The sequence below is a fragment of the Protomyctophum bolini genome, assembly GCF_963924005.1.
Source record: "Protomyctophum bolini genome assembly, chromosome: 16".
Classification (NCBI taxonomy): domain Eukaryota; kingdom Metazoa; phylum Chordata; class Actinopteri; order Myctophiformes; family Myctophidae; genus Protomyctophum; species Protomyctophum bolini.
Window position 1 is genome coordinate 12,493,905 of NC_137877.1, and position 72,089 is coordinate 12,565,993.

General features: G+C 43.5%; 2 protein-coding genes across 4 annotated transcripts; both read right to left on the reverse strand.

Annotated features, from left to right (window-relative positions):
- Window positions 1-10,875: 10,875 nt before the first annotated feature.
- On the reverse strand, window positions 10,876-35,755 carry gtf2e1 (general transcription factor IIE, polypeptide 1, alpha). Of its 3 annotated transcripts, none has more exons than XM_080785663.1 (7): window positions 35,684-35,755; window positions 33,991-34,330; window positions 32,705-32,862; window positions 16,656-16,857; window positions 14,523-14,761; window positions 12,780-13,024; window positions 10,876-12,003 (listed from the first exon to the last, which is right to left on the reverse strand). In XM_080785663.1, the coding sequence occupies exons 2-7, from the start codon at window positions 34,278-34,280 to the stop codon at window positions 11,743-11,745; spliced, it is 1,395 nt and encodes a 464-aa protein (XP_080641789.1). In that variant the 5' UTR covers window positions 34,281-34,330; window positions 35,684-35,755; the 3' UTR covers window positions 10,876-11,742. The 3 variants fall into 3 exon arrangements, with proteins under 3 accessions (XP_080641789.1, XP_080641790.1, XP_080641791.1); XM_080785664.1 differs by having other exon boundaries at window positions 33,991-34,325; window positions 35,684-35,742; XM_080785665.1 differs by lacking the exon at window positions 35,684-35,755 and having other exon boundaries at window positions 12,780-13,021; window positions 33,991-34,335.
- A 13,980-nt stretch (window positions 35,756-49,735) lies between these two features.
- LOC308330679 (uncharacterized protein) lies at window positions 49,736-52,863 on the reverse strand. The gene is made up of 6 exons (XM_080785647.1): window positions 52,769-52,863; window positions 52,378-52,640; window positions 51,807-51,952; window positions 51,533-51,629; window positions 51,003-51,089; window positions 49,736-49,854 (listed from the first exon to the last, which is right to left on the reverse strand). The coding sequence occupies exons 3-6, from the start codon at window positions 51,886-51,888 to the stop codon at window positions 49,788-49,790; spliced, it is 333 nt and encodes a 110-aa protein (XP_080641773.1). The 5' UTR covers window positions 51,889-51,952; window positions 52,378-52,640; window positions 52,769-52,863; the 3' UTR covers window positions 49,736-49,787.
- Window positions 52,864-72,089: the final 19,226 nt, after the last annotated feature.

Below are 72,089 nucleotides of genomic sequence, written 5' to 3' on the forward strand. Positions count from 1 at the left end.
TATCTCAGGTAGGTGCGATTGACCTCTCACAAACTGAAAGGTGTTATGTGGGAGTGTACTCTATCTATATCTGGGATTGTTGTGCGTGTATGCGTGTGTGTGTGTGTGTGTACGTGTGTGTTTGTGCGCGCAGGCACGCATGAGAAAGTGTGTCCTACTGCATGCGCGTCTTCCTTTCTGTGCGTGTGGTGGTTTGTCCGAAACCGTTACTTTTCAAAAATCACACCCGTGTGAAGTGAGTGGCGCTCTTATCATCATACAGCATTCAGTCATTCCGGCCAATTAGAATTTGCGTCCTCACCTTCGTCTCCAATGCTCGCGTCTACGCAAGCCATTGGTTGGCCATTCATTGTCAATATGGCTTCTTTAATGTTTGTGTTGGGACAATGACGTAAAACTGGCCATTCATTATCAATGGCATTTAACAATTTTTTTCTACAAAATGTTTTCTGAATCCTGACAGTTTTATGAAAAACCCATGTTTCTACGTCAGTGGTGCTCAACCTTTTTCATGTCAAGGACCCCCAGAAAAATATGTTGTTCCAGGGACCCCCCAGAGGCAAAGATGAGTTAAAAACGTACACTCTGAAAAATTCAAAGATTTGCGTGCACATTCTCACGATTGAGTGGCGCGCTACGAGCTTGTAGATCTGCTATTTTTCAAGCATAACATAATGCTTAAAACACCAAAAGGGTTTCCCGCCCAAAATGGGTTAACTCATTTAAATTAATACAAAATCAATATCAACATACTAATACCGTCAAATATTTAGATAGGCAGTCCCTGCGGTCAAAATATGACTCCCCAGTAAAATAAAACACTGTGTTTGAAATAGACACTCATGCTTTATTGGCTCTAGGGATGAATACAAAATGAACATCAACATCCTAATAGACCTAATACTGTCCAAAACATAGTTAGGGAAATTGACAGGCAGTTGCTGCTGTCAAAATATGACCCCCCCAGGCAACATCTGGCCTAGGACTGGCCATGCACAGCCATCTCTATAGGGTTTTATTGCAGAGAATGCATAAGGGATCAGGGAATGTTTTTCAAGTGTTTGTGCTATCCTTCTAGCCTGAAATGTCTAATAAAGCAGTGGTTCCCAAACTTTTCCATGTCAAGGACCCCCAAATTGACACCAATTAGCCAGCGGACCCCCATTTGAAAATATATGCCAGGGACCCCCATGAGAGAAGATGTGTACGGCTCTAGCAGTGATTGTCAATCCTTTTAATTTCAAGGACCCCCAGTATGACATGCATTAGTCTACGGACCCCCCATTTAATGGCATTTCTATCTCTGAGACCCCAATTTATATTGTAACATCAATGATAATTTAACTCTGAGAGTGTACAAATGGAACATTTGTAGACTCTCAGAGTTACAGACCCATAAGGGTCCATTTGGTTCCAAACTATCATTTAGCTGGGGACCCCCTGGAGCTCCCTCAAGGACGCCAGGGGGTCCACGGACCCCACTCTGGGAACCACTGTAATAAAGCATTCAATCCAAAACACAACAAAGGAGGACGCAGGCTCCCATGTTCACTAACTGATGGTATTATATGGCCTGCCCTGATTGATCATAACATGACCCTTTCATAACCCTAACACTTTCCAGGAAGAAGATAATGGACATTTTGACTCTACCAGGCATTACTGACATTGTATGTATGTCAGTATTGCATAACACAATTACGACTATAGTGACTAAAGAGATTCGCGACAATTCCCAGATCCTGAAAATGCATTAATGTGGATGAAAGCCTTACTTACAACACACTGACCTTCGCCTGTATCCCAATCTACTTACAGCCTCAGCCTCAGCAACAGAACACAACACAACGACTTGCTCCTGATGACTCTCCGTCTCCCAGGTTAACCCATTCTGGACGGGAAAAGCCTTTTGGTGTTTTAAGCATTGTTATACTTTGGCTATTGAAAAAGGAACAAACCCCCGCACACCGTCTTCAAATGAAGTGACCAACTTTAATAGGGAAACGGCAACGTTTCGGCCTGTGCAGCCTTCATCAGGCTATCTTTAGAAAAAGATAGATCTTTTCAAAAGATAGCCTGATGAAGGACTATCTCAGGCCGAACCACTGCGGTTTCCCTATTAAAGTTGGTTCATAAAGATAGCCTGATGAAGACATTACAGACACCGTACCCTCTCCTACGCACCTGTCGCCTGTAGGTGTGCAAAAGCTTTGCTTTTTATTATACTTTGGCTATTGAAAAATAGCAGATCGAGATCTGCTATTTTTGAAAAATCGTGAAAATTTGGCACAAATCTTCCAGAGCGAATGTTTTTAATTTGCTTCTGGGAGGTTGAACAAAATATTTTCACATGGGGGGGTACGGTCTGCAGCCAAATACAGATCATTCTGGGGCACTACGGACATAGAAACATACGCTAGGTTTTTCAGGATTTAGAAGACTTTTTAATCGGCCTCATGAGTCCTCAATAGGTTAATTGGCATATATCTGCGACCTTTGTCGGAGGCGCGGGGACAGCCGCTGCCGTTTTGTTGTCCTTGGCAGGGAGAGACGGGCACAGGGACACGCATGCCAGGAATTAACCGTTTGGTGTCCTTGGCAGCAGTGTTGTTGTTTTCGTCGACTAAAACTAAGACGAAAAATATTCGTCGACTACCTTTTTTCACTGACGAAAACTAAATGGAAGCTAAATGAAAACTAAGCTATGATGACTAAAACTAAGACTAAATATATTGACAATTTCGTCATTTACACTTGGTCGCATGCTGAAAATAGCAGATCTACAAGCTCACAACGCGTCGCGCTGCGACACGTTGTGAGCTTGTAGATCGGCAATTTTCAGCAAGCGTAAAATCAGTCATTACGACGGCATCAAGGCCTGACAAAATACATTTTAGTCGACTAAAATCCTATGATATGTAGTCGACAAAAACCAGGTGACTAAAATGTGCCTAAAAACTATTCAAGAGACTAAAAACTAAAATCTAAATTTGCTGCCAAAAACAACACTGCTTGGCAGGGAGAGACGGGCACAGGGACCTGCATGGCAGGAATGAACCCACTGAATAATGCTTTTCCCGTACTGAGTGAAGCACGGTAGCAGCAGGGGACCGTTTCCTGACAAAGCTAATAGCTTGTAAATGAGGACGGATGTTGACTGTCTGTCACATGTAGAGATGGGAATGTGTGACTCATGGCATGCCAGAAGAAGACATATATAGACACATATATATATATATGCACGCCAGCCTGAGGGCTCTGTCAGTGTTGAGTTTGACAGCATATTTTGATTTTAGTTTTAAGGGCCTTGCAATAACGGGGAGCGAGGAACGCACACGTTGTTGCCTGGATCCACGACAGGTCTGCTACAGGTCTGGATCCACGACAGGTCTGCTACAGGTCTGGATCCACGACAGGTCTGCTACAGGTCTGGATCCGTGACAGGTCTGCTACAGGTCTGGATCCACGACAGGTCTGCTACAGGTCTGGATCCACGACAGGTCTGCTACAGGTCTGGATCCACGACAGGTCTGCTACAGGTCTGGATCCACGACAGGTCTGCTACAGGTCTGGATCCGTGACAGGTCTGCTACAGGTCTGGATCCCTGACAGGTCTGCTACAGGTCTGGATCCACGACAGGTCTGCTACAGGTCTGGATCCACGACAGGTCTGCTACAGGTCTGGATCCGTGACAGGTCTGCTACAGGTCTGGATCCACGACAGGTCTGCTACAGGTCTGGATCCACGACAGGTCTGCTACAGGTCTGGATCCACGACAGGTCTGCTACAGGTCTGGATCCACGACAGGTCTGCTACAGGTCTGGATCCACGACAGGTCTGCTACAGGTCTGGATCAACGACAGGTCTGCTACAGGTCTGGATCCACGACAGGTCTGCTACAGGTCTGGATCCACGACAGGTCTGCTACAGCTCTGGATCAACGACAGGTCTGCTACAGGTCTGGATCCACGACAGGTCTGCTACAGGTCTGGATCAACGACAGGTCTGCTACAGGTCTGGATCAACGACAGGTCTGCTACAGGTCTGGATCAACGACAGGTCTGCTACAGGTCTGGATCCACGACAGGTCTGCTACAGGTCTGGATCCACGACAGGTCTGCTACAGGTCTGGATCCACGACAGGTCTGCTACAGGTCTGGATCCACGACAGGTCTGCTACAGGTCTGGATCCACGACAGGTCTGCTACAGCTCTGCTCAAGAGAGGCGCGACAAGGCAACGTAAATACGCTTGCGTTGTCACACCCCGACTTCTCCGAGCAATAACGCAGCTCTCATTGAAAATGAACTATAGGCGCGTTTTATCGCTCCCCGTTTGCAAGGCCCTTTAGCCATAGTCTGGTGAAAAGTTAAAAAATAGTTTTAGTCACATTTTAGTAACTTGGAATGTTTCATTGTTAGTCTAGTTTTGGTCGACTAAAGCTACAGTTGATTTAGTCGACTAAAATTGTGCCTTGACGCCGTCGTAATGGCAGATTTTACACTTACACTTGTAGAACTGCTATTGTCAGCATGCAGCCAACTGAGCCAAGTGTAAAATGACTTGTCCCTTATAAACATTTTAGTCTAGTTTTTATTTGTTGACGAAATTGTTTCCGTCATAGTTTTAGTCGCAAAATCAACACTGGGTTCCATCACAAAGCCTGCATGTACCCTAATGTTTAAATGCCAGACATGCTCTCACACACACACACACACACACACACACACACACACACACACACACACACACACACACACCTATGTGTCTGTAGACATTTTTAAAGCTCAGCTCAAGACCCACTTCTACAACATTGCTTTTAATTGATCTTTTATTTTTTTATTTTTGTTATTCATGTCCTCACTGTATTGCATTACTGCTTGTTTTTAATGTTGTTGCCTTGCTTTTCTTTTATCCTCCATTTCTCTGTAAAGCACTTTGAGCTGCATTTCATGTCATGAAAGGTGCTATACAAATAAAGTTTTATTATTATTATTATTATGTCATTTAGGGGTGAACTACTCCTTGAAAAACCGTTTTTTAACCTTTTTTTAACCAGTAAAATGAGACAGTCTCTTTTACAAGAGGGAACTGGCCAAGAGGCAGAAATAAGATTACACTTCAAAGCTACATCATGCATCCATGATACCCCAATAAAGAACCTATAAAATAGAATACAAAAAATCTCCAAAGTGATACTCTTTAAGTCAGACAGAAAATACACAAGTACAACATTAAACTTTCGGGGCCTTAGATTAATCTATCCATCGTATCTAGGCTGCCAGGATCGATCTATTACCTTTGGAGCATAACGCCCAGGTATTTGCAGCTTTGATCGACTAAATTCCGGCGGAATTTTGTTTGTTGTTGAAGAGAAAAACATGTCGCCATTGCGATGCGAAATTAACACAGCCTGCACAGCATGTTGTAGTCCAAACAAACGGCCCGTTCACTTGCATTGAACTCATTTTCCCAGAAGCCCTAGCAGCCCAGAGCATGGCTTGATTTCAGATTACGTCATCATAACGCAACGACCTGTCACCAGGTCCACGACAAATCCGCTCTTTCTTTTTAATTATTAAAGAACTGCGAATTAAACACATTAAACAAATAGCGGTACATGAATAGGTATACATGCAAATCATCAACGTAAACATTTAAGCAACAGATGTATTCAATTGCTAGTTTGAACAATTCTAAATCTCCTTAATCTAGTAAAAAATGACTGAAATCAGTCAAGGTCATGCATGAGAGAACTTTATTGCATGTATGTATAAAATACAGCTCATGCATGCTAGTAGGTTAATGATTTTGTATGGCACGTTTTATAGTTCCAGACAACAGGTTGCACAAAACAATTTAAAGTCTAATTTGCCTTCAAGTGTATGTGTGCATCATGTTTGATCAAAATGGTGATTAACTTGCAGAGCCAGTGAAGTGTTTGCATCGCTGCTAACACAAGGTGACAGCTTCTTGCCTCTAGTCATTTAGCTGTATGTGTGTGTGTGTGTGTGTGTGTGTGTGTGTGTGCGCAGCCCGATCTCTTGGAAAGCAACCGTTTTCCTTTCGACGGTGAATGTGTTCTCATCAGTAATGCAAAATGACAGCCATGTGCAACAAAACAAAGTCAAAACGTAGACATTCGCCCCTCAGCTGATTGCATTATTTGTTTACCGAGATGTAGCCGAGTAAACAGATATAATCTGATTTGAAACAATTTGTATTTTAGACAACCTGTATTTTAGCATTATGTATATTTGACTTGTAAGACGTGTGTAATAGATTGATCCCTCAAAATAAGGAACAGCGTGTACCTTCAGGTCAGTAAGAGACAAATACAACAATTATGTACTTCAAGAGACGGTGGAACACCTAATAATAAGTCAGTACTAGTAGCCACATGAGTTGGTTATGTTGCATCAGTGTTGTTTTTGGCAGAAAATTTTGATTTTAGTTTTAGTCTCTTGAAGTTTATTTTAGTCACATTTTAGTCACCTGGAATGTCTTAGTGTTAGTCTAGTTTTAGTCGACTAAATCTACAGTTGATTTAGTCGACTAAAATGTGTTTTGGTGGGCCTTGATGATCTTGTAGATCGGCTATTTTCAGCATGCAACCAAGTGTAAAATGACTTATATCTCTTGTCCACTAGACCCTTCCTAACATTTTAGTCAAGTTTTTATTTGTTGACGAAATCGTCAGTATATTCAGTCTCAGTTTTAATCATCATAGCTTTAGTTTTCATTTAGTTTCCATTTAGTTTTCGTCAGTGGAAAAAGGTATAGTCGACGAACACTTTTCGTCTTAGTTCCAGTCGACGAAAACAACACAGTGTTGCGTACAGTTGCTGAGATCATGACGCTAATAAAAGTAAATGAAAGACGACGACACTATAACTTTTATGTAAATGTCAGAGCTGGGCTCCGCACAGAAGACCTATAATTCCCTTGGAGATAAACCCTGCCACAGTGCCACGTCTTTGAAGGAGCGACCGCCTCTAGCAGTGGGCGACTAATGCCAACATCAAAACAGTCATATTTCGCCTCCAGTTGGCCCACAGTGGAGAAGTTGAATGAGGAAAATACAAAGCAGCGGGGTTGTTAAGGGGGCCAGCAAAGCATCATCTATTAGAGCAGACAGCTCTCACCCCCTATACCGGGAATATGAATTCTTACCATCCGGCCAATGGTTAAAGACCCCCGTTACTAAAACAAACGGGTACAAATTTTCATTCATACCTACCTCCATCCGAGCAAGGGAAGTAGGAGGAGGTAGATGTAGTTACACTCGATGCACTTTAGCCCTGGTTGCACTTTATATTTAATGTAACATCTTGTGATAATGTATACGTATGTCTGTTGTACTGTACTGTTTGTAATGTCTCTGAGAGCTTTTATTATCTGCTGTAAAACGAAGTGCCCAGTTTGGGACATATGAATAAACTTGACCTTGACCTGAATACATACGGTAATATCAATCATAGAGCATTCATCTCAAGGCCCATTATTAATTGGGCATTTGAGCCACGGACCATCTGATGTGATTTACCTCTCAGACCCAAAACTAATGAATATTGTGTTGTAGTTGGATAAGACTACAATTCCATGCTTTTGGCAAATGTTGATCAAAATAACAATCCGTACATTCTCTAATTGTGTAGACTTCTTGTAAATTAAGTAATGCAGATGTTTAACAATAACTTTACTCTTGAGAGTGTAAAATGAAACCAAATGGCTCTTAAGAGTTAAATATCTATAAGGGTCCATTTGGTTACCAACTCTCCATCATTTAGCTGCATGGGGACCACCTGGAACTGGTTGAGAATAGGGATGTGCGATATACCGATGTCAATATCTCATTCTGTATTGAAAAATTATAATAATCTTGTCCATTCTGAAACATCCATGTGACAGGGTGTCTGCACTGCATGCTTAGGCAAGTCAGATTGAACTTTAATACCATTCTATTTTATATTGTGAGCTTGTAGATCTGTTCAAGCTGTTACCTTGGGCTTGTTTATCTGTAAAGACAGACTGATTAATCAGACTGATTGATCATTAAATTAATCGGTCTGATTGATTAATGGAACCGATGCAGAGTAATCTAAAAACAACTAAAACCGCCCGATACCGCTGTGTTTGCCGATTAATCTCCCATCACTAGTTGAGAGAATCACTGTCATAGAGATCAATATAGGGTTAATACTCACCAGAGCCTTAGATATAGACAGTTACGCAAACTGCGTTCACTTCATGGGGCTTCAGTCCAATGGCGGCTCTCCTACATAGACTTCCATTGAGAATGGGGACAACCCAACTGGAACAAGTCCTGGACCGGAAGTAGGCAGAAATGCATTGGACTCAGGCAACAGCCCAGCTTTAATGATCTTAAATCCCGTTATTTTAGTTTAGTAGAAATAGTACAACGTAAACATTAAAGAGACTTTAGTTGTTACTGTACAATACTTTAAAACAGTTGTCATGTTGCACACATGCCTAAAATTGCTCTTATTTGCGCCGCCCTCGTTGAAAACAATGTATTTCCAACTCCAGCTTGTCTCAGTTCAGGCTGCATGAACAGCGCTCGGTTTCTGGAGTGGGTTCCAGGGTACCCCCTGCGAAATTTGCAAATGTATCATTGAAAGAAACTATTTTAACCCCATGACATGCATAAGATCTGGTCATCCCAGCTTAGTAAGAGGTTCAACTAAAACAATTATATTTAGGACGACCGTCGATATGGCTCCGAGACATGGACACTTTCACAGAAATTAGAGATACGCCTGGATGGCACTTACACATCTAATGAAAATCTCTCTTGGAAGAGCCACCCATCGACTTCTCTAATACACAGCAACCTGGGTGCTACACCAGAATGCTGCGTGTGCAGTACTTAACATCAGCAAGAATACACACGTTACCGACGTGAATCTGTGTGATGGAATGCGCTAGGGTGGGCCAGAAAATAGCAGCCAAGGAGAATGAGACTAGCAGGACACTGCCAAAGACACAAAGAGCTGCGCTGTGGGAACCCACACACGGGCACCGCTCACGACGAGGACGTCCACATTAGCATAACATGTGGATGTACTCCAGAAAGACGCAGGAGCGCAAAGCACCGACGAGCTGGCCAGATGTATGGAGAACCGGGAGGACATCGACCTAGAGAGAGAATCACGAGTGGCCTTGCAGGGGTAAAAGTCTCCCCCTGGCAGGGCGCTTCTACGGACACAATTGGCCATGTTCGCGGATGGGAAGCCGGCAGGAGAGCGAATTGATTCACCGCTCTCAGACAGGGTGTTGTCTATGATGATGGATGGTGGCCCGTACACTCTGCAAGGTGTCTGGCTGATAGAGTGCTTCAGTTTGCCTGAGGCGTATGGTGAGACCATAAGAGTTATACAAGAAGGGTGAGACGATCATTTGGCTGCTACTCACAATAAGCTATAAATGCCTCTGTTGTATGTGGAGGGCATCTCGTTTTTCTCGGGACAAATGCTTTGGCAATGTCCCGGGGACCCCCCCCCCCAATATAAATTGACTGCTACAATAACCATAATAATAGAGACAATACACCATAAATAAATACTGAAACCAGATATAATCATTAGGGAAGGTGCATGCAAGTACTATGTGTAATATATGTAAACTCTTAATTTCTATTTTCCTTACTTAGCCTGTCCGAGCCATTTCCGGTTGTGCAGGTAGTTCGGGCATCTGGTTAGGATGTCTCTCAGGCGTCATAGGGAGGTCCTCGATGCACGTCCCACTGGGAGGAGACCCCGGGGCAGACCAAGGCGCAGATGGAGGGATTTACATCGACTCACTGGCCTTAGAACGTCTCAGGATCCCCCAGGCTCTGGTGGAGCTGTGGTCCCCACGACCCGACTACTGCAGGGTTTCCTGCACAATGATATTGGCATGGCGCTGCGCCATGCTTGAAATACATGCGATGTATGTAGCGCCATGCAATGTATTAGGGGGCTAGTGAATCATGGTGTGTGTGATGTCCAATGTCTCCCCAGTGCCTCCCCAGTGTCTCCCCAGTGTCTCCCCAGTGCCTCCCCAGTGTCTCCCCAGTGTCCCCCCGAGTGCCTCCACAGTGTCTCCCCAGTGTCCCCCTGAGTGCCTCCCCAGTGTCCCCCTGAGTGCCTCCCCAGTGTCCCCCTGAGTGCCTCCCCAGTGTCTCAACAGTGCCTCCACAGTGTCTCCCCAGTGTCCCCCTGAGTGCCTCCCCAGTGTGCCCCTGAGTGCCTCCCCAGTGTCCCCCTGAGTGCCTCCCCAGTGTCTCCCCATGCAGTGCCTCCCCAGTGTCTCCCCAGTGCCTCCCCAGTGTCCCCCTGAGTGCCTCCCCAGTGTCTCCACAGTGCCTCCCCAGTGTCTCCACAGTGCCTCCCCAGTGCCTCCCCAGTGTCTCCCCAGTGCCTCCCCAGTGTCTCCCCAGTGCCTCCCCAGTGTCTCCCCAGTGCCTCCCCAGTGTCTCCACAGTGCCTCCCCAGTGTCCCCCTGAGTGCCTCCCCAGTGTCCCCCTGAGTGCCTCCCCAGTGTCTCCACAGATCCTCCACAGTGTCTCCCCAGTGCCTCCCCAGTGCCTCCACAGTGTCTCCCCAGTGCCTCCACAGTGCCTCCCCAGTGCCCCCCTGAGTGCCTCCCCAGTGTCTCCACAGTGCCTCCCCAGTGTCTCCCCAGTGTCCCCACAGTGCCTCCACAGTGTCTCCACAGTGTCTCCCCAGTGCCAAAGCTTTTTCCTGCAGGAAAACACACGGATAAGCGGTTGAAGATGGATGGATGGATGCAACGTTTCCACAGCGGCTGTGTGCTCTTGTTGAGTCGAGGAGCATGCAGGGCCCAACCTTTTTACAAACAGCAACAGACAAATCCTACTTCTTATGCCTTTATTACAGAACCGTACACGATACAGAACCATCAAACCACTGGAAACGTTGGAGCTCGACACCCCTGACAGAGCCAAAACTAAATATACCCTCTTTTTGACAAAGAACGCTCTTTAACCAACTCTATTTTGCAACAACTGTAGAGCAGGCCTGGACTAATGGTTCAAATTATAAAAACAAAACAAACTGATGAAAAACGGTGACTTGGCACAAACTAGATGTGAGAAATAAAATACTTAATAATGTAATGTACTTGAAACTAAATAGCGAGAGAATCTCTTCATAAAAAAAACCAAACACTGTCTCATATATGCCTTAACCCATTCCGGGAACCCCTTTTGGTGTTTAAGCATTAGGTTATGCTTTAGATATTGAAAAATTGCAGATCTACAAGCTCATAGCGCGGCACAGCTTGTAGATCTGCTATTTTTGATAAATCGTGAAAATCTGTGAATATATATTCTTTCACAGCGAACATTTTTAACTCGAATCTTTGCTTCTGGGGGGGGGGGGGGGGGGGGTCCCTGGAACCATATATTTTCAGATGGGGGTCCAAAATGGGGGAGGATTAAAATGAAAATCACAGCGTAAAGCTGACTCTGTAAATTCACGACAGTGTAACATCACATTTTCATCTTGAAGAGTCATATCCAGGGCTCTTCCTGCTTCGGCAGAACCAGTGTGCGTGCGTTTGTGTGTGCGTGCGTGTGTAATAGTGTCTGTGTGTGTGTGTGTGCGCGGGTGTAATAGTGTCTGTGTGTGTGTGTGTGCGCGTGTGTAATAGTGTCTGTGTGTGTGTGTGTGTAATAGTGTCTGTGTGTGTGTGTGTGTGTGCGTGCGTGCACCCTCCTCAATAGTTCATGGCCTCGTAGATGTTCTGGCCCATCTTGATGTAGGCCTCCTTCTCGGCGCCGCTCATCTGCTCCACCAGCTCGGGCCTCTGGCTCACCTCCTGGTAGGAGTGGCGCTGGCCCGCCACCATCACCGTGGGCTCCTCCTCCTCCTCCTCGTCTCCCACCTCCTCGAACTCCTCGTCCTCCTCGTCATCCTCCATTATCACCTCGGCTCCTCCTCCTCTGCGCTGGGCGGCGGAGTGGGGAGGGGCCTTGGGCTAGGGGGGGCGATGTGGAAAAATATAATGTCAGGATATAATTGTTAAACATCTGCGTTACTTAATTTTGGAAGAAGTGTACGCAATTAGAATGATTGGCCATCAGCCCCCCCCCCCTCACTCGACAAGTCGACAGCATCAGACAACAAACATGGCTGCCCCCACTGCGGTGACTCACGACCGTATCAATATATGGCTATTAAATCGACTTATGATAAATAGTTTCTTTACAGAAACGACAGGTTTTATAAACATAATCATCCGACATATTTTACCACTTTTGTTTACATGCTAGTAGCGCTCGTTGGCTGCGTTTGTTTGGTTAGCAAAAGGGTTAGCCATAGCCACATGATTGACAACAACGTCATCTGCTTTCCTACTATTCTGACTCACATCCTGTTTGGGCGTCCATCTTTGATGCTAAATAAACAGCGTCAATGCTAGCGAGCTAAAATGAAGCCATTCTTGCTCTAGAAAGCGCCAATGTTTCCATCTAGACCACCGGATAATCAGCAAAGACCTCCGAACATTGCGCATTTTATCCAAACCATGGAGAGCTCCGTATATTTTGAGTTATTCCGCTTTTTTAGTCAGCCTGTATAATGGGAGGTGGACGGCAGCGCGGTTGCACAACCCGGTCTAGGATCGCTAAAGAAGGAAAGGCCAAGCCAAAAAAGAAAGAAAAAAAAATGAATTCAGCGATCCAGTTTGATGTCAGACGAACGTTACGCCAGAAACAGTTGCGGGTCAAAAGCAGTACATTTGGCCGGCCCTACCTTGGGGGAGTCGTCGTCAGACTCGCTGGTGTCGCTCTCTGAGCCGCTGCCGCCGGCCAGCGCCTTGGCGGCCGCCGCCGCACTGGTGGCTCCGCCCCCTGCCCCGCCTCCTGCCCCTCCCCCGGCGGCGCCGCCGCCACTCCTCTTCTCGTGGATGAGGAGGGCACGCATCACCTCCTCGTTCTCGTCCGACTGGCCCTGGGCGCCGCCCGCGCCGTCCAGGGCTCCGGGCGCCATGTCCGCTGCTGTGGGGGGGAGAGAGAGAGAGAGAGAGGGAGAGAGAGAGAGAGAGAGAGAGAGAGAGGGAGAAAGGGAGAGGGAGAGAGAGAGATGTGTCAGGATTCTTCTGAAAAGAAGCAGCTTGGACTCCTCACGCATTAGAAGGAAGGTCAGTCCCGTTGCTCTCCCCGGGTTGGCAGAGGGAGTGTAGAGCCCAGGATTTACATTAACCCGCGGTCCCCAAACCTTTTTTCACCGTGCTCTTACCCCCTCTTACCTCCTGACCTAGCTGACGCATAGGTGTGTGTTGTGGCCCGCTACAGACTGGCTGACAGGCTGTAGGTGTGCTGTGGCCCGCTACAGACTGGCTGACAGGCTGTAGGTGTGCTGTGGCCCGCTACAGACTGGCTGACAGGCTGTAGGTGTGTGTTGTGGCCCGCTACAGACTGGCTGACAGGCTGTAGGTGTGTGTTGTGGCCCGCTACAGACTGGCTGACAGGCTGTAGGTGTGTGTTGTGGCCCGCTACAGACTGGCTGACAGGCTGTAGGTGTGTGTTGTGGCCCGCTACAGACTGGCTGACAGGCTGTAGGTGTGTGTTGTGGCCCGCTACAGACTGGCTGACAGGCTGTAGGTGTGTGTTGTGGACCACTACAGACTGGCTGACAGGCTGTAGGTGTGTGTTGTGGCCCGCTACAGACTGGCTGACAGGCTGTAGGTGTGTGTTGTGGACCACTACAGACTGGCTGACAGGCTGTAGGTGTGTGTTGTGGCCCGCTACAGACTGGCTGACAGGCTGTAGGTGTGTGTTGTGGCCCGCTACAGACTGGCTGACAGGCTGTAGGTGTGTGTTGTGACCCGCTACAGACTGGCTAACCAGATTACTGCAGCAATGAATATGGGGACAAAGTTATTTCCCATCAACTAGTAGTAGCAGAGCTCTCTCATGCACGCCGCCCCCCTCTCACGTATGTGAAGTGAGTGGTGCAACTCTGTGTGGGGGTCCCCGGGAGGGGGCCACGGAAGTTCCAGACCCAAAGGAATGCGGCCAGGGTGCTGGCCCGGTTTCCGCGAGCCGCCCCGTGTCCGAAACGGTCGAGCTATTTTCGTGCTTGGACCCCAAATGTACTCATGAAAATTTTTTATGTTTTATTCCTATTCTTTTTTTATTGTGTCAAGTGTGTTGGAATGGAACATGTGGTAAGCGACGGTGGCGGGCATGCCAGTGTTGTTTTTGTCGACTAAAACTAAGACAAAAATGTTCGTCGACTACCTTTTTTCACTGAAGAAAATTTGGCGAAAATGTTTCATGATAAATGCTTTTATGTGATGTATGCATGTGTGTATTCCCATGCTTTTTTGTTCTTGCTTAATGTAAGTCGCTCTGGATTAAGAGCGTCTGCTATATGCCTAAATTGTAAATTTTAAAATAGAAATGTGCTGCCAAAAACAACACTGGTGCGTGCGTCCAACCGGTTCCCCAAAATAGCAAAGCAGAAAAACAAAGCTCTCTCTCTCTCTCTCACGGTTTCCGATGGCTTCGGGCTCGCTGTAGGCTCCCTGCACCGTGCTCTGGGTCAGCCACACCGGCCTCTCCTTGGTGGCCTTGCCCTCGCTGAGCTGCTGCTGGCGCCGCTGCTCCTCCTGCTCCACCATGCTGATCTCCACGTTCTGCGTGTACAGGTCCGCGTAGGACGAGCCCCGGTTGGACCAGGCCTCGCGGTGCGGGCCCCCCGCCCCCAGGGCCGCCGCCGCACGGTCACGGCTGGGGAGAGTAATGTAGATTATTACCATCAAAACAAAAGCTGAACAGGACGTCGGGATGTGGGAATGAAGTTTCGTTTAACCCATTCTGACCCTGAGATCAGATTCTAAAAATGTCTGTTTGAAAATGACAGTTTTCTGAAAAAGCTATGTTTCGATGTCAGTCGTTCTTCGACCTACAAGCTGATCTTGTAGGACCTAATAGCAGATCTACAAGCTCATAGCGCGCCACCGAGTGGCGCGCTATGAGCTTGTAGATCTGCTATTTTTTAATAGCAAAAGCATAATGTAATGCACCAAAAGGGGTTCCCGCCCATGGGTTAAATAAGAAAAAAAGTGGTACAGGAATAGTGCAGAGAATATGAATCCTTTGGCATTACTTCTCATACGAGTTTTCTCTCGGCTACTGGCTGCTAGTCTTCACATGGATCACAACAAACTAAAGAAAACCCGGATTTTTCTCACCGGATGTCCGGCGCTAGTTACAAAGCATCATGCACTTTTGTGAATTTAATAGTTTTATTAGGTTAATATTGCTATATGTTTGTAACCGTTTTAGAAAAGCAATAAGCCACTCGAGGCCCCAGCTTACCGGGTATTTTACACTGGCTGGGAGGGTAAAAGACCCTCCGATGTGCATCGGGTCTGCCTACGCCCCCTGCCAGTGTAAAATACCGGTAACCTGAGACCTCTCGTGGCTTATTGCTTAATTAAATTATAATGGTCGGGAATCAACTGCTAGAGCCGTACACATCTTCTCTTATGGGGGGGGGGGGGGGGGTCCCTGGCATATCTTTTCAAATGGGGGTCTGCGGGCTAATTAGTGTCAATCTGGGGGTCCTTGCGGTGCTTTGAGATGAGCACAGAGCCCTGCATCAGTGCCGGATCTGTCTAGGACTAACCCGACTGATCCAGGTTAAATACCGAGAAGATGAAGACACCTGCTGCCTCACCATAGGGACCGGGGGAGAAATACATTGCACCTGCCGGGCCACTCCATTTTAGTACACCTGTGTGCGTGTTTATGTGTGTGTGTGTGTGTGTGTGTGTGTGTGTGTGTGTGTGTGTCGTGGGGGGATTGAAAGTCATGATTCCTCTATCAGTAGAGCTCATAGAATGTCTGGCTTCTCACAGCCAAATTAACTGCACTGCAAGGCAGTGCCAACAGTTAACGAAATAACAACAATGGAGCCCTGCAGTACACGCCTGGCACAATGGTGGCCTTCCATCTGTTCTCAGACAAAACAAAACCGCTCCAGAATGTAGGAATTAGTTTAGTAGCCCTGCTGCTGCTTTCCAAGATCATGAACATTGGGAAAATGTTTCAATAAACTGGCTGGCACAAGCCTAGGGGGGCCGGTGGGAATACTGCTGTTCTGTTACATAACCCCTGAAACCCTCTAGTCTGCTGCGAGAAATTAGTTACAATTCTACTTGGAACCATTTTTTACCACAGTAGTTCTCAAACAGATTTATGCCAAGGCAACCGAAAGGCTATATTGTTGGCCGCGGGCCCGGCACTGTGTTGATGTTTATACAGCAGACTCCTCACTCAAATGAGGAGCAGTTTGGGCAACTCCAAAGCAAGCTCCACATGCCCCAGCATTTTATTTACGCGTCATAGTGTCAACCCCTTATTACACCTGTGATGACGTATCGTATGAGTGCGCACGCACACACACATTTTGGCCGGGAACCCCTTTTGGTGTTAGCATTGAAGAACGACTGACATAGAAACATGGCTTTTTCAGAAAACTGTCAGGATGGAGAAGACATTTTTAGAAATTGATCTCAGGTCAAAATGGGTTAAACAACTAGTTGACTAGTCAACTAGTAAAAATCACTAGAAGTGAAAGCCCTAACACACACACACACACACACACACACACACACACCTCTGTTTGAGCGCGGGGATCTCCCCGGGCTCGGGCTCCAGCAGGTCCTGGGACAGGTTGATGTCCTCGGTCTCTCGGAGCAGCAGGTAGATGGGCTCTATCTGCTCGTTGAAGCGAGCCACCATTGTCCGGGCGTCCTTCTTGGGCACGGCCGACTCGTCCTCCTCCACCTCCGTCTGGCAGAACGTGCAGCGGAACGTCGCTGAGGGGGGGAGGGGAGACATACCGATGAGCACGGGTCTGTATGTGTGTGCGCGTGCGTGTGTGTGTGTGTACAATAGGACTGTCACAATAGAGCGCCGAAGTCCTGACGTCTCATTCCCTTGTCCCCTCGATTCCCCTGGTTCACGGAAGTAATTTCTCTATGGAGAATAACATGGGCTCAACTTAAAAATCGTTTCATATAAGCTTTGCGGTCCAAAAACTGTCTCTGCGTTATTGTCAGGGAGGTGTCTCTGTATCGTTTGCGACAGTCAGTCTCTCATATTATGATACAGTCGGTTTCTAGCGAAAATGTAACTAATTCAGTAGCAGTAACAATATCATTATTGTCAGTTTATTCTTCATATCACATATATTTGTGTAACGGCCGGGATGACATGTTTATTTTTCAAACACATTTCATATTCGATCTAAAATCCCCCTATGAGGATTATAATGCAAATAAAAAGTACATGAACCCGTGGATTTGCGCCCTCTACCGATATTGATGTCAGACTTCGGTGATCCATTACAAATGTATTGTTGCCTATTTAACAATTAGCCGAAAAACATCTACAAAGCCAGAGGGTGCATGACACTCCAGTGTGCAACTAAGTGTAAATCAGTCTAATGCCTAAGCGTAACTTTTAAAGGTCCAATCCAAACTAACCGGAATCTTTGTATCTCTATCAACAAGTTAAATCATAAAACAACCATTTCTCTTGTGAGGACCCACAATGTCCGTTTCTAAAATTGTACTATATATCTTACTACATTATACTAGAGGCGCACACACACACACACACACACACACACACACACACACACACACACACACACACACACCACACACACACTTCCTGGTGGATGTTTACAGGGCCATCTGCCTCCCTGGCTATTTTCAGTCCCAGTAATGAGAACTGTTCCAGCTTGACGTGTGTGTGTGTGCGTGTGCGTGTGCGTGTGTGTGTGTGTGTGTATTACTATATACTGTCTACCAACACATACAGAATACAATAAATACTCATTGTACGAAGCATTTTCCTTGCCCTCATACAAAACGAATAGTTGTTTTGGGGCAGAAAAATGGCATTCATAAAACTGCTGTCCTATTACCATCCTTATAGTGTGTGTGCATGCATGCGTGCGTGCGCTCAGACATGAGAAGGGCAAAACGTGTTCATGCGGCAGCCGTGTAGCTGATCTACAAGCCCACAATGCGTTGCACTGCGACGCGTTGTGGGCTTGTAGATCTGTTATTTTCAGCTAGCAACTCATTGTAAAACTAGAAAAAGTGCCCTTCTGGGCACAGGTCTCCACCAGTAGGACTGTGTGAGATGTTTGGCAAAATGTTTAGGAGTAATATAAACATGTTTTTTGGTTTGTTAGTTTTTTGCAACAATTTCCTTCATTTTGTTGAGGAAATGCAGAGCCAGATCACTCCATGAGGATAGAATTCTGGATGAGCAGGACATGTGTAGCTTTATTATGCACACAGACAGACAGACAGACAGACAGACAGACAGACAGACACTATTTTCCATACCTATGTTTGATTACTTCGTCTTACTATTTGTATATTACTATTTGTATATTAGCCCTCCATGGGTTTCTTTTCTCACCTGCACACACTTCTCTTTTATTGATGTTACCTTTTTTGTACTGTTTTTATTGTGCGAATAAACTAAACTTGTACAAAATGCTGCACATTTTAGTTTAAACAGGCCACTCCTTAAATTTTGGAAGGCAATGTTAGCCAACAGACACGTCTTGATCACATGACTACAGAGATCATGTGTACCGATTTGCGTGAGATTTGGATGAAATCTGTGCGACTGACATTTCATTTCAACCCTTTATTTAGTTCTCGGAGAACACACTGAGGGCTGGGACCCTCGTTTTCAGTGGTGTCCGAGATAAACAATGTGTTTAGCATAGATCGGCCTCATGGTGCTATAACGGGCAGATGTGGAGGGATGCAGGGACAATGTTTTCCCATGGCCTCTAGGGAGTGCATACATAAGGTTGTATACAGATCGATGCAGTTATTGCTAAAAACAGGAATTGGCCTGTTATAGGGCCACCGTGAGGCCGATTTGGGGAAAGAATAAGTGGCATGTCGTCCTCGGCCGAGTGGAAATGTGCATGTATAATTTCACGGAAATTGCACACCGCGTTTGTGAAGGGCTCGATTGCTCAAATGTTGTTTTTTTTCAAGGTTTTGGGGAACCACTGTAAACCCACTCAATTTCACTAGAAATTTCACTAGAAACCTACTCCCCCCCCCCCCCCCCCCCCCCCCCCCCACACACACACACACACACACAAAATAAAATAAAAACAAAACAAATAATGAAAGATTTAAACTTGCACTGTGAATAACAAAACGGTGCATGCATACACATGTGTGCGTGTGCATTGTTGGTGATGCATAAATAAATCACTTGATGACACAAAACATTTCATTATCCAGTGCTACATAATTACTTACATACAGCATGCTACCGAGGGACTGAGGTAACATTAATTACTAGTGGATTCAACAGACGATTTAATGCACATGTGCACGCACGTACGCATGCATGCATTCACACATCGTTTGATTAAAACATCTTATTGATTATTATCATGTCACGTTCATTGTGTAACTTTGTTACTCGGTGTTGTTTCTTCATAATGGACAGCCAGTCATGTGAGTTGTGTAACTTAGGGAGGGGCATGAACTACAGATGAACAGTGGTCACCTCTAGCTTCCGTTAGTATAGCCTACTCATTGTGCCTGGCGTTTAGAATGTCATGTCATAACCACAGAACTATGGAGCAATTTGCGTGTGTGTGTGTGTGTGTGTGTGTGTGTGTGTGTGTGTGTGTGTGTGTGTGTGTGTGTGTGTGTGTGCGTGCGTGCGTGCGTGAGTTTGCACAACCTGTGTGTTGGAGAATTTAGGTTTTGTACATTAATGCTGGAGGCGTTGTGCCAAACCATCCACAGGCTGACATGGTTATATTTTGCTACGCCAGTATAATTATGGTTATATATATATATATGGTTCATGTAATGATTTTGATATGACTAATCAATACAGGAGCTGAAAATACAACATAGTTACGATTTGTACTCAATAGTTTCTTGTAAGATGTCTACAGAATTGGTTATTTATGCCATGCCAGACATGACAAAAAAGGTGAGAAAGAGGGATGGAGACAGAGGACAGAGAGGAGACACTGAGGACAGGGGAGATTGGGAGGATAGAGTGGTGGACATCTACCAGAGTGTGGACGACTGTGTCCCTGGACCACAGGAGGACATGACGGACAACACAGCAGGAAGACAGACTCAGGGTGAGTTTGATCAAGTTGGGAATCCTTGTCACAGTGATTAAGATTATCCAGATTTCATTCAGTGCATATCCTTCACTATAATTCCTTTGATGTTTTAGAGAGATATTTTCCAGTTCTAGCTGGGCTTTCAGACTCTCTAAGTCTTGTTCTCTCTCTCTCAGTCACTGCAAGCCTAGTAGCTGTTTCAGGACAGCGCTCTAAAACAGAGAGAAGGCCTCTCGGAGTGGTTGCTGTTGCTGGGTGTCTGGGGACGCTTATACTGCTGTGTGTGATCATAGGCCTGGTCGTGCACTGTGAGTATTGCATATAGTGTGTTGCCTGACATTTTCTAGCTGTGACAACTAGTAAGGCCACCAGTATTAGTCTCGCATAGCCAGACAACTATTCCACAATCTGCTATCGAGTCTGGAATTACAACTCTCAAAATCTGAGTAAGGAAGCTGGCATTTCTGTTCACGGAAAAATATTTAAAAATATCTTTAGAGCTTTTTATTTTGCTAAGCAGCAAGCTAAATGTGAAATTTGAAAAGTATGATGAATAAAGTAGTGACACTTGACAAGTGACAATACATAAAGGATAAATTAACATCATCATGAGTTTTCTTCTTCTTAATAAAATTTCCACACAGATCCTTATTCATCGTGAACTGTAGCAACAACTGTCTCTATCATCCATTTCTGTCTTCACAGATCGTTCACGCAGCATGGCCAACGATACCTTAACCCTGCAGCTAAAGATCCTCAACAGCAACCTGACGCAGGAGAAGAACCAGCTTCAATGTGAATTAAACCAACTGAAGGGACAGATAGTAGGTGAGAGCTAGAGAAATACAATTATTGATATTTTAATTTTAATCAGTGATGAGTACACTACACTCACCACTGCTGGTGTATAACAACGATCATAGAACAATAATTATTCTTAACGCTACAAGCTTGTAGGTTTGCTATTTTTGAAAAATCGAAGAACGACTGACATAGCTTTTTCAGAAAACTGTCAGGATGTAGAAGACATTTTTAGAATCTGATCTCAGGTCAAAATGGGTTAATAATCTAAATCTATAAAGTAAATAAATCTGGCAAATAAATGTAGTGGAGTAAAATATTTTCCTCAGCCAAGACCCAGTCCACAATAGCCCTGCCAATCGGGCTCAGCCCTATTGGCACGGTAGGTTGTGTGTTGGACTGGCGAGTGGGAGGCCAAGTACAAATAAGTACAAATACCAGAAAAGTTTACTTGAGTAAATGTGTGGAGAAGAATACACCATTAATATAACATGAATAGTTTTAGCCTCCACTACATCTCTGACTACTAGTATTATTACAACGTTTTTACAATGTTTTTAGACAAGTCGTGTCCAGTGAATGGAAGAAGTTTGGATGCAGCTGTTACTACAGAACTACTGAAGGGAAATCATGGCAGGAAGGTAGAGACGAATGTCATTATCAAGGAGCTGATCTGGTGGTCATTAACGGTGGAGAAGAACAGGTTAGTAGTTGTGTGTGTGCGTGTGTGTGTGTGTGTGTGTGTGTGTGTGTGTGTGTGTGTGTGTGTGTGTGTGTGTGTGCATGCGTGCGTGCGTGAGGGAGTGTGTCCAGGTGTCCATCATCCACATAGGACTCAAGGAAATAGGATATAATAAGTACATGTGATCTAATTCCATAATTATAGTGAAGAAGTGACTGTATTGGATACAATTAATGATGATTCAATCATGTACAAATAATCAGGAATTCATCAATGGATTGAGTCGTTATTATGCATGGATTGGTCTGTCCAGGACTGAGGGCAGATGGACGTGGGTGGATGGAACACCACAGACAACACAGTGAGACATTTGACATGTTTTTTATATTGTAATTCTATCAAAGTCACTGTATGTGAGTGGATGTAGTTCAATACATTGTTGTTTATTGTGCAGGTACTGGAGAAGTGGATATCCCGTCAACTATGAAAACTGGGACTGTGCAGTGTACTATCATGGGACTGACACTGGAACATGGTCATGGTCAACATGTTCATCTCCATTTGCCTCAATCTGCGAGAAGAGATTGTTTTCACTTCATTGATCAAACAGCAGATCAGTGTTCTGCTACAGTAGTAATTAGTAGATCATATAAACCCAAACATGTTATTGTGCAGAAGTACAAACAGTGGTGGAAAGTACTCAGATTTTCTACTACTAAAATATCATAATAATAATAAAAAATCAATATAAAAGTATTAATACTGGAGCATACAAATACTCTGTTACAAGTAAAAGACCGGAATTAAAAATGCACTTGAGTAAAAGTAGGCCTACAAAAATTCTGGCATTAGGATTTACTTAAAGTACCAAAAGTAAAAGTACTCATTATGTAAAGTGTCTCATTTCAAGTTTTCAAATGTCTAAAAAACATTTGAAAATAGCAGATCTACAAGCTCATAATGTGTCACAATAATGTTAGCTTGTATAGCTCAAATGGCCGAAATGTATATTGGGCTGAAGTTACTTGTTACTGTAATAATAATAAAAATCTACTAAGTAACTAGTAACTAAAGTTTTCAAATAAATGTAGTAAAAGTACAATATTTGGATCTGAGATGTACAGTAGTAGAGTAGAAATAATAGTATTTGAATTGGAGTACAAATACAACTACATTTTACTTATACAGTACTTAAGTGAAAGTCTCAATTTCTGGAGATGTGCGTGCTTCCTTTTGGCTCCTATCTTGTCGCATTAGTTTTGAGAGTGCTTTTTTGTAATTCTTGTATTGGTATATTTCAATTTGCTATAATCTGTGGACGGTAGTCGCCAGGGGATCCTGACCCACAGGTTGGGAACAGGTTTAACTACATGAGTCCCTATAAAATAGCCGCTCTAAGCTCAGAGTGTGATTTGAGTTTGTAATTTTTTTTATCTTTTTGAACATTTTCATATTTCTGGAGTAATATGTGTTTAAAATGTATGAATATTCATGAATAATGTTGTTCAGATGTTCAGCTAGAACGACATGGCCAAGATAAGCAGAGCAGGTTGATCTTAAAGGGATAGTTCAAATCAGAAATATCTAATTAATTAACTAATTAATTTCGATTTAATTAATTATAGAAAAGATAACCGCAAATGTACACATTTCAATCAAGCACCACAATGTACATTCCACGGTTCTGAAGTATTGTGCAGTTTGAAAGTATTGTTTTTTACAGAAGGTCATTTATAGGCTACCTGAAGCTGAATATTCCTAAAAGTGTTGCTACAAATTGCACTGATCTGTTCAGTACCACCTTGATAAAACAATAAACAATATTGCGTTGCTTAAGCTTATGCATTTATTCACTATTTATTGATTCACTTATATAGCAAGGACGCCATTTCTTCCGCCTGAAAATAGCCGAAGCTCAGAAATCAGCTTGTAAACAGCCAAGTGTAAAATGACATGTCTTTTACTTATACTGGATTTCTTCTCCACTAGTCTCTCGCAAACATTTTAGTCCAGTTTTTATTTGTCAGTATTATGTAGACATAGTTTTAGTCATGATGGCATGGTTTTCATTTCGTTTTGATTTCGTTTTCGTTCAGTGAAAAAAGGTATTTTATCATAGTTTGTCGACGAAATAAAACACCGTTACCGATAGAGCGCCTTGCCAACTTTCTTAAAGAAAGTGGTGGGGGCGGACAGCAAGACTTCTGTGAAGTTAAGGAGCATGCCAGACAAGCAGCCAGACTAATCTGTGAAGAGGAAAACCAGACTAGACCAAACCGCAGGACACTAACGGGCTGCATTTACAGAATGACAAGACGTGAAAAGAGAGAAGAGTGAAGGGCACTCCTTAGCTTCCAATACAGGCTTCTTAAAAGGAAGGGGTCTACTTCTTTTTGACAAATTGGTGTCTGCGTTATTATGAACTTTTCTACTTCTTTCCAGATTTACTTAGACCTGAGCTCGATTCTACAAAATGTCTTTCTAAATCCTGACAGTTGTTTCTATGTCAAGCTATTTCATGTCAAGGACCCCCAGAATTTGGCCGCCGAACCCCATCTGAAAATATGTTGTTCCAGGGACTCCCTGGAAGCAGTATATATTCAAAGATTTGCGCCACATTTTCACGATTTTTCAAAAATAGCAAACCTCGTGAGCTTATAGGTCTGCTATTTTTTCAATAGCTTTTGTTTGGTGCTCATATTAGGTTGAATTTCAGTTCACTGACTGACCAAGTTATCTCACATTCGACCTAAGTTATATTTATAACGAGGACTTATTGTATATCATAGCTGCCCGCTTGATTAGTGTCATTGACAGTTCTACTTAAAAAATAAGTCTGCTTAAAGTGAATGGCACATCGAGTGGCAAAGCAACAGGCAAGGTGAGTTTAACATTGTTTAATGTTGTTTAATGCAATCAGATATGATTTCTCTGTTTGGATGAATGGGCTGTCAAGGCCAGAAAGTAGTTTTTTTGCCACTCAGTAGGCGTTCCTGCATAACTTCCGGGTTTTGATGATGATGTCACAGGCATAGCCTCTATTGTGCGCAATGCTCTACTATCAAAGTCATGGATTCTGGCAGCCAGGGTCTCGTTGAGGCCGTGGGTTTCTGCTCCGTCATAATTATCAGCCAAGTACGCTCAGAGAACCATAAAAGGCATGTTCTCTCGGTCTCAACGTGTCAGTGTATTCATTATGATGATTCGGAGACAATAAGGCTCTAGGACATTTGTCATCAGGCCAAGATGAGAGCTGTGAGCTCTTTCTCCTAATTTACACTCTGTATAGACCTCTCAGGACCTGGGTGGGGACGCGGTAGTGTTGATTTTGTCGACTAAAACTAGACTATTAAACACTAAAACATTCCGGGTGACAAAAAATGTGACTAAAACTAGATGACAACTATTCAAGAGACTATGACTAACAGACTAAAATAGAAATGTGCTGCCAAGAACAACACTGGTACGCGGTGCAGGAAGAAGAATTTGATTGTTGTTGTGTTGCTCCTTTTCAAAGTTTTATTTGTGCTACTCAAACATGAATACATCCGCTCCGGTAATGAGCAGAGGTTCCACTTGGAGAAAGGCCACGGGACGCTCGATACTAGGCACGGTATACCATCAACTGGAGCTTCTCCTTTAACCCATTTTGGACTGATGTCGATTTTTTTTTTAAAGTCTTCTAAATGGTTTTCTGAAATACCTCATGTTTCTGTATCAGTGGTGCTCAATATTTAATGTCAAGGACCCCCAAAAATGATATGGGGCCTCCGACCCCCCCCCCACCCCCCCCCCCATCTGAAAATATGTTGTTCCAGGAACCCCCCAGAAGCAAAGATTTGAGTTAAAAACGTTCGTTCTGAAAAAATATATATTCCAAATTTGCACCACATTTTCACAACTTTAAAAAAATAGCAGACCTACATTCTGCTATTTTTTCAATAGCTAAATCATAACATAATGTTTAAAACACCAAAAGGGGTTCCCGCCCAAAATGGGTTAATTGTGTTGAGGGCAGAGGTAGATGCCGAAAACGGCATTTGGAATTCTAATGAATTCTAAAAAGGGCCCCAGCCCCAGGCTGTAAAAGTTGTAACCTTTTGAGTTTGGTGCCTCATGTTCTCAGTATGAAAAACACGGCAGAGAATTTTGCAAACACCTGAGTATAATGCCCGATTTGTCGCGGTCGCGAGACACGGCGAGATGAAGTACTTTTAGTTATAGAGGGCAAGTATAATGTTTTAACCCATTTTGACCTGAGATCAGATTCAAAAAATGTTTTCTACATACTGACGGTTTTCTGAAAAATCCATGTTTCTATGTCAGTCGTTCTTCGTTTTTTCTAAAAAATAGCAGACATACAAGCTCGTAGCGCGCCACTCGGTGGCGAACTATGAGCTTATAGATCTGCTATTTTTCAATAGCTAAAGCATAGCATAATTCTAACACCAAAAGGGGTTTCCGCCCCAAAAGGGGTTAAGGCATATTTGTCTAATTTAGCCAGGGATCCTTTTTAAAGGCTTAAGCCCGGAGTGGTTGGCGTTACGGTTGGCACATTCATTACACATTTTTTGGCTTCACCTGAACAGGAAGGAACAGAGTGTTCTTTAGAGGAATCAATAAAGCCTTCCAAAAGCCGATCCTGTCTCCCAAACTCTTGTTCCCTTCAGTGTCACAGACAGATTAGGGGAAAATGTATCTCAGGCTAATGATGCGTGTTGGTAATAAATTGCCTCCCTCCCACTCACCGCGGTGTCAGAAGTGTCAGGTTTTGGATTTGAGTGTTTGGGTGAATATTACCGACTCCTCCATTGTGCCGTAGCTCATACAATTACTTCCTATCAACCTTGATTAGCGAGCCCATGCCAATTGCCAAATGCACTTTTAATGTCCCTATGACAACAAGTAATGAGCTGTGCTAATGAGAAAAGTTAACAAGGCAGTAAGTTTTCACTGAGCAATTACATCATGGTTTTAAAGCATGTCAACTTTCAGCAGAGAATAATTTGGGACAGCTTCCTGAGACCAACACTATTGCATATGTTATGCGGTGGCTCAGGGGTAGAGTGGCTGGATGGTAACCATAAGGTTGCCAGTTCGAACCCGGGCTCCGCCAGAGTTAGTGTCAAACTGTCCTTGAGCAAGACACTGAACCTCAAATTGTACCTGATGTGCAGGTTGGTGCCTTGCATGGTTTCCTCCGGCATCGGTGTATGAATGTGTGTGTGAATGGGTGAATGTAATGCACAATCTATGTAAAGCGCCTTGGATAAAGGCACTATATATAAATGCACCAGTTATGACCAGACAGACAGCAACAGACAGAGCACTAGTCCGAGCATGGAAACGCCTGCTATAGTAGGTTGGTTATGGGAAAAGATATTTCCTTTATTGTTTTTGCAGGCCTCGGATATCAACCAGGTGATTCTTACAGTACGTCACTGCTGTATACAAACTATTTTGACGGTCCAACACATACATGCCCATTGTCTATCCCTTATGGTAACCGAAGCTGAAACTGCAGGCTGGCAAAATGCACATAGGCGATTCTACAAAACGCTTTCTAAATCCTGACAGTTTTCTGAACAACCCTATGTTTATATATCAGTCGTTCTCAAACATTTTCATGTCAAGGACCCCCCAAAAAAATATATGAAATTGGCCGCCGACCCCCATCTGAAAATATGTTGTTCCAGGGACCTCCCCAGAAGCAAAGATTTGAGTTAAAAACGCTCTAAAAGAATATACAACCTATATAAGGCAAATTTTCATCATATTTTAAGTAGCAAGTGACATGCCAAACTAGTGGATATGGCCCGAATTTAGGCCAAGGGGTGTTTTTTGTGCAAAACTAATGCTTGGAATGGATTCAGAATCATGAAAACCCCCTAGTTTGACATGTCACATGCTACTTAAGTATGATGAAAGTTTGCCTTATATTGGTTGTCTATGGTGTGGTATACAAAAATGGCTATACATTTTTTTTCGCAATATTTCCGGCAGAGCAGGATATCATTAAAAAGATGTTAAAGAAGTCCTTAGCCAGGGATACAAATAAAAAGTATGTCATGACATCACAGCCAGGTCCTCTCAAATTTCGGATGGCTGGCTCCCCGGCTATACATGATACAGAGCTAAAGTGGATAAACAGACTTATCGACTTAGTGAATGAATACAAAAACAAAACATTGTCGATTTGTTGATATACAAGACATTAACAAAACAAAAAAGCTACTTCCCTCGATTAAGCGATATACCTACATTAGCAAGATTAAGTCTGGAAGAACTTGATATATTTTCGTTAATTGCCCAGCCCATACACGAGCACTGGTAGACTGTGTGTAAAGTTTGTACTTATTGGAGCGCCCTCTCCAAATGGGCGACCATGCGTACCTTTCTACCATTATAATTTAGCTCACACACCCCCCCCCCCCCCCCGCCCCGAAGTGCAGACTGGCACACCAAATGCCACGGTTTAAATTTAAATTATTCATCAGGCAATTATTCATTGAGCTTCAAATTATGAGTGAAATAAATAGCAACCATTGGGCAAAAATAAGGGCTCAAATGACAGCTCTGAGAGAGAGAGAGAGAGAGAGAGAGAGAGAGAGAGAGAGAGAGAGAGAGAGAGAGGCAAAGAGAGAGAGACACACAGAGAGAGAGAGAGAGAGAGAGAGAGAGAGCGAGAGCTACTAGAATATTACATAGACGACTCTGAGGATGCAGAAGTAACCGCTGTAGGGAACAGTAAGAGGTGGTGATTTGTGTGCATTTGGATGAGGATGAAATCACCCAGTATGTTTATTCAGTCTCTGTGTCCACAAAGTGCATCTAGCAACCAGCCAGGCAGCCAGGCTGACAGTTATAGCCAAGTCATGCTTTTAAGAAATGGCTTGTGTGTGTGTGTGTGTGTGTGTGTGTGTGTGTTTTTGATTGTTGAAATTAAAATCCGATTTTTCGATGCAGTTACTATATCGTTGCACACCTATAAATTAGTAATATAGTAGAATTTCAGAAAGACTTTTTATAGTTAAAAAGATTTACAATTCAAACAATGTTCAGGCTAGGGTTAGGAAGACATTTAGACGTTAGGTGTAGGGGGTTACAGCTATGCCCGAGTTATTCAGAATGACCTACCGAAAATATCAGAGCTACAAGCTCACAACAACTCACCGCGCAGCCCTGCAATGCATAGTGATCTTGTACAATGCTTATTCTCAGTCGTGCAGCTAAGTATAGCTCAGGCTTTTAACTCATACACAGTTTGTCCAAACTGTGTATTGAGTGTTTTCCAGTATTTCCACTAGATAGCGCTCCTAGCGATTGTGTGTGTGTGTGTGTGTGTGACTGTGTGTGTGTGTCTGAGAGAGTGAGAGAGAGAGAGAGAGAGAGAGAGAGATTGTGAGAAGGAGTATTGTTCTTTTTCAGCTTCTCTGGTCCTGCTTCCTTCCAGTATTAGTAAATAATTCTGGGGGATATGGGGGGAGTTTGCCTGCGTGCGTGCGTGCTGTTGCTATACTTGAAATAGGATTTATCTTGAGGTTATGTTTTATAGACATGTATGATGTAAATGTTAGGTTTAGGGGTTGGAATTGCAGCTAAACATGATTTATATATACAGTATATAGGTTGCGTGTCAGTGTCCAAAAACATTGCTGATCTTTAAGTTCACAACACGTCGCGGTGCGATGCGTTGTGAGCTTATAGATCAGCCTTTTGTTTCAGACTTTAAGCTTTATGGTTAAAAATGCCTACATGTATTAAAGATGGGATTCATTAAATGGCTGTCCTCACGAGCATAGTAATAAAAACGTAGTGTGTGTGTGTGTGTGTACACTACACTGCAGGTTGTATAAATTATAAATGGCAGAGAGTGCTGCGAGGCAAACTGGTGGTGCTCAGCACATGCTCCACGTCCCACAGCTGAGGCCTGGCTTTGCTGCCATTTCTGCCAGATAGGATCTGGGTTTTTGAAAATGGATTTTCAGCTTTGTAAACAAGATATATCAGAGCCCACGAAGCGTTACGGAGGAGGTTGGAGTCCATTCTAACCACGGGGGGGGGGGGGGGGGGGGAATAAAGACTACAAAGAAATGTTTCTGACGTTTGTTGCTAGTCTTAATGGAGTAGTGCATACAACAAATGACGTTTTTCTTTTCACATTTCTATCATTTACACAACCCATGTGTTGAGGCATTTTGTTCCAAAAATGTGTTTTGAAAAAAGCTTTTTGTTCAAAACGGGCCAATCCTGCAAACTTTGAAAGCCAATGTTAGCCAATTAGATGGAACACTGATGAAGGCTGGATAGCCAAAACGTTTGTGCCCTGTTCAAAATGAAATAATGTTTTTGAACTGCAGTCTTGGTGTGTGCGACCCACTACCGTTCAATTATTTGATAAGCTTTAATCATATTCAAGTGCTTTTGGAGAGAAATGAGACTGAGTCACTTTCAGTAGTAGAGCACGGTAGAGGAGAGCTGTGTGTCTGTGCCCAGGTGATGGTCGTTGATGCTCATTAATACATCAAGGAAGGCAATTATGTTTCTGCACTGTCAAATAGGTCTACATCTATCCTAAGATGCCATCAAAGAAAGCGTTTTGAGTGGTGCAACCACTCCAAGGAACAGCAATGTCCGTGACAATGTGAGTGGCTATGTGACTATGAGTACCAGTAGGGGCGCTGTTGTGCCAGAAACAGAGTGAGAGAGATAGTGTTGCACTGTTGCCTAGTGCTAATTACACAGAGAGGCAGGGGGAGAGGGGAGTTGCACCACTCAGTTCACACAGGTGTGATTTTTTTCTTTTGTTAACTCGAGCTAGGGTTTAAACAAGAAAACATGTTTACAGTTGTTGCACAGAAATTAAGTAATTTTACAGAAATGAGACATGCAGTCACTTTCAGTAGTAGATTTCTGTAGAGGGGAGCTGTGTGTCTGTGACTGTACCCAGGTGATGGTCGTTACTTCTTTTGCAATGTAGTTAAATAAAAAACGTGAAAACTCAGGGGGGGAGGGGGAAGATACATTATATATATATATATATATATATATATATATAATATATATAATAAAACTGTATTTTTTCTGGAAAATATGTTTTTTTTTTAATATCGTGAAAAATCATATCGTGATATGGGTTAATCGTGAGTTGAGTGAATCGTTACATGCCTAGTTAAAGGTGATATTTCATATCACACACACACACACACACACACACACACACACACACACACACACACACACACACACACACACACACACACACACACACACCATTATGCAAAATAGCATGTGCACTTTTCACCAGCAATAATACACCAATTAGTATTGAATGGAAACAACATGATGTGGTAAGGATCCCCTTGGTATGCCTCACATCATTTTCATGTCAAGGACCCCCAAAAATATATGTAATTGGCCGCCGACCCCCATCTGGAAATACGTTGTTCCAGTGACCTCCCAGAAACAAAGATTTGACTTACAAACGTTCGCTCTGAAAGAATATATATTCAAAGACTTGCACCACATTTTCGCTATTGTGAAATAGCAGATCCACAAGCTCGTGGCGCAGCACTCTGTGGCGCACTATGAGCTTGTAGATCTGCTATTTTTCAATAGCTAAAGTATAACATAATGCTTTAAACACCAAAAGGGGTTCCCGCCCAGAATGGGTTAAAGGTGATATTTCATATCACACACATTATGCAAAATAGCATATGCACTCTCAAAAATACACCAATTAGTGTTGAATGGAAACAACATGATGCGGTGAGGAGTTCATCCCCTTGGTATGCATCACATGCATCATCATGGTGGTATTGTAATGTGATTATTGTGCCAGCTGCCCTGCCCACAGACCATCAAATGAAGAGACCTGATATTTAACCTGATATTGACTGCCATCTAGTGGGAGTGTGCAGAACCACACACAAGGACAAGCACAATGATTACTTTTCCACTGTAACCCATTTTTAGACCTGAGAACGATTCTATAAATGTCTTCTAAATCAATGACAGTTTTATGAAACCCTATGTTTCTGTGTCAGTTGTTCTCAAACATTTTCATGTCAAGGACCCCCAAAAATATATGTAATTGACCCCCATCTGGAAATATGTTGTTCCAGTGTCCTCCCAGAAGCAAAGATTTGACTTTAAAACGTTCGCTCTGAAAGAATATATATTCAAAGATTTGCGCCACATTTTCACGATTTTTTCAAAACTACCAGAAGTTCCCGTCCAGAATTGGTTAAAACCGCATTCGGCCTCTTTCTTAGCTTATTCCTGCTTTCTGTACTTGAGTCGATCGGGCTCAGGGCTCTATACCAGTAACTTTTCCGTTTTCGCTCTACATGACCTCCTGAAGAACGATTCTACAAAATAATGCCTTCTAAATCAGCAGTTCTCAAACCTTTTTGTAAGAAGCAAGGACGCCAAAAATTATGATTTCTTTCCATAATTACATGTATTTGACCACCACCACTTAAAATCACACACACACACACACACACACACACACACACACACGCCAGGATGAAAGTACCGTAGTTAAAAAAATAAAAAAATAAAGAGTATACAAAAAATGCCACAAATCATGAACCAAACATCCAAGCCACCCGAATATTTAATCAGATGTATCGGATGGTTTAATCAACCAAGAGCTAAAAGCAATTCCATTTTCATCCATAGGGGGGTGCCGCAAATGCAAAAAGTGTAACCATTTGTTGCAGAAAAATGGTTTTTGGGGGGAATAAATTACTTACACATGATCACAGGGGTGACGTGACATTCTAATTGGCTAGCACAATTAGTGGGAGGGGCCTATATAAGCGATTGCGGCAACCACACTTTGAATTGAATTTTCCCAAAATTGTCTAGTTTCTAACGTGCCTACCGGTCAGGTGGTCAAAGAGCTGGTTGGCCTCCAGGTCTAATAGAACCTACCGGTCAGGTGGTCAAAGAGCTGGTTGGCCTCCAGGTCTAATAGTACCTACCGGTCAGGTGGTCAAAGAGCTGGTTGGCCTCCAGGTCTAATAGTACCTACCGGTCAGGTGGTCAAAGAGCTGGTTGGCCTCCAGGTCCGTGAAGGTGGAGTAGCAGCAGGGACAGCGGAAGGAGGCGCGGTTGGTGTTGTCTCGCTCGTCCGTCTCGATGCGACGCCTCATGTGGTCCAGCTTGTATTTGACCACGTTGACCAGCAGTCTGGGGAAGGGAGGGGAGCATTTAGGGACTATTACAGGCAATTAGAATTTAACCCATTTAGGCACGACGTCGGAAAAAGTCTTCTGAAAGAATATATATTCAAAGATTTGTGCCACATTTTCATGGTTTTTCAAAAATAGCAGACCTACAAGCTTGTAGATCTGCTATTTTTCAATAGCTAAAGTATAACATAATGCTTAGTTAAAACACCAAAACGGGCCCCCAAATTGACACTTATTAGCCCGTGGACGAGTATCATATAGGCCTTTATCTATCATAAGATAGCATTTCATGTAGACATGCATAGTTTCATTATATAGAAACTGTTCTTACGTATGATTCATCATGACGATGTTGTATACTATCACGATGTATTACCATGCTTTTGTTCTTGCTTACTGCTAAATGCTTAAATTGTAAATTGTAGTGAGTCTAAGGATGCAGGCTATTTGCATCACTGCAATGACAATGACATTTTGCTCTAAATTGGTTGTGGCTGGCAATATTTGTGTCCAAATTTGACCGAGGGACTGCCATTGGATGTTTTTTTAATTTTCGTTTTTTCCATGTCATATGAAAACAGGGAATCATACGTAGCTTCAAATTGACATATTGGTTGTTCAGTTTGACCCACCAGTTTTGGAGATATGGCTTATAGAGTAATGTCTTGCAGAGAAACAGTGAGTTGAGAAAACAGGCTTGAAAGGTTCACTTCACTTCTGTGGTCTCTAACATTACACCTAGCTACATGTTTAAGCATTTATTTCATATTTACATGTTAGATGTCAGCTCTGACACTTATTTCAGACATGCTCTAGATAGTATGTGAAGAGTCTGCCTGAGCTTTTAACAATTTTTTCTCCTCTGGTGAAAAGCTGGAGGTTGCGTGATGGCAGGCTCTCAGTCAAATCTGGTCACATTTAGTAGAGGGGGAAAAATAGAGGGAGCCAAGTAAAGACCCCTGGGGGTCAACGAAGTACACAGTTTAAGGGCCGATTCATACTCCTATTTTACCGCTGTTTCGGCTCGTCACATACAGCGCCGAACCGACTTTTATTCGGCTCTAAAATAGGAGTATGAATCGCGCCTAAGTCGTTCAAACCAATGAATCAAAACCCTTTACCGTACCTGTAGTTGATGAAGTAGTAATTGTGGCGAGTGGTCTTGCCGTCCGGCGCGGTCTCCACCCGCATGCGGCACTTGACAAACTTGTCCCCCTTCAGGGTGTTGAGCACGGAGCGCAGCTGCTTGCGGTCGAACTTGAGCAGCTCCAGCATGTCCTCCTCGCGCACGCAGGGGTTGCGGATGAGCACGTCCAGCGCCAGGGCGTGCTCCACCCCGTAGAAACCCCGGACCACCTGCTTGGCGAGCCTCTTGAGGGACGCGGGGACCTCGGTCAGCAGCTCTGGTTCCGTCATGTTCTATACACACTGATGACGGGGCAGCCAGCCAGCCACGCACAGCTTCACTAGGGCAGGGATGAAATGAGAGATATTATGGACAATATTAAATGTCACAATATTTTGTATCAAATACATCGATAGCAATGCATTGTTCGTATCGTGAACCTCATATCGTGATACGAATCGTATCGTGAGTTGAGTGAATCGTTACATTAGTTACATACAGTTCTAACCAAAAGGATATTTTTTGTTTCTCAAGTCTCTCAGCCATTGAGGATACAAGTACTGAGACACTGAAGATTGTACGTGATCCCAAAAGGAAATACAGAGTGAAAGTACAGTATGCTTTCAACTGTATGCACTCATGGTCACCATTATAATTGTTGTAATCAATGATATGTCACAATGTAATTTAGGATGCCCGGGGCAGGATGACACTAAAGCTGTACTGTATAGGGGTGCCCTGTGCTCTAGAACAGTGGTTCCCAAACTTTTTCATCTCAAGGACCCCCAAATTGACACTAATTAGCCCACAGACGCCCATTTGAAAATATATGCCATGCAGGGACCCCCATAAGAGAAGATTTTACGGCTCTAGCAGTGATTCTCAATCTCAACCCGTTTAATTTCAAGGACCCCCAGTTTGACATGCATTAGTCTACAGACCCCCATTTAATGACATTTCTATCTCTGAGACCTTCAATTTATATTGTAGAGAGTGTCTGAGAGTGTACAAATGGAACCAAATGGACCTGTTAGGGTCCACTTGTACACTCTCTGAGTTACAGACCCATTTAGTTCGAAACTATCATTTAGCTGAGTACCACCTGGAACTCAATCAATGTCCCCGGACCCCACTTTGGGAACCACTGAGGTACAGTATCAGTATTTTCATATAAACTCAATTTATAGTCTTCAATGTCACCCAACACTATAGTATAGCTATTTGGACATGATATTTATACCCAACCCTTATGCATGATTGTAGAGAAGCAACTATTCAAAATGCATGTGCTAAAACTACACTGCTGTATTGAGTGATTGGATACAGCTGTATATGAACAGTTTACCCCCAAGAAAAAGGTATGTGGTACAAACACAATTCTAGTTGGGTTCTGCTTGTAGGGCTAATTGTGATCCTGCACCATGTGTATTCAATTCAACGATACATTTAAAGACAAACAATAATAATAATAGTATAACAAACGTATATGCACTTTAAAACGTCATTAGACTGTAGTATGAATGACGGACAGTGCAAGTAGCATAGCTAGCTAAAGGCTAACCTTACACAAATGAAACAAACGTTGTTTTAACGAATACACGCTACCGAACAAACCGTTAGTACAGTAGTTTACCCCGTACAGTGACGGAGCGGTGAATGAACACCAGTCTGTTTAAAATAGTGAAACACTCACATTATTTATCTGCACACTGTCTGTGTGGATGTTTGTAAACTTCACTGCATGTAGCTGTGTGTACAGCCAGGGTTGCCATATTATGAGAACAACAAGCATTGGTCTATGAAAACAAGTCATATAGAAAAACAAGGAAAAACAAGCACAAAGTCGCTCATAAGAAGCGGACATGGCAACCGGTTGTGCAGCATGTCAATCGCTATTTCGGCACTGTCTAGTGAGCTAATCTAGTGAGCTAATTTAAGACTTCCGGTGGACGATCTCTTCAAAATAAGAGTACCTCTAGAGTATTGAAAAAAAGTTTAATTTGCACATTAGAACTACAAATTAAGCATTTAAATGATGCTATAAGACACACATTATGTTTCTGTGCAAAACAAGTAATTAAATAATAATAATAATAAAGTTATCTAAATGGATAAATGCTATTCACTGGAGTGCATGGACTTCATAAAGTGGACACTGGACAAAAGACGGCTCCGCGAGGCAACTATCTGGACATACCCACGCGTCCGGGGAGATGTCCTCTACCACACCCCACTCTCCGCTAAGCGGGAGAGGTGTAAAATTCACAGCAGCAGAGCTTCTACTGGGGTCAATGCAAATAAATGTACAGTTTCCGGACCCAGAATGGACACTGGACAAAAGACGGCTCCGCGAGGCAACTATCTGGACATACCCACGCGTCCGGGGAGATGTCCTCTACCACACCCCACTCTCCGCTAAGCGGGAGAGGTGTAAAATTCACAGCAGCAGAGCTTCTACTGGGGTCAATGCAAAAAAATGTACCGTTTCCGGACCCAGAATGGACACTGGACAAAAGACCGCTCCGCGAGGCAACTATCTGGACATACCCACACGTCCGGGGAGATGTCCTCTACCACACCCCACTCTCCGCTAAGCGGGAGAGGTGTAAAATTCACAGCAGCAGAGCTTCTACTGGGGTCAATGCAAAAAAAATTACCGTTTCCGGACCCAGAATGGACACTGGACAAAAGACGGCTCCACGATTCACAGAGGGTTTCCTGGGTGCGGCCATTACTGAGGTGTACCATTAAGCGCAACAGCACTGATTAGCTACACCTGGCCTACGGAGCACCTGCTCCATGGATTACACCTCAGTAATGGCCGCGCCCAGGGCACCCCTCTGTGAATGGGTCTATAGGCCCTGTTTGTCTATAGGGGTCTAGAGGGCATAATGTTACTGCTTGTTGCTTGTGTAGCTCTCTTTGATTCTCTGCTCTCTAACTCCCTCGTTCCTTCTAAATCTGACATGTCAGGAGGTCATGTTTCAGAATTAAGAATAATTTATATAAAGTGACACCTGCTTGTCCTGTGAGCAGTTTCATAGTTAGACATATGTGTGTGTGTGTGTGTGTGTGTGTGTGTGTGTGTGTGTGTGTGTGTGTGTGCGCGCGTGCGTGTGTTTGAGTTTAGCATTCAGTTTAACATTCACCAAAAACAGCCCTTTTTGGAAACGTTGATCAAAGTAACAATTATTCTACAATCTAGATTCTCTAATTCCATAATTTAACTCTCGAGAGCGTAACAGTTTACACACTCTATAGAGTTACAGATCTATAAGGGTCCATTTGGTTACCAACTCTCCATCATTTAGCATGGACCACCTGGAACCCCCTCAGGGACCACTGGTTGAACACCACTGGTATAGGAGAACCGAGGAGGAAAGTCACATCACCAACCAATCAGCAATCGCCAATTGTCGATTAATCAATCAGACAGATTAATTAATCGGTCCAATTAATCGGTTTGTCATTACAGATAAACAAGCCCAAAGTAACAGCTTGAACAGATCTACAAGCTCACAATATTAAAAATCTGACTTGCCTATAAGAATGTGTCCAGAATGGACAAAAGTATTATCTTTTTTAAATACAGAATGAGATCATATCGACGACATCGGTAATATCGGTTATCGCTATCGGCCATAACACCAATTAATTATATCGGATATCGATATCTGCCCAAAATAAGTGTCAAACTGCCCATATAGGTTAAAAGATTTTGTGTAAAATAATTTATATGCATTTCCAATTATGTCCAAAGTAAGATAGATGGAGTAACAGGAATTACATCACTTTAGTGGATGAATATTTCTCTCAATTGAACACAAAAGGTCATAATCGTTTCAATATACACAGCTGGATTAGAGATTATTTGTATTGTGTTATCTGTGTAGTCCAAATTAAATGAATGATAGCTGCTAGCATATTATAGTAATAGCCCATTGAGACAAAGAATCATCTCTTATTTATTTGTTTTGTTTTAACTTGTATTCATGTACACATGTCCTCTAGAACGGTTAAAACATGGTAGGCTACAGTAATGGACTGGTCTATCAACTGTACATTATAATGTTGTAATCACTGTAGCCTACTAGGGCATGTATAGCTACTGTAGGCCTATATGTGGTATGTGGAGAAAACATGGTAGGCTACAGTATTGGACTGGTACATATTAGGCAAACTGTATATTTTCATGTTGTAATCACTGTGTATGTAGCCTATACTCTTGTTGTAAATACAGCCCTTAGAGAGAGACAGTTGTTTTTATATACTGTATGTTTTTGTATTAAAAGACGGTGAATTGAGGCTGATATAAGAATGCTGAACAAAGGTCTGTAGATGTAAATATTAATAATGTGTTTAATAAAGCTGCAAATCAATCAGTATCCTCTCTTCTCCTACTCATTATTATATCTCAATGGCAAGGGCTCCCCCTGCTGGACTGCACGTGTCAAGTCCTAGCTGGTCATTCAGTATTCGGTTCCATTTGTGTCCCCATATAACCTAATACAGCATCTCTTGTGTAAAATAAGCAAAAACACTAATTCCAAAAATCTTATCTTATAGATTATCCACCATAGAAAACAATGATTTGTATCTCAGGGTGAAATACATATGAGATAATCCCTTTGATTTTAGTAGAGGTACGCTAACATGCCAAGTCTCCCATCATGTTTATACAGTTACAAATTCAAACAAAATAAAAAATGTTGACACTTGAAAGTGGGCCACCAAAAACAAACCATAAGCGACAATCAATTATTTTGATTAACTGTTTAATTAGATTTAGACATTAAGGAGTAATTACACCTGAGAACCACTGCAATCACCAGCTGCAGCCCACCACATTAATCACATTTGAACTGGAGACCACCCAAAATAAAATGTGTTTAGTTACATTTAGTTTTTTTTGTGAAAATAGAGATACCCTGTATACACACTACATACTATGTTGCTTTGTTTACTGTTGACTGATAAAACTGTTTCACAATAAGCAGTGGTGGAAATTAACAGTACATATACTAATTGCGAACACAGTGATTGCGAATACAGTGAGCACTTACTATGAGACCTAGCAGATCATGTCTGTCTGTGTGTGTGTGTGTGTGTGTCTGTCTGTCTGTCCCGCTTTTGTGCCCCTATATGGAGCTGAGTGATTACGTCACCATGACTCAGCCATAACCATATAAGGAGTCCCCAAAGCAGCTATACGTCCAAAACCCAAATATGTACGAGCTGCGTTCGCTTCCCGCGTTTGCGCGTCTTACTGGTACATATACACACCATGTAATCTGGTCCCAGCAAATCAGGCACAGATATATTACATACATGACCATATGTCTTACTTCATCATTGAGAGCTAGTCATACATGTACATGTATATGTAATTTGTAAGTTGATTATATACTATGGTTACTTTGCGCCAAAAACCGTCCCAGCCAACCCGACACTTTTGATGCGTATGCAAATAAAACAGCAAAATTGTGCCTGATTTGCTGGGACCACAGTACATGGTGTGTATACATAATGGTCATGGACACTGGGCTCACTTCCTTCCTGAACTACAATTCCCATAATGCTTTGGTACACTGCTCCTTGTGGATAGAGGGGGAGGGATGTCAGACCCCGCGGGCACACTAGCAGGCGTGAAGGCGTCAGTTGGACGTCGCGTCAGGTCTCAGTTTAATGCCTTCCGGGGCGTTGGGCGGTCCCAAGAGGGGACGCACACGGAAGCCTATTTAAAGGCCTGTAGTCCTCTATTTCTTGGTTGGCGAAGTGGGCGTGAGAGTGACAAGTGAGTGACAAGATGTTGACACAGGGAAAGGCGCATTCTGTTGTAGGCTATATGGTGCTGCGTTGCTGCTTAGCTATCGAGTCATGACTCATTAGTTGACTGGTTAACGTACGTGCCTTTGGAATTGACAAACCCGGTTCGCCTCCCGGCCGAGGCCACACTAGTGGCGGTGAGAAGGAGAAGGAGTTTTTTGATTGATTGATTGATTGAAATATGTATTAACAGTTTGCAGAATAAAGGGCAGTCCATACTCTTAAGACTGTACTGCCCTTAACAGTACATTTCTCTCAAGTCAGTACATTTCAAGCACAAACTCAATACAAAGACTGTTAACTGTGAGTGGACGACCCCATTAAGCATTACACTTGTTTACAACAGGGTCCACAATGTTCAATTCATCAAAACATTTAGAGACGTACAAATAGACACTTCTATAATAGTTAAAGAACAGAACATGAATTCATCATTCATCGGAGCGTTTGACTCCGTGAAAGAAGAAAACTACAAGTGAAAACCCGCCCAGTGGATGGGCTGCAGGCTGAATCTTTTCCATTGGCTAGTGCCTATCACTGCCGTGTGACACGCTTCATTTTCACGCTTGTGCGCGGCTTCCATTTGAGTCTGGGGCAAGCTGTTCCGGAAAGCTGTCCGTCGCGTCCGTCGGGCGCGGAGGTGGAGCTTCTTTTCCATCCACCAGCTGTCTAAAAACCCCACAAAGAAGAAAACTTGAGCTACTTCTGACGCCTTCACGCCTGCTAGTGTGCCCGCGGGGTTACTGAGACCAGGAAGGATATGGTGCAATTATAGATGTATATATAAAGTATTCAAATAATTATTACACTTAGCATTGTGAATAAAATAAGCAAATACACATTACTTTTTGTTTATTTCAACTTTTGAACACTTAAAGCATAAGGAAAGTTTGACATTTTTGCCTTACAGGATGTTAATGGTAGGGTCACAAGAAGCCCCTATAAAAAACATTGCTCAATACTGACAACTCTGCTCCAGCCACGACCACCCCCCCCCCCCACACACACACACACACACACACACACACACACACACACACACACACACACACACACACACACACACACACACACACACACACACACACACACACACACACACCTTTCTCGCACCATTATGCTTGAATTGCACCTTAACCTAAATGTGCTACTAAGTAAAAGTAAAATAATAGGTTTTACTCTTATGTAGCTATACACAAGATGGAACAATAAGGCACAACATTGACAGACCAGGCTTGACGGACCACTTTGGACTCTCTGGACGGGATTCCCACTGGTGTCTGGTTGTACAGGGAGGGACTCAGGGAGGTCTCGCTGACATCCTGACAGAAAGAAACCACACAAGAACTACTTCTACTTATGAAGGAAATAAAGAACAGGACAGAGTCATACCGTTAGTATAATGCATTCTGGAAAGAATTGCACAATATTATAAACTGCATAATATATGAAGTAATTATTAAAAAGGACTTAATATTGATCTCAAATGTTACATTCTTTTCCGAAATGCCATATTTGGATCTGTACATTACAAGCACCAGGCTTGTAACAAAATAAACATGGTTCTATAACTTGGCATTTAATATTATGAACATTTATATCAGTGCTATTATTTTTTTCTTCTTAAAAAAAAAGAAACTATACACTTTTACAACAAATTAGCAGTATGTTACTTACGGAGCAAGTCTTGAAGACAGCAGGGTCATCTCCCAAGATGACCGGAAGTCCCCAAAGACAAACGGACCACACAGCTGTTGGCTCTGTGGTCTGGAAGATAAAGAATATCTGATAATAAAGATGGTCAGAGCAGATTGCCATGTACCTCCCAAACACTTCATGTCAGATCCACCTACCCACACTTTGACTTGAGAGCTACTTTCTAAATGACAAGCGCAACAAGATCCACCCACCCTAAAAAATATTATCCCATTGCTGAAAATAGCAGCACTGGGCATTACATAATGAGACAAATTCACACTTGTATAGCCTATACAACTGTGTAATTCTACTGATTGAAGAATTTGATTAGGGCAACATTTACAAGTCCAAAGCATCTCTGACTCAGTGACCTTCAACACAACACAAAACAACGGAGGGATTTCAAATGGAAATCAATCGCATGCAATACATCATCGGTTTCTCAGAAAATAGTTGGCTCTCCAAGTACCACCATAATAGCCGATGTTAAAACTACATTAGAATAGACCTACTACCTACCTCGTCCTGTTCAGTTTGACATCATGGACAATCCCAGGACATTCGGTCTGCTGCTCAGAAGACGTTATGGACTCTGTTTGGTCACCCGTTTATTTGAAGCAACTGGTGGGGGACACCTAGTGGGGGAAAGACAACGCGAGTATGTTAACCCTCTGCGACCAGAATACTAACGTGCAGCTCCGTTGCTGATTACGATATTCTGACCTGAGATCAGATTCTAAAAATGTCTTCTACATCCTGACAGTTTTCTGAAAAAGCTATGTTTCTATGTCTGTTGTTCTTGGATTTTTCAAAAATAGCAGACCTACAAGCTCGTAGCGCGCCACTCGGTGGCGCGCTATGAGCTTGTAGATCTGCTATTTTTCCATTAGCTAAAGCATGACATGATGCCAACACCAAAAGGGGTTCCCGCCCAGAATGGGTTAAGGGCCACTTATTCCCCCTTTTTTTGCAACCAGATCTTATTTCAATGATGTTTAGGACACAAGAAACACTTTCCTGGGGTTTCAAGTGTGCAATATGTTGTTTTTAAAAAGGATCAAAGACAAATATGCCTTAACCGATTCAGGCCTGACGTCGAAATTAAAAATAAGTTTTCTAAATCATGACAATTTTCGGAAACATTTGAACGATTTTTCAAAAATAGCAGAACCAGATCTGCTATTTTTCAATAGCTAAATTATAACATAATGTTTAAAACACCAAAAAACACTTAATCCATAGGAGCTGCTCCTGTCACAAGTTGATGATGTCATATGTCCATGTGGTCTAGCCCTATGAAATCTATAGATATGCTAATAAAAAACAACTTTATGCTTCCTAAGGATAATATGAGCATCAGCAATATTTTAATACTTTTTATTAGCATGCATTATGTGCATTCCATATATTCCATAGGGCTGGACCACACAGACATGACATCAACTTATGACAGGAGCAGTTCCTATAGAGAGTATGCGTGTGACATCATCGTCAAACCAGGAAGTTATGCACGAACGCCTACTTTGTGGCAAAAAACTACTTTCCTGGCCTCGACAGCCCATACATCAATACATCCACACAGAAAAGTCCCATCTGATTGCATTAACCAACATTAAACAATGTTAAACTCACTTTGCCTGTTGCTTTGCCACTCTATGTGCCATTCACTTTAAGCATGCGCATACCCTCTATAGAGTGAAAGATTTTCTACTTATGAAGGAAATAAAATATTTAAAGTGTTTTTAGTTTTAGTTATAGAGGGCAAGTATAATGTTTTAAGGCATATTTGTCATATTAGCCAGGGTTCCTTTTAAGATATTTTAGTCATGACGCCATGTTCACGACGAAGATTTGTGATAGAAATGTGGTTTTATTTCCTTCCTGGACTACATGCTGTCTCCGTAAAGGCTCATACATAGTCTGGACTTTCGGTGGTTAGGTGACCACGGAACTACAACATGACGTCACGAGCCGCAGTGAAGAGCAAACCACCGCCACCGCTCCAGCTCTTCTCTGTTTTTACTCACTCTCTGTTTTTGGTCAGCTCACCACCGAAAATCCAGACTATGAATAGGCCTTAAGACAGCCCTGGTGGGGCATCTCCCCTCCACAAGTGCACCAAAGCATTGTGGTCATTGTAGGAATTCAACAATGCAGTCAAAACACAAGACTTCCTTTTATTTTAACCATAGAGTGCAAATTTGAAATGGTGCTACTGCTATCCACTAAAAATACTATCAACATTGAGTCACTGCAGTTTTTTCATGTAGTGAAACCCCTTTTGGTGTTTTAAGCGTTGTGTTAGATCTACAAGCTCGTAGCACGGCACAGAGTGCTGCGCTACGAGCTTGTAAATGTGCTATTTTAAATCGTGAAAAATATGGCGCAAATCTTTGATTATATTTGAGTTAGAAGCTAAATCAAATCTTTAATTATATTATTTGAGTTAGAAGCTAAATCAAATCTTTGCTTCTGGGGAGGGGAGGGGGAGGGGGGGTCCCTGGAACAATATATTTTCAGATGGGGGTCGGCTGACAAATGCATATATTTTTGGGGGTCCTTGACATGAAAATGTTTCAGAACAACTGAAACAGAAACATAGGGTTTTTCAGAAAACTGTCAGGATTTAAAAAGGCATATTTGTAGAATCGTCCTCATGTGGAAATGAGTTAAGTATACCCAGCAAACAGAGCCAACGTTCAAATTCTCAACCCAAACATTGAAAACATTTCTCATATATATTCTGAACACAAAACCCTCCCAACACACACCTGGTGGGGACAGAGGACAACTTGTTGTGATTTGACACTTTAATAACCCATTTTGGGGGCAGGACCCCCTTTTGGTGTTTCAAGCATTATGTTATACTTTAGCTACTGCGGCACCGCTACGAGCTTGTAGGTCTACTATTTTGGAAAAATCGTGAAAATGTGATGCAAATCTATATATATGCTTTCAGAGTGAACGTTTTTAACTCAAATCTTTGCTTCTGGGAACAACATATATATTCAGATGGTGGTCGACGGTCGTCGGTGCCCAATTACAAATAGTTTCTGGGGTCCTTGACATGAAATTATATTGAGCACCACCGATATAGAAACATAAGGTATTTCAGAAAACTGTCAGGATTTAGAAGCCATTTTTTGAATTTCGAAGTCAGGTCTAAATGGGTTAATATGGGAATTGAACACACACCTGGTGGGGACAGACGGCATGTCAAGTCTCTGGATCCTGAACACGGACAGCATCACTGTAGCAGCTCCTGTACAGTAAACACAAATAAAATAACATTAAATCATTAACAGAAAAACAACCGTGACATTTTCTGACGTTGTCTGAACAACAGCGCCCTCCTCTGGTGAAGCTGAAAATGAATCTGTTGTCAATGTTGTCAAAAGGTGTGTGCAGTGTGTCTTGAAAGCAGGCGTTTTAAAACTCCGCTCCATTTCTAAAATATATATAAAGTATCATAAAGCTGTATTAATTGTAATCCGTACACCCCGTTTAACATAATGTTCAAGAGTTGATTTCTCCCAGAGAGAAATGCCATTAAATGGGGGTCCGTGGACTAATGCATGTCAAACTGGGGGTCCTTGAAATTAAATCGAGAGACACTGCTAGTCGTAAAAAATCTTCTCTTAAGGGGGTCCCTGGCATATCTTTTCAAATGGGGGTCCGCGGGGCTAATTATTGTCAATGTGGGGTCCTACCGTCCTTGACATGAAGAAGTTTGGGAACCACTGCCTTAAACAGATGGTTTTCATTTTCATAGTTCTAATACTCTTAAAGTTGGCAGTAGGAAAATGCATGTTTATCATTATCATTATTATTATTGGAACAATGACAAAAAATTTCCAGTGGAAACAAACTCTTTTTGATTGATTGATTTAAATGATTGTGTTAAATGTATTAACACTGACAGTTGTGCAGAATTACAGTACAATTCAAGTACAACTCAATACAAAGACAACTGTGAGTGGACGACCCAATAAAGCATTACTTGTTTACAAGAGGGTCCACCTTGTTCAATTCATCAAAACACTGTCCTGTCGAGAACCACCGTTTAAATATAGATCACCGTTTGAAAGGTATTTCTGACAAACAAACAAAACATCAAACTGCCCACTAGCTCAGCTCCAAATGAAACAAACCTTTGTCTTAGTACTAGATGTGAATCCGCGGTTCCGCAGTCAAACACCAAACGTGTTGATTAAACCACGGAAGGTCCAAACACACATAAATTAAAACAAAATAAAAGTTTGTTGCTGCTCAGATGTCTGATCTCTCCCTCCCGGCTGGATCCGTCCGACTAAACTAGACGCAGCTGTAGGACATGAGACTGAATTAGGACGAGACTTAGGACGAGTGTCATAAAATAAAATACACAGCGGTGATAAGATGTATTTCCCTATACCTCCAGCAGGTGGCGTAGTTGTGCAGAGCTCTGGGGATCTCACACTGCCTTTCTAGGATAATAATCCCATAGAAAAAATCCTATTGGATTTTTTTATAGGATTATAATCCTACAAGAAAATATCCTACTGGATTCCTCTGCTGGATTCCTATAGGATTCCTAGACTATAATCCAATAGAATTCTGAAAATAAATTCTGAAAGAAATGAAAGCAAACACAATCGAACAGTAGGCTAATTTATTTCAGTTTCAGAGAGATAGAAATTTCATTAAATAGGACTGTAGACTAACATGCATGTCAAACTGGGAGTCCTTGAAATTCTGTTTTTTTAACTTAAGCTGTATGCAATACTTCTAGTTCTGCTCTGGTTTGTCAATATTAAGTAGTTCCGGTCATTTTGTGGGGGGGCACTGGAGCCACGCAGTAAAAGTAAATTAATCCACAAAACTAACATAATTTGTATTGTTGACCTTTTTAAAATATCAGTTTGACTTTGACCCCTCTATCACATGGAACTATCTTTTGGGCGTAGTGATACAGACACAAAAAACATAGTTCCGTGTGATAGAGGGGTAAACAATTTTGCACTAATATTTTAGAACAATAGAAATGATGTGGATTAATTTACTTTTAATGCGTGGCCCCTGCAGTGCCCCCCACACAAAATGACCGGAACTTAATATGTCACAAAAACAGAGCAGAACTCCCACCACGGGACTCAATCGGGCAATCAATGAATACAGTTGCAACCACTATATTGATGGCAAGTATTTCATACAGCTAAAGTTAAAAAAAATCTGAACTATCCCTTTAAAAGGCCAACTGTGAGAGATGTCCATGGGAGGAGTAAACTGTCCCCGGACCCCCAGGGGTCATTGAGGGAGTTCCAGGGGGTCCCCAGCTAAATGATAGTTTGGAAACAAATGGACCCTTATGGGTCTGTAACTCTGAGTGTATAACAAATAGAACCAAATGGACCCGTTTGTACACTCTCAGAGTTTACTGTAAATTAACATTGATTTTACGATATAAATTGGGGGTCCCAGAGAGAGAAATGCCATTAAATGGGGGTCCTTGAAAGTAAACGAGTTGAGAATCTCTACTAGAGCCGTACAAAGCTTCTCTTATGGGGGTCCCTGGCATGTGTTTTCAAATGGGGGTCCGTGGGGATAATTAGTGTCAATTTGGGGGTCCTTGACATGAAGAAGTTTGGGAACCACTGCTGTAGGCTACAACACTAGACAATTAACTGAAAGCATATCAAAACTCCATATTCAATCAATCAAAGTGGTGCTAAAGTAGGCTTTTTTGTGATATAGGCCTATATCTTTTTTTTCTTTTCCTTTTTTGAGGGTCCAGCTTTGTGTAAACACAAACATTGAAGACAAAAGTGAGGGTGCAAATTGTCTTGGTGATTGGCCAGAATGAGATGATGTATGATGATAAGAGTGCCCCTCACTTCACACAGGTGTGAATAGTACATAATGTATATCATAGTAGTATAGATGTATAGCTTATTTCATTATAGATATTCCACTGTTACTTTCTTAGCTTACGCATGTTTCATGATAAATGTTTTTATGTGATGTATTCCATGCTTTTTGTTCTTGCTTAATGTAAATCGCTCTGGATTAAGAGCGTCTGCTAAATGCCTAAATTGTAAATTGTAAATTGATTATTATTATTATTATATTTTACAATCAATTACATTGATTACCAGATTAAGCACCACGGTAAGCATGCGGTGGTGTATGCATTGTGAGCTTGTAGATTGGCATACCGGCATTTAATTTTCTTTAAATAATCATGAATTAATAGTAATCAAAAATGTGAAATAATCGTGCCACTGATTTGAAGTCGGATTTCCCAAACTACTTCACTGGGTATGCATGTTGGAAGGGGGGGTGGAGCGGCAATATGACCCCTTCTTCTGCATTAAATTATAAATGTATGTATTTTGTTTTATTGGAATGCCATAACCAACCTGGGGGAACGGTGGCGAAGTTGGTATAGCGCTGTCGCCTCACAGCTCCTGGGTTCGATTCCCGCCGAGGGCGCTGTGGGCACTGGGGGTGTGTTCTCTCCTCCGCATCATCAGCGCACATACCCTATAGGTGGGGTCGGGCGAAAGAGACTTTCTGTGTGGAGTTTGCATGTTCTCCCCGTGTCCCCTAAGCCAAATTCCAATACCCAAAATCTCGGCCACTCGCTCACTCCCACTCGGTCACTCCAGCATGGCAAATTATGGTGAAATTGGCCGAGATTTTGGGTATTGGAATTTGGCTCTAGGGTAGGTATGGTACCCCTCACAAAAAACATGCAGTAATCCTGGTCTCTATACTGCCTCCCCCCAGTCAGCCTGATGGAAAGGAACTGGTTGGAACACGCGCTACGTATATTTTGTTGTATTATGGTTAAAACATTGAGAGCTTCTTCTCTGCAGTGCCTGCTGTGTTGTGGGACATATTTTTCTGACATTTTTTCTATAGCCCGGGGGCCCCTAATACTGACTGTAAATAATTTTGTCTAGCCCGGGGGCCCCCCATATACTGTAAATCTGGCACTGCTGTGATTATAAATGATGTCTGGGTTTCCGAGGCTATACGTTATGTGATAGTGCGGTTATCTCGGTTTGGAAGGAAAGCACAGAACAATGTTAGGAGAAGCCTGACATACTGTGTATGGAACACCCACAAAACAGTTGCACATGATACACCTATAAAATAGTTATAGATACATCCATATACCATATTACAAATATCACATAAAAATGTGCCGAAGACATTTTGGAAACAAGCCCCCACCTGTGACCAGCACATGCACACACTGCAGTTGGTGGACACCCATGACGGGATCCACCCATCTACATCCTTTATTTATCGTTTTAATAAATATTTGAAGGTTTTCAGAAAACCTTCGGCTAGGTTTTAGATGGTCTAAATCTGTAAAATACATTAACTATAACTAAATATTCCTCATCCTTGTTATGAACCATTTGATCTAAGGGTAATAGACCCATAACTGACACCCGGGTATAAATGCAATAATTTATTAACAAGAAAAAAAATGAATATTTACAGATATATGGCATCATGAATAAATTACAATCAACATGAAACATATTACTTTTATTACAATCTTTTTTGACTATGGCGTCTTCTCTCGTGTATCATCAGATGTCCGGCTCCATGCTCGCCTCTCCTTGGAGGCCAGTTGGGTCAAAATACAGTACACTACATTATGACAGCTGTAGTGAGTCTACAGTCCACCTGACTGCTGGCAATATAGCCTGGTTGTGATATGTAGATGTGATTGATATTTTTTGTTTGTTTTTTTAAGTAATTCTATAACAAAGTAATTTTATTTATTTTATGTATTAATTGTATTTTATATATTACTATGTTATTACTAATTTTATGTATAACTATATTACTAATTGTATTTATTTGATGTATTACTATGTTATTACTAATTTTACTTCATGTATTACTGTTATTACTAATTTTATTTTTTATTCATTTATTTATTTTAAGTATTACTGTTATTACTAATTTTATGCATTACTATATTGATTTAATTTTTAATTTAATTTATTTTATGTATTATTGTCTATATTACTAATTATATTTATTTTATCCATTACTATGCTATTACTAATTTTATTTTATGTATTACTAATTTTATTTACTATTTTATTTTACTTTTATTTTACTATTTTAATTTACTATTTTAATTTACTATAATCTATTTTTTTATCGTTCGTTTTATCCATTTATTTATATTATGATCTAGTTATTTATATTTGTTTATTATTTTCAAAGAGCCCTGATTGATCACATCTACATATCACCACTACCAGTCAGGATCTGAGTGACTCAGAACCCTGGTGACCTCCAGATGGAGCCACACAGGAGACCAGCAACGTCCTAAAGAAAAGAAAGAAATGCTCATTACTACTTTGTTCATAAAACAATATTGATTGAAATATTTATTAACAGTTTGCAGAATTACAGTACATGTCAAGCACAAACTCAATACAAAGACTGTTAACTGTAAGTGGACGACCCAATTAAGCATTACACTTGTTTACAAGAAGGTCCACCATGTTCAATTCATCAAAACATTTAGAGACGTACAAATAAAACACTTCTATATAGTCAAAGAACAGAACAGGAATTCATCATAAAGGAGGTAAAAAGGGAAAATTAACTTATACAGTGAGGGGAAAAAGGGAGTCAAGGGATTCACATGTCTTAATGACTGTTGGTAGGGCGTTCCACATTTTGGTGGCATAGGAGTGAAAATAATTTAGTTCCTTGTTTGTGCCGAATCTGGGTTGTACATGGTTCTGGTGTTGTGGGTGTGGACTTCGTTAACATAAAGGAAGTATCTAGACAGGTACATGGGTATCTTGGTGGTGTATCGAATCTTGTGGACCAGACCCATTGCAAGATGCTGTACTCTGTCGTCGACCCTAAGCCATTCCAGCCTGTCAAAGTGGGCAGGAGTGAGGTAGGTTCGGGGGGGTGAGGCCAAGTAGGAGCCTGACCAGTTTGTTTTGGGAGGTCTGGAGCCTAGTTTTAAGGGCCTTTGAGGTGCATGCATAGTCAAAGAAACCTTGTACGAGGGCTCCTGTTAAGGTCTTCAAGGTGTTTTTGTTGACCAGTGAGGAGATCCTGTAAAGGAATCTTGTTCTTTGGTTGACTTTTTTGATTACGTTGGTGGCCATTTTATCACCGGAAAGATTAGCCTCCAGGATGGAACCTAGGTAGGTAATTTCATCTTTACGTGTGATAACATTGTCACCAACTCTAACCAAGAAGCCATTTGCCTTGCTGAGATTACTATTAGATCCAAAGAGAATGGATTCAGTTTTTCCCAGGTGTAAAGATAGTTTGTTATCAGCGAGTCAGGTGCAGATTCTACCGAGTTCAGAGCTGAGGGCCTTTTCAACCTGCAGTTTGTTCCTGTCCGAGACTAGCAGTGCCGAGTCATCTGCGAACAGGAACAAGTTGCAGTCACAAGCTGATGTCATGTCATGATCATAGTGTGTGTGCGTGTGTTGTATAGTTACCTTGCTGTGATGTAACTCCAAAGGTGATCAGAAATAGTTGCTCCATCGGCTAGAAACGTGCTCTTCACCAGCATGATGATCTTGTTCCTAAAAAAAAGTCTATAGTCAACCCTAACTGATTACAGAACATGATATAAAAAAAACACAACTAGAAGGATTTAGGCCTGTCACAATTACCTAATCGCCAAGTATTTGAGATACTTTTTTAGAGATTAGTCATAATCGTCTCCATGTTGAAAATGTTCATATATTTTCAAACATTTTAAAGAAATAATGCAAGCAACCGATCTACAAGCTCTAAATGTGTCACTTTGTAATTTACTTCTCTTTTTTTAGTGTATAAAGTTATTGAATTATGCCATGTGCAGCTTTTTGTTTACAAAGCCTACAAAAGCCAAAGTTTTATTTAGAATGTTAGTATGACGCAATTAAATTGTTACTTGTAATTTATTTGAGCGACAATTAAATCGGCCATTATAAAACCTTAAATTCTGACAGGCCTAAACAGGTTCCAGTGGCGTCTACCGAACCTTCTAGCTCCGTCCGAGCCTCCCAGCGACCCAGAAGTCCTCAGCGGAGACACCCAGGGAAAGCTTCGGATCTCGGGCATCGGCTGAGATCTCCAGTCTAACAAAGAACGAAAGACACACACCAAATTAGCTTTGCTGTGTGTGTGCGTGTCCTGTCACAACATACACATGCACTTACAGTAACGTTTAATAGGGATCGACCAATTATCGGCAACGGACGATTATTGGCTTTTTACGAAGCCTAAAAAAGCCCTAACCCTAAAGCGGTTCGTACCGTTGAGTTCCTCACTGAGAAGGCCCAGGTCCGAAGTCCTCCAGCGTCTACCCAGATCTCCGTCCTCCGTCCTCCCATCCATGGACAGACCTGCAGATCTCCATCTCTAGAGGCTCCAGCCTCCAGCTGTGTCTATGATCTCCATCCTGAGAGAGAAAGAAAGAAACCATTAGCTCTACAAGCTCACAACACGTTGCAGTGTGAGCTTGCAGATCTGCTATTTTTGCTGAACGGAATAGGGATGCTGGGGTTGAAGTGGTTAACAAAAGGGTCATTAAGACTTTGATTAGCTTGGAAAGCTGACAGACATTCAACCAGAGTGCCACTAGGAGGCATCAACACATGTACAGTCCTCAACATCTTTTGTAATTTGTATTCAAGTTGTTACAAAGACCAAGAGGCACGCTCATGATATGAGATATTGACTCTCAAACTATTGTGCAGAGTCATTTAGATTTATCCTAAAATATTTAAAACATTTGGATTACTGTAATGATGCCATTCTTCGTACCATAACAGTACAAAAGCAGTTATCCATCCTCAGAAACAAGCAAGAACTATTCCTACTCACAGCTCATCAGAGTCCTCTGAGGAAGCCCCGGGGGGGGGGGGGAGCTTTGGAACGGATCTCTGTCCAGGGAACATCAGATCGTCTATCGATATCTCCATTCTAACAAAGAAAAAAACACACCAAATTAGCCTTTGTGTGTGTGTGTGTGTGTGTGTGTGTGTATGTGTGTGTGTGTGTGTGTGTGTGTGTGTGTGTGTATGTATGTGTGTGTGCACTCCCTGTCCAGCAGCCGCGTTCCAGCGACGTCTACCGCGATCTTCATCCTAACAAAGAAAGATTGATTAGAGTGACCAAGAGCCAGATATATATTCTATCCTGTCCTGAGCGACAATTAAATCGGCCATTATAAATTCTGACAGGTCTAAACAGGTTCCAGTGGCGTCTACCGAACCTTCTAGCTCCGTCCGAGCCTCCCAGCGACCAAGAAGTCCTCAGCGGAGACACCCAGGGAAAGCTTCGGATCTCGGGCATCGGCTGAGATCTCCAGTCTAACAAAGAACGAAAGACACACAGCCCAAATTAGCTTTGCTGTGTGTGTGCGTGTCCTGTCACAACATACACATGCACTTACAGTAACGTTTAATAGGGATCGACCAATTATCGGCAACGGACGATTATTGGCTTTTTACAAAGCCTAAAAAAGCCCTAACCCTAAAGCAGTTCGTACCGTTGAGTTCCTCACTGAGAAGGGCCAGGTCCGAAGTCCTCCAGCGTCTACCCAGATCTCTGTCCTCCGCCCTCCCATCCATGGACAGACCTGCAGATCTCCATCTCTAGAGGCTCCAGCTGTGTCTATGATCTCCATCCTGAGAGAGAAAAAAAGAAACCATTAGCTCTACAAGCTCACAACACGTTGCAGTGTGAGCTTGTAGCTCTGCTATTTTTGCTGAACGGAATAGGGATGCTGGGGTTGAAGTGGTTAACAAAAGGGTCATTAAGACTTTGATTAGCTTGGAAAGCTGACAGACATTCAACCTGAGTGCCACTAGGAGGCATCAACACATGTACAGTCCTCAACATCTTTTGTAATTTGTATTCAAGTTGTTACAAAGACCAGGAGGCAAGCTCATGATATGAGATATTGACTCTCAAACTATTGTGCAGAGTCATTTAGATTTATCCTAAAATAACGTAACAGTGGAGTATCTATGCCAACAATACATACTATACTATATTATATATTATACTATACATACTATACAATACAACTATACATGATTGATCTGGAAGCTTTTTGAAGAGTATTACTTCTTCTTGCTGCGAGAGTGAGGTCTAGCCAACACCAACTCGGGATTCCTGGATCGCTGCCCTCCACAAATTCCTATCCAACATCAGGTTCTTGAGCTCTGCAGTGTTGTCAGCCAAGCTGTCGCGCCCCAGCACGTCTTACAATTACAATTTAGGCATTTAGCAGACGCTCTTGAACCAGAGCGACTTACAATTAAGCAAAAAACTAAAGCATGTCATACATCACATATATAAAAAAGTAGTCATCATGAATCGTGTATAAACTAAGAACGTAACAGTGGAGTATCTATGTCAACTATACATACTATACAACTATACATGATTGATCTGGAAGCTTTTTGAAGAGTATTACTTCTTCTTGCTGCGAGAGTGAGGTCTAGCCAACACCAACTCGGGATTCCTGGATCGCTGCCCTCCACAAATTCCTATCCAACATCAGGTTCTTGAGCTCTGCAGTGTTGTCAGCCAAGCTGTCGCGCCGCAGCACGTCTTACAATTACAATTTAGGCATTTAGCAGACGCTCTTGATCCAGAGCCACTTACAATTAAGCAAAAAACAAAAGCATGTCATACATCACATACATAAAAAAGTAGTCATCATGAATCGTGTATAAACTAAGAACGTAACAGTGGAGTATCTATGCCAACAATACATACTATACTATATTATACTATACTATACAACTATACATGATTGATCTGGAAGCTTTTTGAAGAGGATTACTTCTTCTTGCTGCGAGAGTGAGGTCTAGCCAACACCAACTCGTGATTCCTGGATCGCTGCCCTCCACAAATTCCTATCCAACATCAGGTTCTTGAGCTCTGCAGTGTTGTCAGACAAGCTGTCGCGCCGCAGCACGTCTTACAATTACAATTTACAATTTAGGCATTTAGCAGACGCTCTTGAACCAGAGCGACTTACAATTAAGCAAAAAACAAAAGCATGTCATACATCACATATATAAAAAAGTAGTTATCATGAATCGTGTATAAACTAAGAACGTAACAGTGGAGTATCTATGTCAACTATACATACTATACAACTATACATGATTGATCTGGAAGCTTTTTGAAGAGTATTACTTCTTCTTGCTGCGAGAGTGAGGTCTAGCCAACACCAACTCGGGATTCCTGGATCGCTGCCCTCCACAAATTCCTATCCAACATCAGGTTCTTGAGCTCTGCAGTGTTGTCAGCCAAGCTGTCGCGCCGCAGCACGTCTACATAGGTGGTACGCTTCTTTCCTCTCCTGGCTTTGCTCCCATAGGGTGAATTTACTTGCCTCAAGTTCTGGGTGCCTGACGCAGTGCCCTGCCAGCCTCATCCTTCTCTCTCTGACTTTGTCCGTGACGCGTGGTAGGTCCCCATAGAGGTCCACATTTCTGATGCGATCCGTCCATGTGACACCTAGTGCCATTCGTAGCATTCTAGTGTAGACTCCATCCAGGGCTTTTTCCTGTTGTACTGTGAGGGTCCATGTCTCGGCCCCATACAGCAGTACTGACTCCACAGTAGCTATGAACAGCCGCCGCTTAAGGTCTTCTCCCATGTCTGATTTCCACACTCTCCTCATCCCGTGCAAGGCTTTCCAGGCAAGTGCTCTCCGAACCTTCAGATCCTGTTCAGTTGAGGCAGTCCAGGCCCCGAGGTACTTGAAGTCCTCGACTTGCTCGAGCACCGTCCCGTCTGCAGTGGCAATGGTTTTGTCCTCTGTGTTGACTGTCATTACCTTTGTTTTCTTGGCATTGAGCTTGAGGCCGATCTTCCTGCACTCCTTTTCTACTGCCAGTAGTAGCTCCATTCCTTTCTCGACTGCATCCGAGATTAGGGCGATGTCGTCTGCTGCACTGATAACTTTGGGGTGGGACCGTCTAGTTTGAATGGACAGATAAGAGTTGCTAGCGGCTCCATATATGCAGATATAGGTGATGATCCAGTCTTCTCAATATATGGCTATCCAGGGTTTGTTGAGGACAGTGTCGTGATCTTCATATTATGGAGACGGCCATATATGGAGCGTGTCACGAGGCATGATACAACTATACATGATTGATCTGGAAGCTTTTTGAAGAGTATTACTTCTTCTTGCTGCGAGAGTGAGGTCTAGCCAACACCAACTCGGGATTCCTGGATCGCTGCCCTCCACAAATTCCTATCCAACATCAGGTTCTTGAGCTCTGCAGTGTTGTCAGCCAAGCTGTCGCGCCGCAGCACGTCTTACAATTACAATTTAGGCATTTAGCAGACGCTCTTGATCCAGAGCCACTTACAATTAAGCAAAAAACAAAAGCATGTCATACATCACATACATAAAAAAGTAGTCATCATGAATCGTGTATAAACTAAGAACGTAACAGTGGAGTATCTATGTCAACAATACATACTATACTATATTATACTATACTATACAACTATACATGATTGATCTGGAAGCTTTTTGAAGAGTATTACTTCTTCTTGCTGCGAGAGCGAGGTCTAGCCAACACCAACTCGTGATTCCTGGATCGCTGCCCTCCACAAATTCCTATCCAACATCAGGTTCTTGAGCTCTGCAGTGTTGTCAGCCAAGCTGTCGCGCCGCAGCACGTCATACAATTACAATTTAGGCATTTAGCAGACGCTCTTGAACCAGAGCGACTTACAATTAAGCAAAAAACAAAAGCATGTCATACATCACATATATAAAAAAGTAGTTATCATGAATCGTGTATAAACTAAGAACGTAACAGTGGAGTATCTATGTCAACTATACATACTATACAACTATACATGATTGATCTGGAAGCTTTTTGAAGAGTATTACTTCTTCTTGCTGCGAGAGTGAGGTCTAGCCAACACCAACTCGGGATTCCTGGATCGCTGCCCTCCACAAATTCCTATCCAACATCAGGTTCTTGAGCTCTGCAGTGTTGTCAGCCAAGCTGTGGCGCCGCAGCACGTCTACATAGGTGGTACGCTTCTTTCCCCTCCTGGCTTTGCTCCCATAGGGTGAATTTACTTGCCTCAAGTTCTGGGTGCCTGACGCAGTGCCCTGCCAGCCTCATCCTTCTCTCTCTGACTTTGTCCGTGACGCGTGGTAGGTCCCCATAGAGGTCCACATTTCTGATGCGATCCGTCCATGTGACACCTAGTGCCATTCGTAGCATTCTAGTGTAGACTCCATCCAGGGCTTTTTCCTGTTGTACTGTGAGGGTCCATGTCTCGGCCCCATACAGCAGTACTGACTCCACAGTAGCTATGAACAGCCGCCGCTTAAGGTCTTCTCCCATGTCTGATTTCCACACTCTCCTCATCCCGTGCAAGGCTTTCCAGGCAAGTGCTCTCCGAACCTTCAGATCCTGTTCAGTTGAGGCAGTCCAGGCCCCGAGGTACTTGAAGTCCTCGACTTGCTCGAGCACCGTCCCGTCTGCAGTGGCAATGGTTTTGTCCTCTGTGTTGACTGTCATTACCTTTGTTTTCTTGGCATTGAGCTTGAGGCCGATCTTCCTGCACTCCTTTTCTACTGCCAGTAGTAGCTCCATTCCTTTCTCGACTGCATCCGAGATTAGGGCGATGTCGTCTGCTGCACTGATAACTTTGGGGTGGGACCGTCTAGTTTGAATGGACAGATAAGAGTTGCTAGCGGCTCCATATATGCAGATATAGGTGATGATCCAGTCTTCTCAATATATGGCTATCCAGGGTTTGTTGAGGACAGTGTCGTGATCTTCATATTATGGAGACGGCCATATATGGAGCGTGTCACGAGGCATGATACAACTATACATGATTGATCTGGAAGCTTTTTGAAGAGTATTACTTCTTCTTGCTGCGAGAATGAGGTCTAGCCAACACCAACTCGGGATTCCTGGATCGCTGCCCTCCACAAATTCCTATCCAACCTCAGGTTCTTGAGCTCTGCAGTGTTGTCAGCCAAGCTGTCGCGCCGCAGCACGTCTTACAATTACAATTTAGGCATTTAGCAGACGCTCTTGATCCAGAGCGACTTACAATTAAGCAAAAAACAAAAGCATGTCATACATCACATACATAAAAAAGTAGTTATCATGAATCGTGTATAAACTAAGAACGTAACAGTGGAGTATCTATGTCAACAATACATACTATACTATATTATACTATACTATACAACTATACATGATTGATCTGGAAGCTTTTTGAAGAGTATTACTTCTTCTTGCTGCGAGAGCGAGGTCTAGCCAACACCAACTCGTGATTCCTGGATCGCTGCCCTCCACAAATTCCTATCCAACATCAGGTTCTTGAGCTCTGCAGTGTTGTCAGCCAAGCTGTCGCGCCGCAGCACGTCTTACAATTACAATTTAGGCATTTAGCAGACGCTCTTGAACCAGAGCGACTTACAATTAAGCAAAAAACAAAAGCATGTCATACATCACATATATAAAAAAGTAGTTATCATGAATCGTGTATAAACTAAGAACGTAACAGTGGAGTATCTATGTCAACTATACATACTATACAACTATACATGATTGATCTGGAAGCTTTTTGAAGAGTATTACTTCTTCTTGCTGCGAGAGTGAGGTCTAGCCAACACCAACTCGGGATTCCTGGATCGCTGCCCTCCACAAATTCCTATCCAACATCAGGTTCTTGAGCTCTGCAGTGTTGTCAGCCAAGCTGTCGCGCCGCAGCACGTCTACATAGGTGGTACGCTTCTTTCCCCTCCTGGCTTTGCTCCCATAGGGTGAATTTACTTGCCTCAAGTTCTGGGTGCCTGACGCAGTGCCCTGCCAGCCTCATCCTTCTCTCTCTGACTTTGTCCGTGACGCGTGGTAGGTCCCCATAGAGGTCCACATTTCTGATGCTATCCGTCCATGTGACACCTAGTGCCATTCGTAGCATTCTAGTGTAGACTCCATCCAGGGCTTTTTCCTGTTGTACTGTGAGGGTCCATGTCTCGGCCCCATACAGCAGTACTGACTCCACAGTAGCTATGAACAGCCGCCGCTTAAGGTCTTCTCCCATGTCTGATTTCCACACTCTCCTCATCCCGTGCAAGGCTTTCCAGGCAAGTGCTCTCCGAACCTTCAGATCCTGTTCAGTTGAGGCAGTCCAGGCCCCGAGGTACTTGAAGTCCTCGACTTGCTCGAGCACCGTCCCGTCTGCAGTGGCAATGGTTTCGTCCTCTGTGTTGACTGTCATTACCTTTGTTTTCTTGGCATTGAGCTTGAGGCCGATCTTCCTGCAATCCTTTTCTACTGCCAGTAGTAGCTCCATTCCTTTCTCGACTGCATCCGAGATTAGGGCGATGTCGTCTGCATAGTCGAGGTCAGTGACCATGATGGGGTGTACTCGCCTTGACTTCCTCGGGACCAGAGTGAACCCCCAGAGTGGGGTTTGGACCTTGGCTCGAGTCTGGCTGTAGCTTGACTATCATCTGGACCATATTTTCTGGAACTCCGTAGGCACGTAGAATACTCATGAGTTTCCCCCGGTGGATGGTATCGAAAGCCTTTTGGAAGCCAGTTCCGCCAGTTCAGCCAGCTCCGCCAGTCAGCCAGTGTAGAAAGTCAGGCTGCCAAGCCAGCGCACATCAGCCCTTGCAGTCAACCATTGCAGCCATACCAGCCTTGCTCAGTCAGCTCAGCCAGGCCTCTCTCGAGGCCTGGCTCTCTGCCTGCCTGGCCCGGTCTGACCCGCCCTGCCTTGCAGCAACAGAACAAGCCGGAGTGGCAAGCCAGCCAGCTCAGAATAAGAGCTCAGCAAGCTAGCGCAGCTGGCCAGTCTGGGCTTGTTGCTGAGCTAGCATTCTGAGCTGGCTGGCTTGTCAGCCCGGCTGGTTCTATTGCTGCAAGGCAGGGTGGGGCAGACCGGGCCAGGCAGACAGAGAGCCAGGCCTCGAGTGAGGCCTGGCTGAGCTGACTGAGCAAGGCTGGTATGGCTGCAATGGCTGACTGCAAGGGCTGATATGCTCTGGCTTGGCAGCCTGACTTTCTACACTGGCTGACTGGCGGAGCTGGCTGGCTGTGTTGGCTGACTGGGCGGGCTTGCTGGCTAGCTGGCTTGCTGGGCGCCCTGAGGGAAGCTTTGTGATGGATCTCTAGGGGCATTGATTGGCTTGTGTTGAGCCTTTTAGTGAGGTCACCTGACTTTGGTACTGGAACGATGTTCATTGTGCGCCATATCTCCGGCTGCTCTCCAGACATGTGTGCTTTGTTGATGAAATCTAGCACCACCTCGTCTATGGGCACGTATTTCAGAACCTCTGGTGTCAATCCATCCTCCCCACAGCTCTTGCCCCACTTGATCGTAGCCTTGGCCTTCTGGTACTCATCCATGGTGAATGGTCCATCTGGAACGGGAAGGTCATGGAAGACAGGGGCCATCAGAACATCCTCATCCTCAGTTGCAGGTGGGTTACCTAGGAGTGTTTTGAAGTGCTGGTACCATGCTTCAACCCGTTCCTCTGCATTTTCTCCCCGGATCTTGGTAGTCTGAGAGGAGTTTCAGCCAGAGATGTCATTGATGAGCTTCCAGCCCATGCCATGCTTCTGGTTAACATGAGCATCCTCGATCTCCTTGATCTTCTGGTTTAGCTCCTGTTGTTCCAGTGTTTCATAGACTTGGTAGAGCTCCTCCTTCCTCCGCCTGTATTCCTCCTTCAGACCCTCTAGTTTTCGATCAGCGACAAAGTCCCTGTGTGCTGCTCTCAGCTCCTCCCTGGCTTTGATGATTCTGGGGTCAAGACATCTGTCTTTCCTCCTTGCTTTGGGGGCTTGCTGGAGACATGTCTCAGCTGCTGCATTGTTTGCTTCAACAAAACTTTGGTAGCGCGCTGATATGTTCTCCTCCTCCTGCAGTACTTGGAACCTGTTCTTGATTTCTACTGCGTAGCGTTCCTGTAGCAGAGGGTCCGTTGCCAGTTGACTCCATTCATATTTCACCTTCCTCCTTCCCTCCTTCCTTGGGGCCCTCAGGCTCAGTCTAACTGTCGCTGTTACGACCCTGTGGTCTGAGTAGAGTGAGCTCCATTTTCTACGAGTGAGGATGTAGTCAATCTGATGTGCCGTGTTGTGTGGTGACATCCATGTCCACAACTTCCCCCTCTTCATTTGGAACATTGTGTTGGTGGCCAGAAGTTGGTGCTCTTCCATAATCTCTAACAAGCGTTTTCCATTGTCATTTGTCTGTTCGTTGTAGGTGAACAGCGCATCTCCTGGTCTGAGAAAGTCCCCTAGGATGGCCAGGAAGTTGTGTAGCTTGACTCTTTCAATTGCATGCTTGAGCTTGTGGTAGAACTGTTCCTTACTTTCCATGCTGGCATCTTCAGTCGGGGAGTAAGCTTTCCGATATGCGTTGAACACCGATCAGTACCTTCTGTGCCTCCCTTCCTATGAGGATTCCAACACCACCATTTCGCTGCCTGGGCTGCATTCCGCCATGCTGACCCTGTGTATAGGGCATACCCCATTCCAATTGTCTGGAGGTTAATCTCGTTTGTTATGTCGTCCTTGTGCACCTGCCTGTGCTCTTGTAGGCCGCATATGTCAACGTGCTGCTCCCAAAGGTTCAGTGCTAGCTCCTCAGTCTTCAGCCCACGTTCTCCTTCCTGCTTACTGCTCGTGGGTGCTGCAAGAGTCCGGATATTGAATGTGGAGAGTCTGAGGGGCCGCTTGCATCTTAGTATAGCATCAGGTGCCCTGCACCCGTTAGCTACGCCCCGCCCAGGTGGGTTTAGGGGCGCTGCATCATCCGGTCTGTCTGGCAGACGCGCTTGGGTACCTGGCACTGTTATGTTCCTGGGGACTCCCGCCCCTGGAAGTATAGGATTTGTGTTTCGGGTGTAATGATCCATAGTTTCCTTTCATGGCTGTTTACATTCGAGGGTCGCCGGTCCTCTCGAACGGAACAGTTTAACGTCATGCCCAGGACATATTACAGAAGAGTATTACAGTCAAGCATAATACAGTAAGACGCCCTGAGGGCTAGAAGCGACCTCGCCCCGGCAGACTGCTGGGCGAGCACTGGCGCTTTGGCATGGGTGGGTCAGATCAACATCTGGAATTAATTCTGTACTGGCCATATATGTCTAGGTCAGTGACCATGATGGGGTGTACTCACCTTGACTTCCTCGGGAACCCCAGAGCCTCCTCTCTGCCATTGATTGCAAGTCTCAGTGCATGATCCATCACTACAACGAACAGGAAGGGGGCAAGAGTGTCACCCTGTAGGACGCCTGCTAGAATCTCAAATGTTTTGGTGTCAGTCACAGGTTTGGACCTTGGCTCGAGTCTGGCTGTAGCTTGACTATCATCTGGACCAACTTTTCTGGAACTCCGCAGGCACGTAGAATACTCATGAGTTTCCCCCGGTGGATGGTATCGAAAGCCTTTTGGAAGTCAATGAAGTTGATCACCGCTGAAAATTTCAAGCCTGTTGAAATCAGCTGCACTGATAACTTTGGGGTGGGACCGTCTAGTTTGAATGGACAGATAAGAGTTGCTAGCGGCTCCATATATGCAGATATAGGTGATGATCCAGTCTTCTCAATATATGGCTATCCAGGGTTTGTTGAGGACAGTGTCGTGATCTTCATATTATGGAGACGGCCATATATGGAGCGTGTCACGAGGCATGATGGAGCCAGCTTAGGTGGATTCCTCTCAATCATCTCCCTAGGGAGGTCCTCGGACATCCCGCTGGAAAGAGACCCCTGGGAAGCCCAACGATGAGATGTCAGAATTATATCTCCAAAATCTTCCGAAAACGCCTCGGGATCCCCCAGAATTAAGTTACTAATGTTGCTTTGGAGAGGGAGGTCTGGAGCTCTCTGGTGGAGCAGTTTTCCCCCACGACCCGACTACGGAGAAGCTGTTGAAGATGGATGGACGGACCTTTGTGGTGGTACGTGTCAGTCTGATACCTCGGTAGTTGTCTGCTTTTGAGAGGTCTCCAGCTTTAGGCACTGGGATGATGTTAGGTCTAGATTAGTTCTTCAAGTCACTTAATATATAGCTTCACACTAAAGGGGGTTAATCAAACACAAACAGTTGGTTGGCCAACCTGGCGGGAAGGAAACAACAAGATACGGAAAACATTTGGCCAACCAATTAAAAACAGATTCAACACACATACCACATACTGTACCACACACACACACCCTTAGGCCCATCACAATTACTACATAATAAGTATTTGTGATAATCGCAATACTTTTGGGATGATAGTCATAATAGTCATACTCGTTCCCATGTTGAAACGTAGTGGAAGTAGCAGATCTAGGAGCTCAAACCCGTTTTGATCTCGTAGATCTGATACTTTCACTATTTATGTATTTTTATTGTAATTTAAATAATGTATTAATACTTGTGATGGGCCTAATGTACCTCAATGTACCAGCTTGAGCGATACATTTGGGGATTCCAGACAACATAGCGCGCCCACTATCGTTGACCGGCTGGGGAGACCCTTGAGTCTCGGCCCTACCCCCGGCGTTCTGAGGTCACTGTCCTGGCAGGGAGACCATCGACCCTACCCCTGGCGTTCCCAAGGAGCATTCCAGACATCAAGGGCAGCAGGCATAATTTTCCTAAAAAAAAAAGGTGTTAAAAACAAATGTTAGAAATGACTACACATGTACGTGCCCATCGGCCTACTTGAGAACGATGCAACTAGGGAACCTAATAATACCCGTCAACTTGTCATAGCACCCGTTTTAACGGGTCCCTTTTGTGACCATACTATATGGAGGTCTCTGCATCTGTCTGTCTGTGCCTGAAGAGTGCAAACTGACTGTGACAAGTGGACTAGTGGTTAAGTAATCAATTAACAGGTGTGGGGTTGCCGTGGCAATCAATTGGCTGAGGCAGAGACTGGAAATTGCACAGTTGAGGGACTTGGGCTCATTAGGTCCACTGGCAGAGCATGACCAGAGCCTTTTGTGGTGTTTCTGGACAACGGTGTATGCCACCGACTCAAGGCCGGGCACTGCACTCCCTGTGGGGGTGTGGAACGCGTGTGTCAAGTTTGAAGTTGGTGGGGCAAACTGCGGTTGTCCTTGAGTTACGTGCATTACAACAGCACGCACGCAGAGACGTGGCACATTTATAGTAGGATTTGGGACCACAATCGGGCATAGCTCCGCCCTAATTGCTACATTCACTACATTTCTAAAAAAAATCTCTGAAATGACAAATAAAAATAAACTAAGATTGCTGCGTTTAAAGCAACCCCAAAAATGATCAAACATTAGCCAAATTGGTAATTACATCAGAAAGGCAAAGATTTTGAAAATAGCTGATCTACAAGCTCACAACAGCTCGCAGTACAAGGTATTGCCTTTGCCACTGCAATGCTGTAGCTACAAAAAATATTCTAACAGCAATGATGAATACTATTAAAAAGTATTGATAAGCAGTGTTGGGATAAGTACTCTCATTTCTGACTTGAAGGTTTCTTCAACCAATGTTCATGTTTTAGAGAAAGTAAAAGATGAGTGTTTATTGGTTTATTTTCATTTGCTGCTTTGTTTCGTTTGAACGATTTTAGCTATTTTTGACAGTAGGACTATAACAAATGAAATAAATCGCTATAAGATTTTGTAAAAAAAAAAGAAAAAAAAAAGAAAACATTATTTAGCACCATGTTCGAATGCCCCCACCCCCATGTCAAAAATAGATAAAAATCACTAAAACGAAACAAAGCAGCGAAAGAAAATGTACACTCATCTTTTACTTTCTCTAATAACCTAAAACATGAACCTTGGTTGAAAAAAATCTAAAGTTGTTTAAGTAAAAGTATCAATAGTGCTGTATAGAAATACTGTTTCTGTGCCAGTCCAGAATTTAAAATGTACTTCAGCAAAATTACAAAAGTATTGGTTTCATAGCTATTGAAAAATAGCAGACCTACAAGCTCGAAGCGTGGCACTCGGTGCCCCTCTCTCTCTCTCTCTCTCTAGCAGGCAGAGCATACCCCTCTCTCTGTTTCTGGCGCCCCCTACTGGTATTAATAAGTCACATACTCGTGTCGTTCCAATTTCACGCATGCGCACACCACTCAAGCTCATGACTACACAGGTACACGCACAGGTACACGGACATTGCTGGTTGTAGGAGTGGTTGCACCACTCAAAAATATTGGGGAAAAACTCAAGTGAAACTACCTCAAAATTTAAAGGAATGACCGGAAGTACTCAAATTCCCTCAAAAACTGTTTTTAACATTGTAACAACATTGTAGTAACCTTGCAATAACATTGTAACAACATGATTGTAACATTGTAACAACACACTCACCGGTCTGCCGGGTCCACAGGCCGGGGAGAGGCAGGGAGCCAAATCTGTACTCTCCCCCCCCGCTGTTCTGAGGAGGGTTCCAAGAGCACCAGGCATCATTCTCCTTTAAAAACAAACAAAAAAGTATATATATTATAAAAAGACCCGTCTGAAGTGTAGTGTACTGTACTGTACTGTACTGTACTGTACTGTACTGTACTGTACTGTACAAGCCCTCCTCCATGGCCCGTGTGTGTCTGTGTCAGGCTGTGCAACAGTGACACTTGGTGAACAAACGCTATAATACTATTTTCGTGCTCGGACACAAGGACACAGCCACACACATAGCTGTCTATAGGAGTGGTTGCGCAACTCAAAAATCACACCCGTGTGAAGTGAGGGGTGCTCATCATCATCGTACATCATCATCAAGAATGGTGGTCCCTTAGTGGTCCCTAGTGTTCCCACCGACATCTGACTGGTTAGCGGATTTGCTCGTCTACATATGACATACATATTTTCCCTTCATTGTCAATGGCAATTAATGTTTTATGTTTAATTTACGTCATATTTGAAGTAAATTTGACCTAATTTCTCCTGTTATTGGCAAATATTGAGACGTGTGGGGACAAATGCTGTATTAAATAAAAATCACACTCGTGTGAAGTGAGGGGTGTATTATCATCATACATCATGACGTAACGTGTGTCGATTTGCTCAGACACACATGACGTAAATTCACCATTCATCATCAATGGGAACTGAAAAAAAAAAACCTAACAAAAAACGTTTGAATTGATTTCGGAATGTGGATGCAAACTTTAATTTTAAGATTTGTCACAGGTGGTTATCCCATTTAGGCCTGACGTTGAAATTAAAATAATTTATACTTAAAATGTATATATTTTTTTTTCAGGTGCTTTATGTTCATGGAGAAGAGTTACGTTTCCCTCCTCCTCTGCTCACACGGTGTGTGTTTTCCCCCTTCATCACCACACAAAGCCACGTGAAACACCGTTTTATTACGTGTATAGATTATGAATACAAAAGGAAAAGTTAAACATCTGAACATTAATCCAGACTGAGCAGTGTAGTCGCGATCCCCCACAGAACCTCTTGGGATTCTTATTATAAAATTATGGTTCACTAGATGCCTGTCATGACTCATGATGATTCTTATTATATAATTATGGTTCACTAGATGATTATTATATAATTATGGTTCACTAGATGCCTGTCATGACTCATGATGATTCTTATTATATAATTATGGTTCACTAGATGATTATTATATAATTATGGTTCACTAGATGATTATTATATAATTATGGTTCACTAGATGATTATTATATAATTATGGTTCACTAGATGATTATTATATAATTATGGTTCACTAGATGATTATTATATAATTATGGTTCACTAGATGATTATTATATAATTATGGTTCACTAGATGCCTGTCATGACTCATGATGATTCTTATTACATAATTAAATAATGAAATAACGCAGGCTTTCACCTAGTGCTCCATATATGGAGACAAGCTATACTATACACTATGCCCAGGTCTCGTGACATTGCACGCGCCGGTAGGCGTGACAGCCTACCGTGACGTGAGCCTTGCATGCCCTAATAGTATTGTTGTATTGTATGCATATTTATCCACTGATTGCGAACGCAGTGTTTGCGAACGCAGTGAGCACTTACTATGAGACCTAGCAGATCATGTCTGTCTGTCTGTGTGTGTGTGTGTCTGTCTGTCTGTCTGTCCCGCTATACGTCCAAATATGGAGTGTACGTCCAAATATGGAGTGTGTTGCATCAATCACAAACAAACCACTCAGCTTTATATATGGGCACAAAAGGGGCCAGGTCCCAACAGCGGGACAGACACACAGACAGACAGACATGATCTGCAGCTGCGTTCGCTTCCCGTGTTTGCGCGTCTTACTGGTTTATATAGGCCTGTATTTTATAGATGGTTTTACTAGGTTGGAGTCATTGCACTGTATTGAATCAATTTCCATGAATCAGCCGTTTGCATTCTTCTATTTTATACGTAATGTCATTTTGAGCATTATAGTTAATAAAGATCGCTCTTATAATTAGTACATTGTTGTCTGTGGTGCTTCCAGGGACTGACATTTACTACCACAACGCTAGAACCCACATTTATTACAATATTTTCAGACAGTTATCCACTTAAAGCCTCAAACCTGTACTTGGCATGTCATCTATTCCCTCTATACCAAACCTCTTTGCAAAAAATAGCGATCTACAAGCTTGTAGATCGCTTGTAGATTGTAGATTTTTGGCTAAAGTTCCCCTCAGAATAGGGATAATCGACGTTCAAGTGGTTAATCAGACCAGTGTGTGCCCAGTGGAAACCTCGTATGAATCTGATCTCAGGTCAGAATGGGTTAAGATCCACAAGACACCCTTCAATCTGCTTCAAATTGGTCGTCCGTGTAAACGGTAAATTATATCACACAAATACCAACAGTCCAATACCTGGACAACCACTGCAGTGGTCCATAAACCACCTTTTGAAAACATGGGGGGTAAAGGGGGTAAATCTGCAACATCGGAGTTGGAACCAGAGACCAATTGGGTCTCCATTGACCCACTGAGCGCTGTTCAGAGGTGGACAGCCGCTGCCCCCGACGGTACAAATATTTGTGTACCGTCCATGTTTTCAAATGTCCGAATTTGTGACTTTTGTTCCGGTAAGGGGGTTCGTACTTTGTCTCCACCATCAGTTGTCTTCAGAGGAGGCTGCTCTGTTGGAGGATTCCAGACGAGATGGCAGGTGTAAGTAAGGGCCGCGTGGACACCAGACAGCGAAGTCCGATCATCACACGCGCAGAAGGGGACCTTCCGGCGTGCCTGAGGGAGTGTTTTAGGGTCAGCCTAACTAGCCCATCTCCCAAAGGCAGGGTCACCCCTAGACACCTGATCACATCTGAACCTCTCCCACCCTGTACCGCTGTCGTTCCAGGATACCAGCCATTATTTTCCTATAAAAGAAAAAGAAAAAAATACAAAAAGGATTAAAAAAACAAGTAAACTTCTTTCTTCTTTTTTTTGCTTTTTCTGTTTTTATATGCGTCTATGGAGTTAACGTTACTCTTAGTCTAATAGAACACTGCAGGTGTTTTAAGCATTATGTTGCACTTTAGCTATTGAAAAATAGCAGATCTACAACCTCGTAGCGTGGCACTCTGTGCCATGCTACGAGGTTGTAGATCTGCTATTTTTGAAAAATCCTAAAAATGTGGCGCAAATCTTTGAATATATATTCTTTCAGAGCCAAAGTTTTTAACTCAAATCTTTGCTTCTGGGGAGTGGGGAGGTCCCTGGAACAACATGTTTTCAGATGGGGGTCCACGACCAAATGCAGATAATTCTAGGGGTCCTTGACATGAAATAGTTTGAGAACCACTGATATAGAAACATAGGGTTTTTCAGAAAAGGGTCATGATTTAGAAGGCATTTGTAGAATCGTCCTCAGGTTAATCAATATATTTAACATATCTTCTTACTGTAGGGTTCGACTGTATCAGCGACATGCTTTAGGGTTATTTATGCCTGGCTACTACCCTGAAAATAGCCGATCTACAAAGCTTGTAGATCTGCTATTTTCATGTGCGCAACACTGGCACCCGACTAAGTATAATCATTCTTTAGAGAAAGCCAAGACAATTCAAAGAAATAGCCTAAACATACACACCCACAACACCAGAGGGAGTGCAACAAACCATGTACAACCCAGATTCGGCACAAACAAGGGACTAAATTAATTTCGTTCCTATGCCAAAATGGGGAACGCCCTACCAACAGTCATTAAGACATGCAAATCACTTTACTCCTTCAAAACTGCTCTCAAAGGGCACCTATACGGACGGCTGTAATTCGAAACTGGCCCCCGTAAAATCTGAATTCCCACCCCCCAACTGTATATGTTTCTTTTCCCTTTTAAGGGAGCAAGTGCGTGCGTGCGTGCGCTTGGCTCACCTGTTGTTGAACCGTTTGAAGGCCTTTCTTTCCTCCTCGTCCGGTGGACCTCGTTTCCTATCTGGGCTCAGGTTAGGCGTCTCGGCCGTAGGCCTTGTCCTCACAGAGGGCCTCCATGCCTAGCACGCTCGGGGGATGGCCGGGAGCCCTCGTGACAGGAGGGTCCGGCTTCCCCTGATCGAGCGCGCCAAGGGCTCAATCGGTCCCCTAAGAGAGACGCCCCCGACGTAGCCGGGGGCGTCCGCCCAGAGGGGACGACAGCGTGCTCAGTCACCCCCGCTCCACTTCTTTTCCCCTGACGGGGACTCTCTGGTGGAGCAGGCATGGGGTTGTGAGGGTCCATACGGCCGAAGTTACAGTTCACCCCCGTGCGGTACTGACGACGGGCGAGGGCCGGAGCCCAGACGCCCGCCGGCCAAGCACAGCCCAGGCGGGCCGGAGCCCTAGATTGGTGGTATATTCCCCTCCCAACGGAGGAGCCTTTCTCGAATCGGGTTACGAGCGTAAGGCGCCCCTGCAGAGCCCAAAGGGTTGCAGTGAACGTTAGGTCCCCGCACTGCCCTCTAAGAGGGTGCGCCACAAACGTTGCCTGCGATCCGAAGATCCTAGCAAACATGCAGACTTCATGCGGGTTGACACCGTGCTCTTCCCCCCGACCGAAACGAGGCGAACTGCCGATCGAACAAGGCGGACGCCCCCGCACCGACCCCCACGCAAGCCCATGGGTCCCCCACCCGCCATGGCGGGCAGGCGGATCCATGGACGGCATGCCGGATCAAGCAACGAGAGCGCCCCTCGCATCCGTCCATGTGACACCTAGTGCCATTCGTAGCATTCTAGTGTAGACTCCATCCAGGGCTTTTTCCTGTTGTACTGTGAGGGTCCATGTCTCGGCCCCATACAGCAGTACTGACTCCACAGTAGCTATGAACAGCCGCCGCTTAAGGTCTTCTCCCATGTCTGATTTCCACACTCTCCTCATCCCGTGCAAGGCTTTCCAGGCAAGTGCTCTCCGAACCTTCAGATCCTGTTCAGTTGAGGCAGTCCAGGCCCCGAGGTACTTGAAGTCCTCGACTTGCTCGAGCACCGTCCCGTCTGCAGTGGCAATGGTTTCGTCCTCTGTGTTGACTGTCATTACCTTTGTTTTCTTGGCATTGAGCTTGAGGCCGATCTTCCTGCACTCCTTTTCTACTGCCAGTAGTAGCTCCATTCCTTTCTCGACTGCATCCGAGATTAGGGCGATGTCGTCTGCTGCACTGATAACTTTGGGGTGGGACCGTCTAGTTTGAATGGACAGATAAGAGTTGCTAGCGGCTCCATATATGCAGATATAGGTGATGATCCAGTCTTCTCAATATATGGCTATCCAGGGTTTGTTGAGGACAGTGTCGTGATCTTCATATTATGGAGACGGCCATATATGGAGCGTGTCACGAGGCATGATACAACTATACATGATTGATCTGGAAGCTTTTTGAAGAGTATTACTTCTTCTTGCTGCGAGAGTGAGGTCTAGCCAACACCAACTCGGGATTCCTGGATCGGTGCCCTCCACAAATTCCTATCCAACATCAGGTTCTTGAGCTGTGCAGTGTTGTCAGCCAAGCTGTCGCGCCGCAGCACGTCTTACAATTACAATTTAGGCATTTAGCAGACGCTCTTGATCCAGAGCCACTTACAATTAAGCAAAAAACAAAAGCATGTCATACATCACATACATAAAAAAGTAGTCATCATGAATCGTGTATAAACTAAGAACGTAACAGTGGAGTATCTATGCCAACAATACATACTATACTATATTATACTATACTATACAACTATACATGATTGATCTGGAAGCTTTTTGAAGAGTATTACTTCTTCTTGCTGCGAGAGTGAGGTCTAGCCAACACCAACTCGTGATTCCTGGATCGCTGCCCTCCACAAATTCCTATCCAACATCAGGTTCTTGAGCTCTGCAGTGTTGTCAGCCAAGCTGTCGCGCCGCAGCACGTCTTACAATTACAATTTACAATTTAGGCATTTAGCAGACGCTCTTGAACCAGAGCGACTTACAATTAAGCAAAAAACAAAAGCATGTCATACATCACATATATAAAAAAGTAGTCATCATGAATCGTGTATAAACTAAGAACGTAACAGTGGAGTATCTATGTCAACTATACATACTATACAACTATACATGATTGATCTGGAAGCTTTTTGAAGAGTATTACTTCTTCTTGCTGCGAGAGTGAGGTCTAGCCAACACCAACTCGGGATTCCTGGATCGCTGCCCTCCACAAATTCCTATCCAACATCAGGTTCTTGAGCTCTGCAGTGTTGTCAGCCAAGCTGTGGCGCCGCAGCACGTCTACATAGGTGGTACGCTTCTTTCCCCTCCTGGCTTTGCTCCCATAGGGTGAATTTACTTGCCTCAAGTTCTGGGTGCCTGACGCAGTGCCCTGCCAGCCTCATCCTTCTCTCTCTGACTTTGTCCGTGACGCGTGGTAGGTCCCCATAGAGGTCCACATTTCTGATGCGATCCGTCCATGTGACACCTAGTGCCATTCGTAGCATTCTAGTGTAGACTCCATCCAGGGCTTTTTCCTGTTGTACTGTGAGGGTCCATGTCTCGGCCCCATACAGCAGTACTGACTCCACAGTAGCTATGAACAGCCGCCGCTTAAGGTCTTCTCCCATGTCTGATTTCCACACTCTCCTCATCCCGTGCAAGGCTTTCCAGGCAAGTGCTCTCCGAACCTTCAGATCCTGTTCAGTTGAGGCAGTCCAGGCCCCGAGGTACTTGAAGTCCTCGACTTGCTCGAGCACCGTCCCGTCTGCAGTGGCAATGGTTTTGTCCTCTGTGTTGACTGTCATTACCTTTGTTTTCTTGGCATTGAGCTTGAGGCCGATCTTCCTGCACTCCTTTTCTACTGCCAGTAGTAGCTGCATTCCTTTCTCGACTGCATCCGAGATTAGGGCGATGTCGTCTGCTGCACTGATAACTTTGGGGTGGGACCGTCTAGTTTGAATGGACAGATAAGAGTTGCTAGCGGCTCCATATATGCAGATATAGGTGATGATCCAGTCTTCTCAATATATGGCTATCCAGGGTTTGTTGAGGACAGTGTCGTGATCTTCATATTATGGAGACGGCCATATATGGAGCGTGTCACGAGGCATGATACAACTATACATGATTGATCTGGAAGCTTTTTGAAGAG

Excerpts from the sequence above, each read along its gene's own strand:
- gtf2e1 (XM_080785663.1), bottom strand. The coding sequence starts at position 34,280 with ATGACGGAACCAGAGCTGCTGACCGAGGTCCCCGCGTCCCTCAAGAGG. Across the intron at positions 16,858-32,704 it reads GCTCTTTGACCACCTGACCG|CGACGTTCCGCTGCACGTTC; the intron begins GTAGGTACTATT and ends TCCCCCCCTCAG. Across the intron at positions 12,004-12,779 it reads CTGACGACGACTCCCCCAAG|CCCAAGGCCCCTCCCCACTC; the intron begins GTAGGGCCGGCC and ends CGCCCCCCCTAG.
- LOC308330679 (XM_080785647.1), bottom strand. The coding sequence starts at position 51,888 with ATGGATGGGAGGACGGAGGACGGAGATCTGGGTAGACGCTGGAGGACT. Across the intron at positions 51,090-51,532 it reads GGCTCGGACGGAGCTAGAAG|GAACAAGATCATCATGCTGG; the intron begins GTTCGGTAGACG and ends ACTTTTTTTTAG. Across the intron at positions 49,855-51,002 it reads TGGAGTTACATCACAGCAAG|GACGTTGCTGGTCTCCTGTG; the intron begins GTAACTATACAA and ends TCTTTTCTTTAG.